We start from the raw sequence: 72,089 nt of genomic DNA on the forward strand, positions 1-72,089 counted from the left end.
TATGACTCCTCATAAAGATATTCTGTTCAATGTTAAAAGTAACTCTGGTTTGGAGATTGTGTGTGCTGATAAACGTAAGTTGCAGAGTGACAGTATAGGTGATGTCATGATTCACAAAAGTAATAACAACAACAGTATTAGTAGTATTTCTGAAGTTGTTCATGTGCCTAATCTTGCTACAAATCTTATATCTGTGTCAAAATGTGTTTCAAAAGGTTTTGTTGTAGTATTTACGAAAGAAGGTGCTAAATTTTTTCATGATAATGATTGTAGTATTTCAGGGAATGTTTTAATGACTGCTCTTCCCAGTAACGGGTTATATAAGATAGAGTCACAGGTATCAGAAAAGTCCCTGGCTGCTACAACTAACCCTTCTCAGCAAACTCTTTGGCATTGGAGGTTGGGACATCTCTGCCGCTATGGTATGAATCTACTGAGAAATGGATTAGCTGATGGAGTTGATTACGCCCCTGAGGAAAATAGAACTGTATGTACTGCATGTCTAGAAGGGAAACAGAGTCGAGAACCTTTTCTTAAAATCAAAAGTAAAAGGGCGACTAAATGCCTAGAGTTGATTCATTCTGATCTCTGTGGACCATTCAGTGTAAAATCATTAGAAGGAAATAAGTATTTACTTGTATTTATAGACGATTACTCTAGAATGATATTTACCTATTTCATTAAAACAAAAGATCAAGTTAGAGTAAAGTTTCAAGAGTTTAAAAACCTCATGGAAAAGCAAACTGGCCAGAAAATTAAAATTTTACGATCAGATAATGGTTCTGAGTATGTTAATAGGGAATTCTCAGATTATCTTAAGTCAGAAGGAATTATTCACCAGACTTCCATACCCCGTACTCCTCAGCAAAATGGTGTTGCTGAAAGGGGAAACAGAAGCATTGTGGAGAAGGCTCGTTCCATGTTGCATAGTGCCAGACTACCTAAGTCATTTTGGGAAGAAGCTGTGAGAACTGCTACGTATCTCAAGAATAAATCACCTCATAGATCCGTTACAGGAATGACTCCAGAAGAAAAATGGACAGGTGAGCGTCCCAACTTGACACACTTAAGAGTATTTGGCTGCCGAGCTTTTGTACATATTCCAAAGGAGGAACGCAAGAAGTGGGATAGCAAAAGCAAGGAACATATATTTGTAGGATATAGTGAGAATAAGAAAGCTTACAAATTTAGGGATCTTTCTAATTATATGAAGGTAGTCCATGCTAGAGATGTTGTGTTTTTAGAAAATAATTTTTCCGGTGAGAGCAGTACTGATGCTCAAATTCCTTTGGATTCTTACAATGAAAATGCAGATTCAACAAAAGATGAAGCTGCGGCTGCTGTTAAAATTCTTTTGGATTCTCCTTGTGAAAATGCAGACTCAACAGAAGATAAAGCTGGGACTTAAATCGTATGAAAAATGTATGAGAGGTTTAGGCATGGTTTAAAAATAATTTTAAAAAATTTGTAATTCATTTGATGGAAATGCTAAAGAGCTGTTTCAGCACATCTTCAATTACGGGGGGGTGTTGACATTTGTAATTTTCAGTTGTGTTTTGTCTCTGTTGGTTGGTTACCAAGATTGTTTATTGATCTGTATTTGTTAACAATCCTTATGTGTGTGAAGTTAAAATACGGTACTACTAAAACTTTTAAAATATGAAGAGTTATTGCATTTAATTCATTTACAACTACCAGTGCTTTCCAATAAAATACCAACAAATTTTGATATTTAAGCCGTGTCCCAACTCGTTAGCCATTAGGCATCATGTATTTAGCCAGCCAGATTCTGGGCAGCCAACCACAAGGGAGCATGAATTGGGACATCCTTACGCAGGTGCTGCCATCTACTGGGCACTAGGCCAATACAAAACAAGAGATAATCGGAATGATTTGAACAAATGATGAACAAAACCCACCCTAAATTGTTAAAATGTGATGTGTCAAGTGATTTTGAGTATTAGATGTCGGAGAAGAGTATTTAATCATAATTTTAGTATCTTAGACAAACTTTTTGTAATAGTAAAGTAGGGGTATACTTTCAAATTCGTATTTTTAGTTCCGTATGGTTTTGTTAAAGAGGTTTTAGCTAAGTTTGTGGCGAAATGTTAGCGTATATTCCTTTTAATTGGTTAGTAATATTTCAATCGTCTCTCAACTAAGTACTTTTTCGAATACCTTATATTTTAGCAATTTAATTTCTAGTTTTGTATTATTAAGAACAGGTCTATTTAGTCTATTCAAACGGTTACTGTCTGACTTGGGAATTATTTCCAAAATTTATTTTAAGTATGGTTACGTACATAAATCAGGTTTCGGTATCATATCTTATAATCACTATAGATTTTAAATGTTGTTACTTATTCCGATTCCAATTTCGGGACTTTGTCCAATAACATATAATAATAATTGTTTATTCTTACGGGTGTTATCCTAATGTACAAAAAGTGTTAAATAAGAATTTAGACATAGTGTTACATAATTAAGCATTATTTAACACGTTAAAAAAGTAAACGGTAGCAAAAGATAGCATGTGATCGGTATAAAAAGTTAAAAAATAATATATACATATAGATGAAGCATACAAACATTAATTATGGCATTAAAATTAACGCCGCCTTCTTATTAACTAATTTCTCCGTAATTCTTACACTTCCATTAACGCAATTTCATTATTATAAACAAAATAAAAATTAATAATTATTCGAACAAGTCTCAAAATATCAACACTACTTGCAAACAAGTACTATCCCTTGTTGACAGCCATGATGCCCTTTCTCCTGAAGACGCTTTGCACGCTTTGAATCATGGGAAAAGTCGGGCGAAGGATGCACTCCTCGATGCCTAAATCTGGCGGCCGCGTTAGCTGCCTAAATTCCCTCCCTTATGCTGGCTAACGAGTTGGGACATCCTTCCAAGATGGCGTCATGGCTAAATCCTGGAATTGGCATAGCCAAATGGCCAATTGGGACACGGCTTTATTGTGCATTGTTTGTCGTGTTTGCATTACAGACAGAGGTATGCCCGATGGTTATCCCGTCTTCAACGCCTAAGTTCTTAATAGATTTTGCAATCTATGAATTGATTTTCATGTTCAAATTAGAGACTGAAGTATGCCTAAAGGTTATCCGTACACTAACAATTATAATTTTTTCTTAAATTGTCCATTATTAGGATTGCATTACAGGTATGCATTGAAGACTGCGGTATTCCTTTCAGGTTATCCTTCCTATGTTTCGGCTTTTAATGAGTAGGACTACAGAATGTGTGCGATAATTCTATATTTTCTTGTATAAAATTAAAAACATGTACGTCCCACGGTTTTTAATCATTCCTTTCTATCTTTTACGGCATCATACTTGTACAGCATTTCATTTTGAATATGTTTGGCGCCCGCCGCCATTTTCTGTGACGTAGGTATGCCTGTGAGGTCCTCCATTATTCCCGCTAAAACTACAAAAAATGGAAGGAGTCGGTACGTACTTTTTTGTCATTGTATTAATCTTTTTATTTGTGGAAGGTGTTACTTAGATGAAGATAATTGATATTGTATAACTTGTTAAAATATCTTGTATAATATGTGGTAGTAGTGCTCAGCCTACAAAAGCGAAGGAAACAATATTACAACATCGGATATAGTTCGCATATGTTGGAGATTGTTGTTGCTGGAATGAATTAATTCAATTATCCTTTATGACGTATTGTCATGTATACATATTGGTACCGGATGCTGCTATACCATAATACCTATGTAATGTAGTTGTCATTAAGAAAGTTCCTTCTGAATTATATCAATGAACGCAAGAACAGATTCAGAATTTTTTCTGGAGGGGCACAAGGGTCTGACAGACAAACGGTCTCCTCATATTGGAGATAAAAAAAACATGCAGCAGTTACTGCGAAAATTATTATCTGTATTTTAATTTGAAAGTTAATTTTGAGGAATTAAATATTTAATTGAGGCTCCGTCCCAGACAGCACAACATTTTGTGTTACATCAATAATACACGAAAAATACATGACCAAAAACATATGTATAAGATGGAATACGATCGTATTGCCTCTGTTTATGTCATGTAAAAGTGCTTCAAAATTCCCTCAGGATGTATGTATATGTGCATATCACAAATAAGAAATCTGAATACCCATGCATGAAATATACATTTATATCTACAGGCCCTCATACATGAATTACAAATATGGATTTTCTGGACCACGAATCCACTTAATATACTATTCATAATAAGGTGCACCTATGCAAAACGTAAAAGTTACACAAGTTATTTTTTTTAATTCAGAGGGAATTTTATTCTGTTCAAAAGTGCTGAGAAAAGTAAGCTCAATGAACATTTATAGAAATTAGATACTTAATAGCATTAATAAAGGATGAATAAATTTAAGGAAACCACAACATATACATAGCAATATGTTTATTCAAAGAGACAAAATAAAATAATTCACACAAAGAACAAGTGTGGCCATGAAAATTGCTTACAAGCATTAAGGGCCAGCAAGCAGGAGATGAGAATGTAGGACAAAGATACATCAAGTACAAACAATTGTTTGAGTAGGGAATTAGCAAAAATGTTAACATGGAACAAGCGTTGCAACCCAGTGTACAAGATGAAACCTGAATTCAGGAAACCAAGTCTGCATCATCAGCCACTTCCTGACAGGAGAAAAGAAGAGTTCAAATTTAAAAGTCATGCAAAAATATATCCTTTTGTAAGAGCTGAATAGAGCTCCAAGCCTTTCAATTTGAACATGATTTATATAGGTAGTCAGTCTTCTGTGAAATCTGTAGTTTTAATACAAATTCTAGTAATACAAATGAACGTAGAGGACAGAAGGGCAAAAGGATAATTCCTTTCGTAGCCATTCTACTCCAGCCTACTTTACTTTCATACATATCCTATTCGTAGAACATAAATTAGGAATTAAATTGTACTCAGGGGCTTTGTGAGGATTAGTGATTCCTTTAAGGTTAGCACAAACTCCTTCTTTCTAAGTTTCTACCCATTTAATTTCTTCCACTTAATGCGTTTTTCAGGTGCTAAGAAGATCTCTTTCAACCAAAGGGAGTTAATGCTAGAATTTATGCTGGCGCATACAGACCTGGCTCGTGGCCGAATTAGTGGGCCGCAGGCAGGATTGAGGAGGTCTGAGTTGTGGAGGGAGCTTACAGATCTCCTCAATTCCTGCCCCACTGGAGGGAGCAAAACCCCAGAAAAGTGGTCAAGGGTAAACTTCAACTCTGCATTAATCGAACTGTGGTTCTATCACCACGTAAAGGTATTTAAATGGTATTTCCTGTTTTATCATAGTCATGGATGGACTGGAGGTCGGACACAAAACAGAAGGCCATGAAGATTAGGAGGTCGGCCCAGCAGACAGGGGGAGGGCCATCTTCTGTCGTGCCACTGACTGCCCTCGAAGAAAAGCTAATTGCTTTTATTGGGGAAACGGCAGTTAGTGGCATTCCGGGGATTGTAGACCCCCTTGAGGTGAGGCACCCTGTCATTTATCGTAGCAGTGAAGGTATTATCCAATTGATAAATTATGGTGTAAGTTTGCTTACTTTATCGCATTTCAGATAGTGACAGTTATGCCCGATGGGAGCTTGCCCTTTTTCTTTGAGGAGGGAGAAGCTTCATCATCAGGAGAAGCTTCCACCGTAGGAGATGGTTCTACCCCTTCCACCTCGGGAATGCCTCCTCCTGCAAAAAAGAGGAGGATTTGTGGTGAGTGATAGTTCAATCATCAGTATAAAGACTTCTAAAAATTATGTCATGTACCATAATATTGATACCCATTGATTACAGTCAATATTTGGGCAAATTACCTGACAGCAGCTTCAGTGATAAGGTTGCTCATGTGAGAATTTTATTTTCCTTCTCTTTAGACGCAGATCTTGATGAAAAGGAGGAGAGGGCCTTGGCTGCAAGCAAGGCTATGGCAGATGCTATTCAAAGAATAGCATTTGCTGTAGAGGTTGTAGCCAGGAACTCGGAGGAGACGAGGAAAACATTGGAGAGCCTCACAGCTTCTGTGAAGGAGATGAAGGAAATGTAAGTAGTGCAGTTAGACTGCTAAACAACCTTTCATAGAAACAAAACTTACCTAATATTGAAGGCGTCTGATAATGTCTCCCCTCACCGCTCTTGCTTCTAGAAGCAGGGCCCTAGCCCCTTGTTCCACTGGCGGTGGTCTATCAATTTCATCCTCCATATGGAATTCATCATCTCCATATGGAACTCCACCCAGCATACACATGTTGTGCAGGACGCTGCAGGCATTGACAAATTGGCATACTTTGCTAGGGTCATACTCCATTTTCCTGGCTTGGAGAAGGCATCTAAACCTTCCCTTCAACAATCCAATGCATCGTTCTGCTGCTGAACGTGCCTTCACATGAAGGCGAGTGAAACGTGCCTCGGGTGTGCCCTCTGCTGCATCCAAAATTGGGGTATGGAGCCATGGCTCATGTGGATAACCAGAATCACCTATGGAATTATTTTACACAGAAATTAGAGATTCATTTTTGAAGACATTTTCATGACAAACTTAATCTAAGAAATACTAACCTAGCAACCAACATCTCTCACCCGTAGCCCAAAATTCTGCCAGCTTCTGGCGAATGGCGGAATTAGCCCACACAAAAGAGTCATGGCTGCTACCTGGGTATCTCGCCAAAATATTATAAATTTTGAGATCTGAGTTGCTAACCTGAAAGTGGAGGATGTTCCACATATGACATAAGTCAGCCAACCATGCACGATAACATGTTCATTTGTCTATTGCAAAATGATGTAACTTACTATTTGCACATTAATTGAATGGAATAGCTTTCTGTTCACATATAAGTGCTCTTCCTCCCTTGGAGCTTTTATGGCTGTATGGGTGCCATCAACATACCCCAAAACACCAGGCATCCCTGCATTTTGGTAGTTCCTGGAAATGTGGAAACCCTTTTTATTAATGAATGCTCTTTTATCTTTTCAGGATAAAACAACATCTTAGGAAGTACGTTTTTTTAAATGTATCATTTGCTGAAGTAAGCACATTTTTTTAAACGTATCATTTGCTGAGGTAAGCACACATTTTTTTAAACGTATCATTTGCTGAGGTAAGCACACATTTTTTTAAACGTATCATTTGCTGAAGTAAGCAAGCATTATTTATTTTAACTTATCATTTGCTAAAGTCAGCTACTCATTCTTTGTTTTAAAGTAATATATGCCAAAGTAAGCTACTCATTCTTTGTTTTAAAGTAATATATGCCAAAGTCAGCTAGTCATTCTTTGTTTTAAAGTAATATTTGCCAAGTAAGCTACTCGTTCTTTGTTTTAAAGTAATATTTGCCAAAGTAAGCTAGTCATTCTTTGTTATAAAGTAATATTTGCCAAAGTAAGCTAGTCATTCTTTGTTTTAAAGTAATATATGCCAAAGTCAGCTAGTCATTCTTTGTTTTAAAGTAATATTTGCCAAAGTAAGCTAGTCATTCTTTGTTTTAAAGTAATATTTGCCAAGTAAGCTACTCATTCTTTGTTTTAAAGTAATATTTGCCAAAGTAAGCTAGTCATTCTTTGTTTTAAAGTAATATATGCCAAAGTCAGCTACTCATTCTTTGTTTTAAAGTAATATATGCCAAAGTCAGCTAGTCATTCTTTGTTTTAAAGTAATATTTGCCAAGTAAGCTACTCATTCTTTGTTTTAAAGTAATATTTGCCAAAGTAAGCTAGTCATTCTTTGTTTTAAAGTAATACTTGCTAAAAGAAGCTAGTGAAATGAAATCAAGGAGAAGACTGTGGGTGTCAATATCCTGGAAAAAAAATCAGTGTGCTGCTATTTGCTGATGGCATAGCACTCATAGACGAGACTGAGAAGGATTTGAAGAAGACTTTGACAAATATGGAAAGGACAATGACCAGATATCAGCTGAAAATCAAAAAAAAATAAGACCAAGGTATTAGTACGCAGTAAAAGAGAGGAGGTTAAGGCACACATTAACCTGGAGAAGCATAAGCTTGAAAAGGTGAGAGAGTTTTCTTAACTGGGAAGCCAAATTACCTTCGATGGATGAAGTAAGAAGGAAATACTCAGTGGAATAGCGCAGGAAAAGAGAGCTTCTATAAAAAGGAGAATCTTCTTACAGATAAAAATAAAAGCATAGAAGCAAGGGAACAATTCATCAGATGCTATACATGGAGCATGTTTCTCAATGGAAGCGAGGCTTGGACGATGACAGTAGCAGAGAAGTCAAGAGTGGAAGCATTTGAAATGTGGTGCTACCGAAGAATGATGAATATAAAATGTATAGACCTCAAGTAACAAGGAACTGCTTAGAAGAGTGGGATAAAATAGAAGTCTTCTAAAATCCTTAAGCAGAGGACGGAACAACTTAGTTGACCACATTCTGAGACATGATGGCCTGATGAAAACAATCCTAATAGGGCAGGTGGAAACCAGAAAATTTGTGGATGAAATCATACAACAAATGTTTTCTACACCACTCCATGTGCTTCAAATTTTGTAGGCCAGTATTTGAAGATCTGAAATTACTGTCTCATCCGTGAGTGTACATTGTGTGTATACTTTTCCTCATTTGGGAAAAATGGATAAATTGTATGGAAATTTTCATTTCCATGAATAAAATTATAGAACTTTAAATGATATTCATCTTTGTTACATTTGCAAAGGGGACAGCAGAAGGGCCTAACCAAATTGGTGTGAGGCTTTTTAACCATCTCCCACAAAATTTAAAGTTATTTCTGTACTTCTTTTAAAAATACGGTTAAAGAATTTCTATGGGGTAAACTGTGATATTCAACTGAGGAATTTCTGAGAAAATCAGTTGATGATTGTTGTAAATCAAATAATCAGAGTTACTTTAATGGAGACGACTCCATATTTATTAATTACAATTGTGTATAAGTATTAATTATGACACACTAATCAACTTCCTTGGCATAACAATCAGATCGATAACTAACAAAACAGTTGCCAATAGCCAAGTCACCTGAGATACCTAGCTACATTAAAATTGTATTGTAATTTGACTTGCCCTATCCAACACTTATTTCCTGGCATAAGATGAAAGTAGGTTATTCATATTATTGCTGAAGTTAGTTCTTTACCTTAGGATTGCCTCTGCTCTCTCATTTGGTCTCAGTGGGAAAACAATCCATTTCCCCAGAATTTGTGGGGAATTGAGCCACTCTGTGACTTCTTTAATTGCTCTGCTCACGCTAGGCTGGCTCAGGGATACATTCCTATCACTTCCAGTGGAACGCTGGTAGCTGCCTTGCCCATGAAAATGTAGGGCACACAGGACCTATAAAGGTAATCTGGCATTAATATGGTATATTTCCAACTTCAATAATTATATTACCTCGTGTAAAATGATATTACCTTGGTTTCCAATGGGATATGGGTCACACGTTGACCAGCAGCAAGGACTGGTCGCAATTCTTCAATAAGGACTCTTGCCATGTCCTGAGTTAGGCGGTATAATTTGCGAAAAAGTTCCTCGCTTGTTTGGAAAGGGTCAGAGGTATCCCGCAGGTGCCTAAGGTTGGTGCGGACATCCCTCAGAAGCCTAAGGCGCCTTTCTCTCCTCCATCTGCGGAGATGCCGCAAAGCGCCCACAGGGTCCATCAGGCTAAAGTTTTGGTTGTCAACAACGTCCAATGTTGAAAAAATTTCACTTATAATTCTCAGAAAGTACCACATTCTCATAATTATTAAGATGCAAGATCCAAGTTGATATACATGGGATATTCAATGAGTGACATTATCTGGTCAACCAAATAGTTGAACCTTTCAGTGTAAGACATCGATTCTTCCAAAGTTATTGATGACTACATTCTTAAAACGAAATTTTCACTTTGAAAATGATTAATTTACTGATTTTCACTCACCAGAAGTCAATGAAGGTGGAGGTGGTCAAGATGTCAATTCCCGGAGAGAAATCAAGAAGGGTGAGAGGTCAATGCAGGGTACGTGGTGGTTTTCCAGGGAGTGCGTAGGTCGATGATATATACTTGCGGGTAGTCCAGGAGGTGCAGATGTCAAAATGTCAAAATCAGGTATACATAGAATGGAAGACACACGTAGCTCGCCAACACTCAACTAGTGAATGAAGTGATGCGTTAAGTGTTGACAAGTGGTGTTGAGTGGAAAACAAAAAAACATGTACAATGCGCATGGTGGAATTCATGAAACCCACAAGTCGGTGGCCTTACCGACACCTTTTTGGTGTCGGTGCGGCTACCGACGATCTCCCGTCCTCACGTCGGTGCCGCACCGATCGGGTTCCTACAGAATCGCACGACTTCTTACCGGGAGTCGGTGTGACGTCGCACCCAACGAATCGGTGCCGCACCGATCGGGTTGGAGTTACAGAATACGGCCCTTGATCAATTTCGGTTCCACACATCGAACTCTTTTCACCGCTCTAATCCACGAATTTTATGTAATTCGTCTACTTGCCTAAAACGGCGCTGCATGTACTAAACGACTACAGTTCTCTACATTTTTCCAAGTCAACTACCAACGACGTGCATGGGACAGTGTATGACGCGAAATTCAAAGTATTCGAGGTATTCGAGACGGTGCCTTTAGCATAACTATTCGAGACCTCGAATATTGAATACTTTCTAGTATTCGAGGTATTCGAGTATTCACGGATACTATTCGCACATCTCTAGTTTATTGATATGTAAGTTTTTTTATTTCAATGTCCTCAAATTTAACAACAGTAACGTAAAAGCCGATATATCAGCGTGCCGCCCTAAAGGGGTTAAAGCATAAAAAAAAAAAAAAAATGATGGATGCGAGAACAACTGGTTCCTTAGCAATGCTCGGGGTGCAATTGATGACAACTGGCCGAAAGGAGAACCCTACCCAGTGGTGATAGGGTGGGGGAATCGAAAGAACCGTCGTTAACACTTTGCGTGCCATGGACGTAATATTACGTCTTTCCATTTAATTGGCTTTGTATGCGTTAAGCCGTAATATTTCGCCCGTGGTACTCTTCCAGTTTACTGCTTAGGGTTCTGTTTTTTCAAAAATCAACTACTCGATGGAAAAAGAGTTCACTTTATGTTTACTTGAGGACGAAAAGTCCTCCGTAGCTACCGGCATCCTCATCTTAGGCCACTTAGCGTGAAAATTCTTTCAGCCAATTTGGGACGGTTCGTTGAGGGTGCATTCACCCTTTTTGTCATCCAGGATTTTTCATGCTTTGCTTGGAGCAATGCTTTTTTTTATTTCCATGCTTTAAATAGTTCAAATTGAGCGCATTAAAAAATTATTATGCATGTTATGGCGGTACATCATATGTTGCAACTTTTTTCAATTTTTCGAAAACAGTAGGTTTTCATTGTTAAATTATATATTTAAAAATTAGCAATAAATGTTATTCGACTCATTCATAAAAAATACCAAAGTCCATTTTTATTGAAATGCACATCGATATAAATATATTTTTAATGCTTATGTTTTAAAAAATGTACGAATATAGTAAAAATGGCTGGATTTTTCAGTAGGGCTTTAAATTTAGCAGCCGGCACTCAAAGTGTTAATGAATGCTTAACACATATGGATGCGTTGGAAATGCGTACGGATGGCGAGAATTCTCGTCATTTTTTACCCAAATGTTGCGGACGGATGACGAAGATTCTCGTCATTTAAGCGCGTCAAACTAAACAATTTTGAAGCGTATCACAAGCGAATACGTAGTGTATGCGTTAAAATTGTACAGGTTGACACGTCTAATTGACGAGAATCTTTGTTATCCGTCCGGAACATTCGGGAAAATGGTGACGAGAATTCTCGCCATCCGTACGCAACGTGTTAAAAAATCTTCCGCACAGAATGTGTTAAAATTATTGTGATTGTGTGATGTACTTACGTGATGCTAAGAATTATGAATTATATTGAATGTACTTGCGTTGTATACATTTATTTGGATGTATTAATTTTATTATTTGTTTTGTATTATCTTCTACATTGTTTAATGAGGCACCTATTTACGGGTAACTTCAAGCTTCCGACGCCGTGTGAAGGCAAATGTAATGTGCTGATAAATGATTGATTGATTTTTTGATTGACAGGCGAAGGGGGTGGAGGCCATGAGATGCATTGGGGTGGGGAGGGTGGACTGGGGGCGTATCAGCAGGACGACGGTGGCATGGCGATGCCAGGCGACACGGACGACGGCGTGCTGGACGCGTCACTGCAAGGAGGCGAAGGCGATGACTCAAAACCCTTTGGCTGCGGGATTTGTGGCAGGTGCTTTGCGCGAAGCAACAAGCTGGTGCAGCACATTCGGACCCACACTGGGGAACGGCTGTTTGTCTGCGAGGTGAGTCTTGCGTTGCGTAAGTTTTTCAACTTTCAATGAGACTTTGCGTAAGTGATGTCAAGGAAGAAGATGAAACCTTTTTTATTTGAAGTAGACGCTTAGGTAGGAATACTGTTGAAGGGTTTTGTCCATATACGCCCGGGTTTGAGAGAAAAAAGCTTTTAAAAATTTTAAAATATGGTTACATTCCATTTAAATACAACCTAAAAATTTTAAAGCGTATTGTAATGAAATAGGTATTGTACGTTTTAAAATTGTAAAGGTTGATGCACCTAAATGACGAGAATCTTCGTCATCCGTCCGGAACGTTTGGGAAAAAAATGATAGCCGGCTTACATAGGAATACTAGGCCAAACCGGCCGTGAAACAACAGGTTTCTCACTCAACCGTGGAAACCCTAAAACCGTGAATAAGCTGTGAATTTTGTCTACCGTGAAAAAACCTGGAAATGGCCGTGAATTTCATCTTGAAACCTTAGAAGTCTCTCAAACTTGATTGTAGAAATACGATAGACAAATTAAAAGAAATATCGATATTTCGATAATGTTTCAAGGCCGAGTCACGTGCAGATACTGTCCACGCATTTATCTGCACGCGTGCATTCGAAGTGCAATTATTAATTGGTCCGTGCACTATGACAGCACATTGACCTAAAGCCTGCGATTGGAAGATGTTAATCCTGGCAAAAAATCAGGCACTTCTTCACTTCCCTGCCACCCTGCTCTCTCCATTTTCCCGCTCACATCCTTTAGCCGGACCTGAATTTTACTAATGACAGGTGACGTCATAAGAGCACTTTCATTGCTGTGTTTGTATTCACAGCATCTGTTGCGTTTGTTACAATTTTAGTTAACGTGCGGACAATTGTTAGGTGATCAATATATCTGCCTAAAATGCCTCATCTACAAACCGTGAATTTGACGATATTTAGATTGTGAAAACCTGGAAAAAAATGTGAATTTTATAATTTAGTTAAAGTAGGAACCGTGTAAACTGACTCATTTTTTGAAAAAAGCTGGTTTTTTAATTCCAGATAGTAAAAGTATTCATCATCACATAATGCAAAATAACAATGCATTTTTGTTTTCTCTTTTTTAATGCTTTTATTGAATGTTTAAACAAATACCTAATTATTCAAGCCACTTCAATAGCTCCACACAAGTTTTAAATGTTTTTTGGAATAAAATTTTGTTTTTAATTACAAATTTTTCAATTTGATTATGTATAATAAGCCACAGTGAACTATTTTCTCACTTATTTCAATGGCAAAGATATCTAATAGTCCTTTTTAGTGTGGTAATCCGTAAAACATGGGGCTGTACGGAGACCAACGTCACAATCTCGGCAGTTAAATCTCGTTTCCTTCCGGGTTTTTTAAATTATTTCTGTCTCGTCTTGAGCATCGCACGGCACATTATCTTGCTGGATTTTTCTTCTTTTCTGTAGGCGGAATATATTCCGGGAAGTGCCGTCCCGTTAGCCTTAGAGGGCTGTGTTCCGTCGACGGACGACCCCCTTTTGCGCACTGTGATATTTCTCTATCAGTTCCTGCACCAATGTCATTTTGTACTCAAGATGTGTTTTGCTACCATTCTTCTTTTTATAGAGCACGTAGGAATTCCAAATTGCCTGATCAAGCAGATGGTAAAAAAATTTTCTGTTGTACTTGCGTTCTGTAGTACAGTTCTGCTTACCAAAAGTGGCCCACTAGGCACTCCGATCCAGCCTCCGGCTTTGTTAATCGAGCAAGCCGGAGCTCTCACCCATTTAAAGTTTGAGAATAGGTTGAAGCCGTTTCGGCCCCATGGCCTCTAATCATTTGCTTTACCGGATGAGACTCGACTCCGAGCGCAAGCTGAGTCAAGCTGAGGGAAACTTCGCAGCTACTAGATGGTTCGATTAGTCTTTCGCCCCTATACCCAAGCCCCTCTTCTTGATTACTGGGTAATATGCAGTGCTGTGTGAGAGTGTCATCTCGACGGTCGAGATGAGAATTTCTTTTCTCGGCATTGTCTGGACGAGACTCTCAGCACGGCGAGAGTCTCACCTGGGTCGAGTGTCTTGACGAGAGTCGAGAAGTCTCGCCCCTTCGAGATTTCTCGACACCGATCAAGACTTCCGGGCAAGGCAAGAATTTCCGATGAATACCACAATCAGTCGGTGATTTACTAAGGTATCGGTCGGTGAGTTTACTAAGGTATCCCTTATGACTTTTATGGATTTCTTCACATTATAAAAATATTTTATTAAATGAATTACCCACTGCATACAATTTTTAAAAATAGTATGCACGATGCTAATAGATTTCCCAACGACGGATTTAGAATATTATTTCCTTTTCCTAACCTCAATATTTAATATAAAATTTGAATCATGGAGTGTAGGCCTTTAAATTGAAATTAAATTTTTCCTACATTTCTGTTTATTTACAAACCATTATCAGGGCTTAAAATTGAAATTGAGCAGATAATTTTGATACATAGGCATGTTAAAGGCTTACATAAATGTTTCTTATTATATTCATATAATAAAAAAGAAACGTTCACTTGTAAATTAACAAAAAACAAGAGATCATAGTCTAATTTTATGCAATTTTATGCAATGTGTATTTATGGTAACTAAGGTTCATGGTTACCTGTCAATTTTGGTTAATTAAATAATAAAATATGCTTAAATTGTCAATGTCAATCTTATATTACTACTAATTTTAGTATTGGAAACATATAAGATATCTTAAAATAATCCTTTTGCTAAATTAGAAATAGTTTTGTTTTTTTTCGAGGAGCTGGGAGTCTCGACGGGTGTCGAGAAATCTCGAAGGGGCGAGACTTCTCGACTTTCGTCAAGACTCTCGACCCAGGCAAGACTCTCGCCGTGCCGAGAGTCTCGTCCCGGCAATACCGAGAAACGAAATTCTCCACTCGACCGTCGAGACTCTGGGGTGGTCAAGAGTCTCGCACAGCCCTAGTAATACATCAGGTTTTGGTCCATCCTATCAACACCACCCATCACTCCATTATAGTCAACAACTACTGCTGGTTTCATGTGCTCACCTTTCCTCCCGCTAACAGTAATTTTGGTCGTTGTATGGGTTGAAGAGATCTACAGGCTACATCTTTTTTATCCCTCCATTTCGTGGCACAAATTTTTCTGCATTGATACCCCACGAAATCACCTTTTTTCAGCTTCTTAATTTTTAGCTCTGGTGGAATGTGTTTCCTAGAAGTCCACAGGGTTCCAAATACATCCGTCTGGTTTCTAATGAGAATATCAGCAAGTGCTGGAGAATTATAATAGTTATCCATGGCAACACGGTAACCCTTTCCTAGTAATGGCTTCATGAGTGAAAAGACAATCTGTGTTGATCCATGTAAATGGCTGTACCCCTCTGCGAATTTTGTTCCTTTTCCTGTGTAGATTATACTGGACCAAATATCTCCAGTCTCTGCCTCGCAAAGCATGAAGCTCTTTATGCCAAAACGAGATCTTTTCAGGGGCAGATATTGCTTCCACCCTAGTCTACCTTTGTATAGCACTACGCTCTCATCAATAGATAAATCCCTTTGCGGCGTCAAAAGTGATGAGTACAATAGGGTAGTTTCCTTCATCAAAGAAAACGAAAGGCATTGATTGTGATTCGTTACCCACCATTAGTGTATTCATAATATTAAAATTGCCTAAGGTCGGAAAGTTTCCTTCGTTTGGTAGGGTAGTAATAATCCTTATTTAAGCCAAGCGCTACCTGCCAGCAGGGTATTCTGCTACCTGCTAACATCTTGCATCATATCAGCACTCAAAGCCACGCCCCTATGTCACTTCACTAAAGGCAGCGGGAACCAGAACGACGTCTCACGGAATTTTCCCAGCGTTCATACTTAGCCGTCGCGTTTTCACGCGCTTGAAAATTTTCACTTTCCATTTAATCGCATAAAATAGATATCGTCATTTAAAAATCTAAAAGCGTGAAATGCGTATTCCAGGAGTATTAATCTTTCGATTTAGGCACCACCCAATTAAATGGAATGTAACCATATTTAAAAAATTTTAAATCCTTTTTCCTCAAACCTGGGCGTACATATACGGACAAGACCCTTCAAAAGTATTCCTAACTATGTGTATACTTTCAAATAAAAAAGGTTTCATCTTCTTTCTTGACATCACTTACGCAAAGTCTCCTTGTTAGTAACAAATTCAGCATCGGAACAAGGTCTTAGAACGCATCTTGTTCATATGTCGAGGACTTACAGTACATCAGGATTGTACAGTGTCCTATGTTCCCGATTCTTCCTCATTCTCCACACTCCATTTTCTTTAACAGGTCCTAACTCCCTACGTAATATCTTATTTTCAAAGACAATAAGTGATCACTCTCGAACGTGATTATAATAATTGTGGACTGTATGTTACGACTTATTATTATTAGATCAAAGTCGAGCCGTGCTGGAACATACCACTCACCGACGATGTTCGCGTCGCGGGCAGGACATGGCTCCCTCACCCAGGGTTGCTCTCCAACCATGCACTTAAAAAGTTCACAGGACGACTGGACAATACAAATTCACTCCCGTTCTTGGAGTGACAAAAAACAAAAGCAAAACGAAAACTCGAATACTCGTGGTATCGCCAACAGGTGGCAAGGCTTGACTTTGTATGGGCCAAATACACAACCGAACAATAAGTCTTACCTCATTATTTTTTTCTAATTGTCCAGACTTCCTCCCCACGTAAGAGTACTAATTGCATGAAAACTTTAAAAGTATGTTTCTTCATGGACTCAATTTAAAGCTAAATCAAAACATACTCAGATTTAAAATTGCTATTTTAATCTAAATGAGTTTATAACTGATGTTTTACATTTAATTATGAATCTTAACTTCAATCCTAATAGATAGCTGTATGTTTGTAGTGCAGCATGTGCATATTTTATTACCTATTTGTATTGTGTTTGTGCTTTATTCTATTTTAATGATGAGTCTGTTCTGAAATATTATCGGTTCTTGGTACAGGTCTGGTTCTCCCCCTTCGGTTCTCGGTTCTCGATACTCAGTTCCGAGGATGAACTCTTACCACCTGAATTAATGGCAAATTTAAATGAGGAACCACAAGAAGTGAATGAAAATAATTTCACTGAAGATGCAAATAAGCAGGAAAGCTCTGAAAAAGAACTTAAGAATGTCTCCATAATTTTATTTTCCAAGTAAAATAGTTTAAATTACACATTGATAAAGAATTGCATGATAGACCAAAATGTCATATTACATCAGGCAGCCACTGTTTGTTTCTCCGGGTTTTGACTTAAAAAATTCAATAGTTTTTGCCCTCTCTGGGTCTAATCTATTCTTTTTTGGCATAAATATATGCCTGCAGTACTGAACAGTGGTTCACGGAAAACAGTAGTGGTCGATGTTGATTCTGAAGGGCCGTGCGAAATATGCTTGGAGCACAGTTTACACACAGTTTAGTAGCATCAGGATCGATAGTGAAACTACGCCAACTTCTGACGACATCGTCCGTTAATTTGTTGTAACTTTTGGGTCAGCTCAAAATATATTCTGTATTCTACGATGTAGCTTAAACTGTTACTTTAATTGATAACTTATTCGCATGCTACACTGTCACAGTAGTAATAACCTCAACAGTAAACTGCTCAACACGCCGGTACAGCGACACCCCATGGATAAACAGTGCGGTCTTGAGTTATCGTAAAATTGTAATGCAGAGTTGCATTCTGCAGGATAAACACACTTCGATTCCTTGTATAGGTTTATCAATCTACGAACAAGCATTCAGAATGCATCTTGATCGTAGATCGAAGAACTACAGTATATGTACACAATATAATCGTAAGACCGCTTCCAGAGGAAATGATTTTCCGCCGGCTGCCATTAGGTAGAGAATAGGCACGGCTCACGGCGTTGCAGAGAGTTGTCTTGTCTGAAAGCCATCTGAATTTCTCGTGAACGGCAGCCAGCAAAAAGTTGTTTGCTCTGAAAACAGCATCAATGTAGCATTGTCTGTATTTCACACCATTGACTGCTCATTGCCGGGCCGATTGAACGGCGGCATGCGAAAAGTCAGCTGGTTTGAAAGCGGCAGCTTTGGAAATGTTACAATGTTGGCAAGAGAGACAAACTGACGAACCCTTAAATGCCCATGCCTGCGAGCAACTCTCAAAAGAAACAATCGTGGGCACCATGCGTTTGGAAAGTTTTTTAAAATCTTTTTTTGTTTTCTTTTTTTGGCCTCGAATACCCCACGGACCATTTTGGCTTTGGGCACCAATTTCCAATCCTCGCCACCGTTCCGAGCCGGATCCAAAGAACCGACTTTACGCGATCGGTTCTCGATACTGGTTCCAAAGGCCAAGAACCGGCAGAACCTAGAGCCGTGTACCGAAACCAACCCATCTCTTTTCTATTTCTATCTTATCTCTCTTTCTATCATGAAAGTTTTATCCATGAGTTTAGTCAAGATACAAACATATAATGAATTATTATTATTATTATTATTGCATCTGATTCTTCATTTTACTGGTCAGTAGTATTACTTCGTAAGAGTTTCGTTAGACTCCAAAAGCATCGTTGAGCTGATACCGCTCTGCATAGTATTTCATCATCTTGTTTATTTTCATTTGTTATTTTATTTTAGCACCCGAATCTTCAAAAGTATTTGTTTATGTAAATTTAAAATGTAGGGCTTTAAAATCTGGTTGGTTATCAAAGGCAATGTTTTGCGGTGAATAAATTCTTGGAATGTCGTCAAATAAATTGTAAATTTTAGTTTACTGTGAAAAAAAAACAAAATTTCCTCATGCACATAATGCCTTTAAATATGTCAGTTCAATATCAGTTCCATTTTTACGTGGCAAAAAATAGATTGATCTAGGATTTTCAGAGGATGTGTGCTAGGGAAAAGCAATGAAATGAATAAATTAGCTCTTATCAATAAATCAATACTTATTTTTTAGTGTAAATGAACAAATACAGTCGGATCCGGATTTAACGTCTTCGCATTTAACGTTTTTCCGCATTTAGCGTTTATTTTTTGGGGTCCTGATTCATTCCCTATTAGGACAATGTGAAAATTATCTGTATGTAGTGTTTCCGCATTTTGCATTTTCCGGATTTATGTTCGTAAAAATTTTTCCCGAACAAGATTTTTTTGCCCGATTTAATGTTTTTTCATGACGGCTCATGCAAATGATTATCCAAATCTTCCAATTTCTGCTCATCAGCAGGAAAAGTCTCGTGAAAGTTTACTAATAGTCAATAGAATCTACCGGGGAACGCTTCTTCAACTGCTTTCTTCCGGGAATGCAGCACTGGGACCTTCAACTCGCAAGCTGGGTGATTTGTCTTCTCGAAATATTTCACTCCCCTTCTGATGCAAACACCAGGCACTTTTTGTATCAGATCCAATCTAATGGAGCTAAATCATCCCTTGATAACCTCTAACTACCTTATCATTCACTTCTTGAACTGGACTTCTATGATACGTGACGACTGATGACAAGAGTTATCCTCCGAGGGCTGCTGCAATGATGGTTTCCTCATAATGTTTTCAATTGACGGCTTATGCCCCTTTCAACTCTACTCTCTATGGGCAGTCCATTGTTAGCCCAATATTTTTCCAGTCGGCTACTTTCTCTTTTCAAAAGAGAAGGCCCAATATCATTTGTGCAGTTCACTAGAAGATTCTTTTTATAATCCATTCCAAGGTCAGTTTCCTCAGAGGAACAGCGAAAGAACCGAGGAAGTGTTTCCCCTGTCATGATCGTGAGTGAGAGCATTCATCCCTAACGGAACAACATTATTTTACATCGTAATTTAGATATCCCGGAGCCCATGCGGCTGGTTGATATCGCTGTCGATTCAAAGATATTTATCTGGTGCTATTATATCTCAAAAGAGAATGACAATCAGAGTTTTGATGAACTATCACGGTCCATGACTCTAAATAAAAATCGCTCATGCTGGAAAAAAATCACCTCATACTCACAGTAAAATAGATGAGTGTGGAAAAATACGAAAATCCGGCAGGTATCCCTTGGTGGTTGACTTCGACATCATAACCCTGACGAAATTGCCAAACTCCAGAGGCACTGACAATATTTCAGATGAAATCCAGTTCTGTTGAAGATTAAACCTTTTCACTTAACTTAAAGTTTAGCTAATCGTCATTCAAGGTCCAACCATATTTCATTAAAAGCTGGCGATAAGCAAGGTGAGTCGGAGTCGAGGTGATCAGCGCGCCGCATAAGCAACTTCTCCCGGCTTCATTCGACCTGCATGAGGCCACGGATATATGACAAACGAATCTGGTGTTATCATCGAGTTGAATCACCATCGACTTGTACGCATACTGGAAAAAAGATTCTCCTTTTTTGGATGGCCTCGAAATCCAAAATGTGCGCACATGAGGCTCATAAATCGCTCGTTTCGCCGAGGCAACAGAAAACGTTTAATAGGCAAAATTACAGAAAACCTCCCTTTTCCTAGATATTCGGTAATTTAGAATTCGGGATTAGCGATCTTCTGCTGTCCCTTTATTTCACTCATCTTTATTGATGCAATGACGATTTTTCGAGTACCTCCTAACACCTATTTTATTATTTAGAAATACTATAGTCACCTACATGTCACTTTTACAGAAAAAAATTTTAAAATTTCTTCGAGGCTACTGAAATATGCGTAAAATGGAATCACTAATTTCCATAATAATATTCTGTGTCGGAATGCTTTTAAGTTGATGAATATTATAAATTTCTTAAATTAATTCATTAAAACAATTTTCATCCTCTCATTACTAATTTTTACTACCCATTTTTTTAGCTGATTCCTGAAAAGTATTATCTAACCTTAATTGGGCAAAGAACATTCAATCAATGAATTTTTTGCTGCATGTAGCACCTTTAAGTTACTTAAAATAATATTTTTTATTCATAAAAAGCCATTCCAATCATCACAGACCCTAAAACCTGAAAAAAATGGCAGGTCCTCATTTGGTGTTTTTCTGCATTTAGTGTTTTAAATTTTGTCCGCGCTGAAAAACCTTAAATCAGGATTCCACTGTATTAATTTCACACCTACTGCTTATCCTGGTGGGTATTCTATAACCCCCACACACCCCGGTATTAGTTGCACCTAAACCCCCCCCTCCCCCAGCCTTAATTCCTATCTGCGCCCGCGTGATGTATGTTCAGAAAGTAAGTTCCGTATAGACATGATAAAAGAGAAAGTGCAAATACTTCAAAGAAATTTATTGCACACATCTCTACCACTCTTACACTAAATTTGGACGTAGATGCCGTCCAAATAAATAAATTGACAGCCTTCCTGACCCCCCCTGAGCACCACAAAATGAACAAAATTCCGCAATTTATTAATCTCGCACCTACCACCTATCCTGGTGGGTATTCTATAGCCCCCACACACCCCAGTATTAGTTGCACATAACCCTCCCCTGGCCTTCATTCCTAGCTGCGCCCCTGTACTCATGGTCATATGTCATTCGTCTGGAGAACTCCTGCCCACACCCTGTTGAAATTGAGTCGCGTTGTTTCTCCACTGTCTCCGATTTCTTTTTCTAATTGATCTCCTCTCCATTTTTACAAAAGTAATAATTACAGTCTTTTACAGATTATAAGACTCCTTTCAGTATGGCACGCACCAGAACATAAGTCCATTTGAAGGGGCAGCACGACAGGACACGAGGACTTGAGTTAGTTCCTTTTAGATCTTATGTGGACGTATAAGTCCAAGCGAGACGATGTTGTATATAATGTATGAATAGTCGTTCGACGTCTTGCTGCCAACACCTTCGGTATTGAGGTTGAACCTTCTCATATAAGATTCAGGTTATTTTGTTTTAGCTCTATACTTACTGCAACTTATTTGTTGCCAGGTTTAAGTCCACGTAATTGTTAGTATGGATTTTGGGGATTTAAATTATTGTCTATGAATGGGATATTAATTTTTATGCGGCTAATTACTATCACCAGGTTCTCTCTCTCTCCTCTAGCTCTCCTTTCCATTTTTATAAAAGTAGTAAATACAGTCTTGATTTAGTTCCTTCTAGATCTTATGTGGACGTACAGAGAGTCTTTGTTCTACCTCGCCCCGTTTAACGTCATTTCGCGATAACGTCACGAAAATTTTGAGATTGCAATTCGTTTATCGCACCTTCGCTTCGCGATGACGTCAAGTCTTTTAAATTTCGCACGAGAAAAACGGTGAAGTGGCAGGCATTGCAGGTTGTTCGTTTCGTGGGCGGTAATACAGTGAGTCCTCGTTTAATGTTGTTGATTTGTTCCTGAAAAACTCGACGTTAAGCTAAACAGCGTTAAACGATGCAGTGTTTCCCTTAAGAAACAATGTAAAAAATTTGAATTGGTTCCTAGCAATCCATTTATTCGTAAAGAATCCAGAATTTCCTGGGCGAGAATCCAAGGAGGCCAATTATTGGAGCCGTAACTTTAAGCAGACTTCGTGACCAATCGGGAGACACCTGAACCATATCAAAGATAAAGATTAAAAGGCCAAAATGAAAAAAAAATCTGACACTCGGAAGCACAAGGATGAAGGGCGGGTCACTTTTTGTGATGTTATGAATTCTTTAACCCGGCGGAAATCGCGAGAAACATTATTCACTTCAGCATGATAACGATTCACAGCGCAACTTTAAAAGGTTGGGAATAAGGCATTATTAAATGAAATATACAAAATAAATTGAGAAAGTATTTTAATGGCGTAACATCGATATTTTCAGTTACAGAAGAAATTTTAACTGTGAAAACTCGACCTGAAAACCTGAAACTCGACCGATCTCTCCAGCAGTTGCACCTTCTTCAATTCTTTTAATAATATCAAGTTTTTGTTCTAATGTCGCTGTTTTTTCTTCATGCCTGAAGAACCACCAGGATAGCCACTCGTCTTCGTGGACGTTTTTTTCGGTTGGAATCAGAAAAATTTTCCGATAATGGGTAAATGAGGCGATAATTATTCGCTCAGATGCATATTTAACATGCGCTACGCACGCCAACCTTTTCTGTCGAACGAAAATTATCAATTTCATTAATATAGTAATATTTACAATACATCAGATGCGCTTGCGTCCTATTTGCCATTCAATTTTTTTTCGTCGCTTATAATTAGAACAACGTTATCGCGAAGCAACAACGTCGTTAAATGATGAAGGGTTTCAATTTTTGGACAACGTTATCGTGAAACAACGACAACGGGACGACGTTAAACGAGGACACACTGTACTATATTTATGATATCTCTTAAAGACGTACAATCAGAAAATAAGCATTTTTGGCTGGTGGGGATGTTTTTGGCCCAGTTTCTCCGAAATAAGAATTTCCTTATTGTTTCCCAGGTTGTCATGGCTGCAGGTTGAGAAGTCGTTGCTTCACCCAAACGGCGGCAGTGGAGTGAAGACAGGAGTTGCTTGGCGATGACCTTACAGGTGACCACTCATTGGAGTGTGGTCTTGCAGACGACGGGAGCCGAGGAGTTACCCGTAAGTGCATTTGCCATGGAACAGGGGTTCCAACGACTGGGAGAATCTTCCAATGGGGAACATGCATGATTTTGTTCAAGTACTAGAGAAAGAACTAGCTATGGGCGTAGTCCAGTACAAGCTCCCAGTGCTCCGAAGCACTGGAAGCGAGTCTTTGCGTGGTCCAGTAGAAGCTACAAAAGCTCCCGTGGCGCTCTCGTATGTCACGAATGACGTTACTATATTCGCTTCTCTCTTGCCACAAACGCTCCCGAGAAATAGGTGGGTGAGCTGGGGTGCGTTCCGAATCACGCATCATGCGCATCAACGCATGACCTTGATGCAGCCGTTCCGAAATTGCATCAAGGCATTGATGCGCTTATGCTGATGCGTGATTCGGAACGGCTTGATGCGATATGAGCGGGAAGTATTCCCCCGTTCAAAATACCCGCAGGCACCAGTGCTGGAAGATAGTTCGGGTTAAGCGATAACACAATGATTGATATGCCGAAATTTTTACGATCAATAGTACGTAGATTTAGCTGCTAGACATCAATTTATGGCTTTCCGACAAGATATACGACTTGAAAACAAATTTTTTCATAGAAATCGGGAAGGAATACTTAAAACCTCGATAAAATTTTCACAAACACTTTTTCATACTGCATATATAATGCTTAAAAATTAACTCCAAGACATTTTTATTTAAGTAATCTACCGCTTGGTATTAAGGTAGGTTTGCATGGAGCATTCCAAAAGCCCCCCTTGCCCTCATTGATTTCCCTCCTGAATTCACAACTTCACCCTTTTCATGCTATCTAAAAATCCTATTCTCTCCTTTGTTTACCAAACATTCTATCCCCTGATAGTGTTTTCAACATCCACTCTCAGCTCAGTACTCGTCTAATCCATATCTCCTTTGAATGCTATCCAGAAGCTGTCTCTCCTCACTCAACATGTCTCGCACTTTGACCTTCTTTCTTCTCTCAGTCCACTTCACTTTCTCCTTACCCACATCTCGAACACCTCCAGCCTCTCCCATTCTCCTACCTAAGTGCCCATGTTCCCACACTGTAAAGTGCTATACTCCAGATCAAAATGATACAAATTTATCAACCAATGTACTGTCTGTATGCAAGCTAGTTAAAAAGACACAGCTGTCTTGTTTAATGAATCTGGGTACAGCTTATTTGATGCCAGATCTTTGGAAGTAAAAGGAGTGATCTAGCCACTAGTTTAGAAGAAAATGGCATATGTTGTCAAGATTTGAAACAATATAATTCATAAAGTAAAAGTTATGCAACTTGTTACGTAGGATTGACAGTCAAAGCAGTAGAGGACTGTTTACTAAGTCTGTGGCACAAGAGTAACAGACTTGTGACAGAGTAACATGCAGGTTATAATGTGGTTGTCAGTGGTGTGGATTGTCCCACTAATAATAAATTTCAGCCTTGAATAGCATATGTTGATGGCAAGTTAGCAAAGAAATGATTCGAGATAAGTGCTAGAATGGAAGCTGTATGTAATAAATTAAGTCTGGTCCTCTCAGAATTGTGTGGTCTGATGGTATTATAGGTGAAAATATATTTATATTATTTATGCAAAATATACATATAAAATCAGGGGTAAGGAAAGAAAGGGATAGGAACATGGAATAGAAAAAGGATGAGGACAACGTATGCTCACCTTCACTGATGACTGCACAAGAAAGGTTTTTGTTTTCTTTATTAAAAGTAAGGAGTCTCATTTAGTCCTACAATGCTACTTAATTTTTAAGGCAAGCATGGAGAATGAGACAGGGAACAATATGAAATGCCTGCATACAGATTATGGGGGTGAATGTATGGGTCAGGCATAACAGGGGAGGTTAAGGGCATGTGTGATAAAAGATTAAACTACAAAATCTTATAATCTTCAAGCAGAAATGATTCGCTGAGCAAATAGAAAGCTAGGTACAAACTCTCTGGCATCAATTTACTAAAATATTATTGGGTTGAAGCTTGTTGAAAAGCTGTATATCTCGAAACAGTATCATCCAAAGCAGGAGGGAATGCATTACCTGAGGAGAGATGGTCTGAGAAAATTTAATCGAAGACATCTAAAAGTATTTGGATGTATTTTCTATGCTTATGTGGCTACAGAGCAATGAAAGATGCTGGATGCCGAATGCAAAAAGTATTGGCAATTGTGAGGAATCAAAAATGGTATTTTTTGACTGACCCTGATATTGCGGGAAGATTCATCGAAGCATGTGATGTAGTATTATTTGTAAATATGTTTAGGGAGCTCAAACCAGTCCAAATATCTCTTGGTAACTCTTTCATTCTACCTAGGCTCTTAGGGGGATAAGGGATAATTAGTTACTAGCCTCAACCTGACAGTGGAGAGAATGGCAGAGCTGAACTCACAAAGGATACCCAAGTAGTGAGGGGAATATCAGAATATCAAGTAATGAAGACTCCATCCCTGAATCAAGTTGTGAGGGTAATGACAAAGTTCCAACTAATGTAGACACTAGTTTTGAGAGTAATCAAGAAAATGAGTCAGTGTTTGGAAGCGAGGGAGGAGAAGCAGAAGAGACGTTTTCTTTAAAAAATGAGTGGCTCGAAAATTACCAGATCACATAATCTCCTTGTCATCTACTAACTTGACCTGCAATCAACCTTTGTCTCATAGAAGCAGGTTTGAATGTAGCTCCTGCAGTGACCCAAAAACTTTTCCTGATGCTCCATTTCTAGTTTTGATTGGTTGTCTTATGTACGCAATGATTTGTACAAGGCCAGATCGCGTCTTTGCAGTGTCAAAGTTAAGAAGGTTTATTGATGATTTTACAATGCAATACTGGGCATATGCAAAGAGTATATTAAGATATATGATGGGAACTATAAATTATCTTATTTCTTATTCTTAGTCAGGAACGTTTCTGGAGGGATACAAAAATGCTGACTTTGCCATTGACAAAATAGATTGAGTGTCCTGTACTGGATACATGTCAAGTTAATTAATGGAGCAGTAGCTTGGGAAAACAAAAAGCAGTGCTGTGCAGTGGCTATGTATACAATAGAAGTCGAGTATGTAAGTTAGGCAGCTGGAGCAAAAAAACTTGGTACTGATGTGGTGCATGGAAGGTCAAAGAACAGAGGTTAGACATCATTTTGTTAAAAACTCTGTTGCCATAGGAAAAAATAATTGCTGATTACATGTCAACAAAATATGGTAGCAAATGTGCTTCCAAATGGGCTTAACAATGGTAAGCATATTTGAACTGCATTAATTAATAGAATTTAGTAGCTGATGGAAGCAACTATAGTTGAAGGGAGGTTTTTGTGCTTGTAACCTAGTTGCAAAGTTAACAATTAATAGCTACAACATGTTAAAATAGTTCTTGGAGTGTAGGTCAATGTCTCATTTTTCAACATAGGTACATATTTTACTGTTCGGAGTCCATAAAAAAGCCTAAATCACAATAAAATTAAGTACATTTTGTGGATTGGATAGTTGGGCATTGTCCAGTTACTTAGAGTGGCTTCATCAAATAGAATTTAGCATTTCCTCCTGATTTTACAAAATTTTATATGGTGTAATTATGACTGAAAATTGAACGTAAACATTGAAACTTTTCAATGTTTGATATCATATGATGCAGCTTCTTTAGACAAATACCCAGGTTCAACTGAGAACCATTTTGGAAACCCATTACTTTTGAAAACATTGATAGAAGTGTGCCTTTAGTTGGATAGCATTTAGGAGGACACTGAAAATAAGTTGGCCGCGTCATCAATGCGTCGATTAAAGAGTATTTGGAGCCAATTTATAAACTGACTGCAGTACTTCCATACGTATTTATCCGGGCTTACCAAATCACACGCTATGAACAAAATAATTGCACTGAACACTCAATCAACTCGATGGGGTTCTTCAAGCACACATCACTGCAGTGTACATGTAAATTCAAGCACACATCCATGATCCTTGCATAAATAAATTAATTGATGGAGTTATTTATCACGGCATCACTACCCTGAATGTCCCTTTACTTGTGGTACCATAACGTGAACTAATCTCTTTAGCAGGGGAAAATAATTTTAGTACCTACCGAGCAAATTCACTTGCAATGAATGTATAGTTTCGCACATTAAATAGCTAATAAACGTTTGGCAAAATAGCAATAATTTGCAACATATATGCCTTCCAATGATAGACCAGTGAGATTATGCAAAGCGTAAGCAATTCTAATATTCCGACGAACAAAGTCTTATATTGTTATTTTGAAGATACTATTATACTATAAACCACAGTCTCTGTGCTATAAACACTCCCTGATGTAGCTTTTCAACTTATCTTTTCACAATATAACGTTAAAGTGTCGAAAATTTCCTCAAGTTAGTGTACAGAAGCAAAATTACGGTTAAAACTACCACGCCTGCATATCAATGTGTGAAATTATAGATCGTATTTTGCATTTTTTACCACCAATTAAATTAATAACGGTTGTAAACAAGTTACATACACGCACACTTCAACGCAACGGATATACATTTTCCCATTTTCAATTTTATATGGACTAATTATTTCAAAAACTAATATCTATAACTCCTTAAACTCTTTCCTTCGACAGTAGAAGCACAATATAGTCGTGTAAACACCCTAAGCAAACACAAAACACCAGTCAAAATTTTAAAGGTTGCGCCCATTTTCGCCTTCGCATCAACCGCATCAAGAATTTCTGATGCGAGCCGATGCGAGTTGATGCTTCCGAAACCTCGAAATATGCTCGTTGCAGGGCCGCATCAATGCGCATCAATGCTTGATTCGGAACGGCCTGATGCGCATCGATGCACATGATGCGTGATTCGGAACGCACCCCTGGAGCGAGTCATTATTCAGCGCGACATTTAAGTGGCAAGGTTCGCTGGTGCAATGGTCCTCATTACTTTGTTCGACGTTGTCCATGAAAAAACGTACAACTTGTAGGTGACGGAAGAAGTATAGCAAGGGGAGCCATGAATGGTAAGTATTTTAAAAATCGTTTGGCTATCATTTTCATAGGATTATTCGGGAGAAATTATGTCGAGGCAATCACTCAAACATGGTTTTACGTTTCGGATCTGATGCTCGCCATGAGACTCCTCGATGAAGAGATGGCGCGGCAAGTGCAAGGTATTTTATTGAATTTGTTGTTGTAATGATTTATTATTAGTTATTTAAGCTTGCGATTGCGAGCTGTGGAGATAGAATATGAGTGCTAATTTAAGAGCAGGTGGTGAGTAAACTTTGCGGTCGAAGCATGCCGTTTCTTATTTTGTATTTTTGCAAGTTATTTAGATTTATTTGTTAATTAGTCTTATTATTAGTTATTTATGTTTGAGATTGTGTGAAGTGGGGATAGAATAAGGCTTCTAATGTAAGGACATGTGGTGAGTGAACTTTCCGGTCGAAGCATTCCCTTTCTCATTTAGTATTTTTTACAAGTTATTAAGATTTATTTGTCTTTTGCATTTATTTGTTATATCGCCTTAGTATTACTTACTTAACCTTGAGATTGTGTGAAATGGAGATAGTGTACGACTTCTAATTTAAAGACACGTGTTCAGTAAACTTTCCGATCGAAGGATTCCGTTTGTTATTCAGTATTTTATTTCACTAGTCATTTCCATTTGTCATTTGGATGTACTACTTATTTAAGCTTGAGATTGTGTAAATTGGAGGTAAGTTACGACTTTTAATTTAAGCGCATGCATTGAGAGGACTTTCCGATCTAACCATTAAGTTTGTTGCATTGTGTTTGTAACTTGTCTCGTATATCAATCAATTGTATCTTAACAGATAGGTAATCATCCACGATTGTCTCGTGAACAATTTCTTCCCACGTGCTATCCATATTAATACACCAGTATTGCTTTTAATTACCACTATAGTGTTGTACTATAGCAATATATTCATATTCATAATTGTACGAGGAGAAGAGGTTATATTAAACATCAGTGTGGCAATTAATTTATATATTTTTGTGATTGAGGTTTGGTCTACCATAATAATTTGGGGCTCGCATAAAATTTGAGCCTCGAAATACATTGCATGCCTCATACATGCCTCAGGGACTGATATTCATTACATTTACTGTGTTGTTGCTAGGTATATAGTTATCACAATGCCCATTGAAATTTTTTCGGATCTTCGCTTCGCGCGATTCAGTTCCTGATAGCGATAAGGAAATAGAAGTAATAACGTATTCATTGATTTTTTAGTATTTCAATGTTGTTTAACTAATCCTGGCATTTCTCATTTTTGAGCATTCCGGGGGGGCCGTGGCACAGGATCTTCATGACGGAGAAGGCTGCAGTGAAGCTGCTCCTGAGCCCCAGGACGATGGTACGTACATACATTGTATACGTGGTGTAACTAGCTAGGAATATGCTCTGGGGGGGAATGGGATGGCCTTGGGTGGCAACCCCCTCTCAGGAGGGAGGGGGGCACAAGTGATACTTTCCCTAACTCCCTATGTTGGCTTGTGGGGATTGGTGTGGATGAAGTCCGTAATGACATTATTTCTTTACAGATGGCTTCCGCTGGGGCCACAATGCTATCCTCCTCTTGGTGGAGACCTTCCGCGTAGAGGAAAAGATATGCCAGAACAAGAAGGTCTACGCCAAGAAGATGTGGGAGAAGATAGCATCAGTGATGCAGGCCCGGGCCATCAACGTTTCTGGGGCTCAGTGCAAGAGCAAGGTAAATGGAATGAAAAAAACCTATAAAAGCATCAAAGACTCAAACGGCCGCAGTGGCAGTGGCAGTGGGAGGCGGACGTGGACATATTTTAATGTAAGTCTTGGAGAATTTCTTTGTCTATTCATGGCCACCTTGCATTCACATTATTGTCTTTAATGTATCTATTATTATATCATTATCTAAATTTTCCTTTATTTCAGTTGATGGATGGAATATTTGCAGAGAAGCCTTGGGTGGCTCCGGTAATGACTTTGGAGTCTGATGCCATGCCGGAGCCATCCGGGCTTCCGTCCCCCACTCAGAACTCCCGTAAGTCACAGAAACTTTCATGTTAATATTTGTATTTGGAAGGCTTGTGAATAGGTAGCTGTGTGAACCAAGTGACTAAAGTAACCAGATATCTTATATTTTTAATGTTAGATCCCTAGTGTTATCGTTCACAAACGTTGTCATTCTTTGTTTTTCATGCTGATAGTCCTTCCCTTTAGTGAAACTTATATTTGCAACATTCTGTTTGAGAAGATTCATTGATATTAAAGTATGAAGCTAATATTATGATTTTACGGCTTCCAGGCAAGAGGTCAAGGGATGACGGGGTGGCCGTGCTGTTGGAGTCCCTGAAGGAGAGCAGGGAGGAGAGGCGGGTCCAGCACGAAGAGAGGAGGCGGCAACATGAGGAGGTGATTGCCCGCCAAGACCTTCCCACTGTCCCTCTCATTGGGATTTTTCTTCTCATAGAAAAATCTCTTCGGGTTGGTGGTAGAGAAATTGCGCAGGCATGGTTTCGCTAGATTGGGCCTCCTTTGCTTCCATAGCACTGGAGTGTTTTATCCCTCTTTCCCTCCCTTCCAACCCTTTCCTTTCCCTGGGGGCGCCGGCGGGCTCCGATCGCGACGGCGTCTCCATCCTTTTTCCTTCCTCTCTCCTCCCCCTCCCCGGGATTCCTGGCGTATAAGCCCCTGGCTTGGTTCCGGGCCCCGGTGCGTTGTACCCTCATCAGGGTTCGCCTTGAACCCTGAAAGTTCTTGCCCGCCAAGACCAGTACCTGGCACTCCTGAAGAGATTGACAGAAAAGTAAATGTTTTATGCATTGTCTGTGATTCATTGTCTTGTCTGTGTTGTTATAAGTGATTGTCTGTGATTCTGTCAGAATAATAAATTATTCATTTGAGAGCAATGTATTCTTTAATCTTTCCAACCTTTCTCCATGAACATGAAATCCTATGTGCAATGATGTGTGATACATCTCTAAGCTTCACTGTGATATTTAGTTTCATTTTAGACATTAGGTTAAGGGCAGGTATGTATTGCAATTATGCTTTAGGCTTGCTGGTAACAAGATGGGTTCAAGTCCAGTGCTGCATCATTGCATATTCATGTGTGCAGTTGATGAATCATTGCAAAGGTAATCTTTAGCCTAATTCTGGTTCAATTGAAATTTCTCTACCAACATAATTAATTACATTGTCAAGGGTTATCTTCTCTTATATGCATCATGACCTGCTATTATTTATAGTCAGTCTTCTCTATGGTTGAGGATTTGAAAACCAGTGCGTGCGTGTAATTATATCTTCGAGACAGGCCTCAGTTTGTAGTAGCAGCAGCGGGGGAGGTGGGGTTTGGGGGGTAAGCCCCCCCCCCTGGAGCTCTGAAAAATTTTTAAGTGTCATCCATTCTACTTAATGGATTAATATTACTTAAAGAATAGTGTTAGGATTAATCAAATATCTCTCCTAAAGCGATAAAACTAGTCATTTTGAACCATTAATCTTTAAATTTCCTGGACAAGGGCCCCCTCAACTCCCTCTTACCCCAGTGGCTAAGCAATACCCCCACACCCCAAAGTATTAGTTGCGCCTATAATCCCCCCTAGCCTTAATTCTTAGCTGTGTTGTAGTGTCCAATGCAGGAGTGAATAAGGTGTCTGACCCTAGCGAGACATCTATGGCCCTGTTCTATCAGTATTGGCCTCACTAACGTAAAGAACAAGGTGCTGTACCAATCCTTTTTTTAGTTGATAGTAACATTTTGGTGAACAAGTAACCTTGATTATGCCACTACCAACAGTAAACTTATCTGAATGATGTGTGCATAACACTAAATTTTCGACAATACCAGGTCTCAGTTCCTTCAGTTGGGGTATGAGAGGTAAGCTTATGGTAATACATATTTCCATTGAGTTAGCCAGAAGATACCTGTTAATCACTACTTATACTAAGTTCCAACAGCTACTTAATTACATTCATGAGCTATACCGTGTCATCAAATGATATCACTACTTTGCAGTAGAAGGATTTCAATTGAAATGTACTACTTAGTATCCTCTCCGCCAATCATGCTAAGAATGTATATAAAACATTCAAAAAAGAGCAGTTTTTACGATGCCTGAAGAGCCCAACAATGTCTCATGCCACCCTATCTGCAGCAACAATTCTTCCCAGTCCTAGCCTCGGCAATGTATCTGCCATTCTTTATACACATATATAGTAACCTGATTCTCTTAAAACCAATACTTTCACAATCAACTTCAATAGGGATATGGGTACTATTACCTCATTCACAAAATTGTGAAATATCAGTCCAGTGTAGTCGAAACAAACCGTATAACGTGACAGCTTAATGAGTGATGGCAGATTCGCCAGATACATATCTAAAAAAATAAAAAGAGTTTTTTTCTAAAAGCCTACTAAATAGGTGTCACAGTAATATGCTGAAACGAAACGTGAAAAGTAAATATTATACTGGAATAATAAAAAATACAGAATTTTTAAAATTCACATGTATTTCAAGTGCACAGGTGGATACAAAACAAGGCAATTTAAAAAGTACAGGTAAAACTTCAAAAAGAATTGGGCAAATCACTATGAAAATCTTCTAAGTTGCAAATGATAAACTAGTCAGAATTTATTGCAATTTCAATGTTGATTCCTTCATATTCTCGCCAAAAGATTATTATTAATCATTTAATCGATCAATTTGCATCTATAGCTCAGAGATATTATACTACGTGAAGCCAAAGAGCTCCCAGAAAACGAAGACTTTGACGAAGTGTAAGGCAACTCCATCAAAAACATAAGTTACTTCACAAGCATAAAATCAGTCTACATATATATCACATATAATAATCACTCATAACAAAGAAAGGAAAAAAAATCACATTGTAAAACATTCCATCAAGCCCTTTACTCATGTAAATATTCCTACAAAGAGTAATATGAACATGAAAGAAGGAACCTTTTTAATTGTATTTTAAAAGCATTAAATTTTTTAATATATTTTACATCAGCAGGGAGTTTATTATAAAGCCGTACCCCTATTTCCCTCGGGCCCAGTTTGTTTAAGTCTGTCCTTGTAGTAGTGTAATGTATGTCATGCTTGCATCTTGTGTGATGGTCACTATTAAGGAGAAAGCCTATGATATTAGATTTGATGTACAACACAGTAATCATAACATAAATGCAAGGGAGTGGCAGGAGGCCTAGCTCCTTGAATAAGGGTCTGCATGAGTATCTGGATTGTTTTTGGGCTATTATTCTAACAGCCTTTTTCTGAACTTTGGAGTAAAATTGAATATCATTGGTGACCCAGGATTTACGTTTACAGTAATTGTGGATTTTCTTGGTTTCTAGCGGAAAAGCCACATCAAAGTGATATTGGAAAGTAGTGTAACAAGCATGAAAGCTTTTTTCAAAGGAACTAGCACGATATACATCAGACCAATCCTGAGCTTGAAGAATGTATTGAAAATATGCGACATTGTGATCACTGAAATTTCTTTTATTGATCACTTTGTGTGTAGAATGAGTTTTGGTTGATTCTGTAGTGAGAATGGGAAAATGATCAGAGATGTCAGTTTCTACCACAACAGTTTTTGTGGCATTGAGATCAATATTTGTGAGGATACCCAGATGGCACAGAATCCTCCGTATCTAATTCGTATGCAGATACTATCCATTGACTACCGCTTCGTCGCTTTTCGTCAATGGATACTATCTGCATACGAATTAGATACGGAGGATTCTGTGCCATCTGGGTATTATCTATAAGTTCGGTGGCGGCGGGGTAAAGTCCACGACTGCCAAACCGAAGGTCGCGGGTTCGAGTCCCGCCTGGGTAAGTTATCATTATCCAGGGCATGGGCATGTGTGAATGTCCTTCATTGTTAATTGTTAATTCCCCATTATAAAGGCCGTAAATGTGCTGTTTATGGGGTAATGGAAATAAATAAATAAAGTGATTGTGATGATTGAGTTATTCTTGTTGGTTTGAAGTTAGTTCTTTGAATACTGAAGCTGGTGGATATTATCGATAAGTGTTTGTGATGATTGAGTTATTCTTGTTGGTTTGAAGTAAGTTATTTGAATACTGAAGCTGGTGGATATTATCTATAAGTGTTTGTGATGATTGAGTTATTCTTGTTGGTTTGAAGTTAGTTATTTGAATACTGAAGCTGGTGGATATTATCTATAAGTGTTTGTTATGATTGAGTTATTCTTGTTGGTTTGAAGTTAGTTATTTGAATACTGAAGCTGGTGGATATTATCTATAAGTGTTTGTGATGATTGAGTAATTCTTGTTGGTTTGAAGTTAGTTATTTGAATACTGAAGCTGGTGGATATTATCTATAAGTGTTTTTGATGATTGAGTAATTCTTGTTGGTTTGAAGTTAGTTATTTGAATACTGAAGCTGGTGATTAAATTGAGAAAGTCAGTTTGATCCCTTGAATCTTGAAGCAAGTCACAGTTGAAATCACCGGCAATAATGATATTGGAAGGCTACAATGCTTTATGAAGCATCTCAAGGAAAAAATTAAATTTGACAACAAAATCGTTAAAGGCACTTTGAGGAGATCTATAAATAGATGCAATTACATAACATTTGTTATTCTTAGTGATGCCGGTCACACAACTCTCAAAGATTTGGTCTTCGTTCAAAATGGGGGCATTTACAGGATAAATATCAATGGATTCATGAGCATAAATCCACCATTTTTTAACTTAGACCTACAGTAGGCAGTAGCAATTCGATACCCTGAGAGACACATTGATTTTAATTCATCAGACTTCAGCCAGTGTTCATTCAAGCAAATAACATCTGGTTTAAGTTCATTGGCCAGTACTTCAAGTTCTAGAAGTTTATTTCGCAAACATTGCACATCAAGTTGTAGAACGATCAGATCTGATTGAACTATCCTTGAGAGAGGTTTACGCGATCTTTCCGAAAAAAAACTCTTGATCGACACATAGTTAGGCCAAAAATCTGGACTCAGAAAAGATTTACCAACGTCAGCACTCACAGATACCCGGAAAGATGCGTATTCACCATTCTTTACATAAAGTTTCTCTATTTCTAAATCACGATCGGGTATGGATATCCTGTCCGTGATAAACTTCTTCAATGAAATTACCGTGAAGTCAGGGCTGAATCTCCAGTTGTCTCTGATGAGGACATTGCAGATGACCATGCTGGCGGGCTTGTGGAAAATTGAACGGGAAGACATCGAGAAATTCATGAAATGCAGACAACAAAACACTGAAAATTATCACTTAATATTCAATAGCTTACTTTAAATGTAAACAAAAGATTGACAGTAGTGCACATAAATAACAATATTGGCAAGATGAATGTTTTTTATCAATTAAATGAACTCCACTGCACAAATGCAAAAAATATTTGCTTTATCTTGGGAAGTATTCCCTTGCAATCAGTGCAACAATGCAGAGCAGATTTGTAGAAGGAATATTGTCCATCTACTCATTTCTTTCGACGGGTAAGGTTTGAAACTTTATTTGGTAAGGTGGAGGAGTTTAGATTTTTCTTTTAAGCATGGAAAATAGTCATCAGAATGACGTGATGGCCCTTAAGAGGGCCTAAATTGAACTTAGCGTACATCGAAGTTCAATTTATTTATTTTAATTAATTTAATTCTAGACATCCCTCAGCACGAGGGCCGCCGAAATGATATTCCTCTTCTCGACTGCCACGACCCTGTCCTCTTCCACGCCCCTTCCAAATGGCTGGTCTTCCACCACCCTTGCAGCAACCACAACATTTGGAATAGCGTCCCGCCTCAATTGGCAAATATTGTGGAGGACACAGGCTGCCATCACATGATATGGGATGAGGGAGACATTCCTCATGCCCAATTCATTCAGCAAACTCCTCCATCTCCCTTTCAATAGGCCGAAGGTCCTCTCAATCACCATTCTAGCTGACGAATGGCAGAAATTAAAGTTCTTCTGCCGACGTGTTAAATGGCCATTGTCAGCGAAGGGGGTCAGGAGGTTTGTATGCAAGGCGTAGGCGGAATCCCCAATGATATGAGAATCATTGGGGAACTTCAGAGCATCTCCAAGGTAGTCATATAGCCTGGAGAGTCTAAACACGCGGGCATCATGCACTGACCCCACATGACCCACAAAACAATGGGTAAAAATTCCTTTGTGGTCACAAATAGCCTGCAAAGAATCAAATGAAAATAAGTATCAGCACAACACATTCAAACACAAATTATGACCTATGGTCAGATGAATTGACTTATGGCTTTTGACTAACCTGCAGATGCATACTGTGATACCCCTTCCTGTTAACGTATGCCTCAGGATTTTCGTGAGGAGCCCTTATTCTGATGTGTGTACCATCTATGGCTCCGATGGTGCCAGGGAATGCACTCGTATGCAAAAAGCCTCTTTCGACCTCATCGGCTTTCTCTCCCTGAGGCCAAACAATGAAGAGGGGGCACAACTGTGCAATGGCACGTGTCACCCTCTGCACAGCGCGGACACCTGTTGCGTGGCCCACCCCGAAGCGTTGAGTTATTAACCTAAAAATGAGGAAATGCATTTCTGAATAACAAAATAGAACAACAAACTATTCCCAAAGCAATCCATATACAGGTAGAAATGAAACCAATGCCTAAATTGCTAACGAATGAAAGTCCATTAAACATGGTTATTGAATACTTATACACATGCATATAATGCCAATGTGTCTTTTTTTCTTAAGTTTCATTCTATCCACTGTGAGGCATTTCAAAAAACTTTGGTGATGAATCCTTTTAGAAAGTAGGCAACAAGAGCATGATTAATATTTTCAAATGGTTTAGCAAAACATTCAGACAAATGAAGAGCTTCATTAGTGCCAACTACATTCAAAAGCAATAAACATAGGCAAATAGACAACTTTCTGACATCATGTTCAAAGTCTGACACATTGAAATCAATACATACTAAAATTTAACTGTAGGATATTAAAGATTTACTTCAAAGCACAATCCTGGATAATGCTCTGCCTCTACATATGAAGCTGATTCTATTAGACTTTACAGAAACTTTTTACTCGGTGAATCACGAAATTCTAATAAATCGCTTGAATGATGTTGGACTTTCAAATTCAGCCTTGGCCTGGTTCAAGTCGTTTCTCTCTAGCAGGAAAGAAGAGGTTAGAGGACCAAAGGGCGAGCTTTCAAACTATTGCCCTGTACCCAAAGGAGTGCCACTGGGGTCAATCATTGGACCCCTTATGTTGAGTTATCTTGAGATGCAAATACCACATGTACGCCGATGATCTTCAGATCTACATTGACTGTTACCCCACTGATGTGACTGAAGCCATTAATAAGGGGAATGAAATTACACATAATTACACCAAAATGTATAATATAAAGCTAGAACAAATAAACGTCCAACATGCCACATGGAGGAACTTTACATACCACACTATCGAACATCGATTTACGCTACTTCCTTCGATGCCACCTCTTGCAAAATATGGAATCGATTGTCATGCCATTTAAAAAAATCTAAAAATGCAAGTACATTCAAAAAGAAATGCCATGAAATATTGCTACATGTAAATTTAATATTATAAGTTAACTGTGCTAAAGTCTTAAAGTGCTAAAAACCTTATGAAGCTTAAGCATATCTGGCATAACAGAAGACTGTGAACAGGTATCAAAGGAAGGATAGTAATGACAAACTGAATAAACTTATGAGTTCACCTATTACCCACAGACAATAGAAAACATAACTTGATTGCCAAGAATAGAATTGAAAACTATGACTTCTGCACAACCATAGATTCATGTTAGCATGTCAGAATAATCATGCTCATTTACAACACTATATATACCATAACGCAGTTTGCATTCCATAGAAAAAATATTAATTCCACTGGTCCTTTACATGAGGAGTGGAACATGAATACTGGACACAAAGTAACGATGCCTTACCTGTAGCAATCGGGCGTCGCTAGGCACCAGAGAGCCGTTAGCAACTGCTTATCCGCTGCTAACATGGGGTTCCCACCATGGGTGCTCTTCTGAAGCGTCTCCCCTATCTCCGCCAAGATGAATGGGAAAGTGGCGGGAAGGACCCTGCAAATAAAGGTGTATGCACAAAAATAAGAAAAATCCAACTTTTCTTCCTGTACTCCAATTCCACGAAATCCGCCCACATTGTCTAAGCGTATACACGGCACTTCATTTTAAAAAAAGCAAGCATGTAAGTTTGTTGAAAACTGCCAAAGGTTTCCTGGACCGGAAATCAAACTACGGACCTCTGACTAGCAAGGCCAACGTATGGACTAACACGTTAACTGGGATCCCTGATACCGAGTGCTTAATTTCTAAACATTAAGGACGGGAACGCATTCTCACACATTCATTGCACATGATTTTTCAACCGAAATTAAGAACTGATAATAATCCATGCAATTCCAGGAAGATCAGCAATTTGATTTTACTAACCTGGATTTTAAGAGAATATAAAATTCTACTAACCTGAAGTGATTCTGAAATTCATTGTCCGAGAATCGCGGAACCACATCTTCAGCGTATCCCTCGATTCTCGGAATGATATTTCGCTCCCTTCTTTCCTCTTCCCTGACCACATGCTCCACTACGTCTCATCGTCTTCACTATAACCCTCAAAGTACCGTATTTCTCCGAATATAGTCCCCCTCTGAATATAGGCCCCCCCCTAATTTTGAGGCTTCAGTTTCGGGAAAAGTTAAAAAAATGCGTTTGAATATTGTCCCCCCCTTTACTTTTACCATGGGCATTTTTGGAAAAAAAGGGGGGACTATATTCAGACTTATACGGTATTCAGGAGGCTGCATTATTTCTCCTCCTGCAACAATGAAAGCCATCAACTCCTCGTGGTTCATCTTTAGTTTCCTCGTGGTCAACAGGACAGGTTAATGATGGCGCGGTCGGAAAACAAACGACCAACAGCACGCTCTGGGCGTGATCCAGTACGGTAGCGCAGGGAGCGATGGGAGCAAAAGTGGACCACGAATCTGTATCGTCTGAAGCGGGAGCACTTGGGAGCATTGGGAGCATGTACTGGACTACGCCCTATGTATTCAATGGAAATTTTGTGGATGAATGACGTTTTTTAACTGAGGTATGAGTCTTTCGAAATAACTCTTCATCAGCTGCCTGAAAACACAATGTCATCATGAGTGCTTGTGCGTGACGTCACGGCAAGGTATCCAATGATGACACATTGAGGAAGTGGATAGATAATAATTGGTCTATGCTGGGTCTTAAATGCAAATTTGGTGAAAATATTGCCGTTTTAACGTCAGACTGGAGATTGTGAATATGTTGGGTTGCCTAAGCATTGTTGGAACTAATAAGTGTGACGTCAGAGTCCAATAAACAAAACGTTTACGTGGTGCCTGTAGACTATTCGTCCCAGTTTTAGAGAAACCTATGTATCACTTAGTATCTTTTTCTCAATACAATTTATTATCCAAGCTCTAGATTACTAGCGAACGAGATAGTTGATTTAATTTATGTTCCATTTCAATTTTGTGGATTCTCAACTCCGCGCCGAGAAATCTTAAAATTAAAGTCACAGAGCATTCTTATAGCGCTAAAGAATTAAGTAATTTTTGCAAACTTTGAAGCCCTGTAGCAACAAGAATATTGAGAATTATGAAGTCAGATTTTGCATAGGTTAATAACTTTAACTTGATTATCTATTCACGTTAAAAATATACTATTTTAATTTTATCAGATACCACATTAGTTTGTAGTAAATGTGTGAATATACTATGGCACTATATGTACAACAATGGAAAATGAATCATTTGTTTTCATTATCACCATATTCTGATGTTGTAATTATTTTGATTTATGGTTTATGCCCGTATAATTTACTTAATGTTAATACAGTAAAACCACTATGTAGTGACCCTCTTTATATCATAAAACCTCCACTTATCGTACCAAGGAGACACCCCAAAGACGGCCTAACTACCTCCGCAAATCGTACCGAGACAATTAGAGACCATTAATTCAGGTGCAATTTCGTACATTAAATGACATTTTAAGCAATAAATGTTTCACCTTTTTTTATACGTACACCCTTAATATGTTGTAATTTTCACATTAACCATTAGTTATGGCCAATTTGTTCAGTATGAGAGCATACCTAACAGTAAATAAGAAAAAAGGTATCCAACTCTACTAATCATTTTAAGTGACTGTTGAATTAAAAGACATCACATCATTTTCTCTCTGATCATGGTAAAAATCATGCGATAGCGCTCGCTCTCTGTAATTATTATATAATAAGTACATGTTCACTAATGCATGCATGTTTGTTTAAACACATAAATGTAATGGTTTAAAAGACAGTAATGCCTTTCATTTCCTTAAGGATATGCAAAAATGGGGCCTATCACTAAAACCTCTCTACAGTGAACCTCCAAACATCAAATTGCCCAAATTTTGGTCCCCTCCATTACGATTTAAAGAGGTTTCACTGCACCATTCTTCAAAAGCGTGAAAGTCCTGCTTTCACGAAAATAACAATAAAACAGAATGTCTCCGCTCTTCGATTTTAATGAGTGTTAACCTCTTCCCTACGCAGGGCGTGATTTCACGGCCTGAATTTTCTGATGCTAAAGAAGGAAGGCCGGATTATCACGGCTTGACGTTTTCGAAGCAAAAGGCCAAAGGCCGTGTTTTCACGATTTCGCGGTCAAGCATGCCAAGTGGGTCCCAACCGCCATTAGGGTCTCTCGGCGTGAGAGGTCCGACCCTTTCCTAATGTGTCCGCGTGGGGATTATCTCAGCCCATCCCAGCACTCAGCGACCCATTCAAGGAAGGTGCTCATGGTCACTTATTTGTTTATAAGTTAAAATAACTAAAAACGTTCATGTTGCATTTATTGAAAATCAATGCATGGAATTACATTCTGTATGTTCTGCTGATTGGTTCCAAATTTTAAACGGAATTCTAGCGTTCACATTAACGGAGTTGATCATCACCTAGAACAATTTTTGGAGACGCTAAGGTTAGATGTTTAATTGTTATTTTTATAACTCACTAGCAAGTTTGTAGGAGCGATATTGTAATGATTTACATCTAAAAATATACGTTATTTTGTTAGCTACATTCTAGATGTACATTTGCGGTGAAATTCGATAAAATATTTGATTTAACTTCTATGAAAAAAAGCCCTCGTAATGTAATAAAATATGATTCTCTCAGTTCTTTGTCGTGAGCCAAAATTACAGCGACTATTTTTAATAACCTCTTACCAACCTTTGAATACAAAGGTATTATAAACGAATTTCGCTATAAATACTGATTAATGCATATCCTAAAAATTCGTAAATTTAATGTACGATAATGGATGATAAGGAATGTTTTACGTAGACACATGTTGTGAGAAGCAATCCATACCATTGCAGGAAAGACAACTGCTCTACCCAGGTAGTTACTCTCATATCTTGGATCTCTGGTCAGGTTGCACCTCACAGAGTTAGTTAGGGACACATTAGCGCATTAATGTTTTCTTGGAAAAACTTATCATCCTCCAACTAGAAGACCCAAGAGTATATTGGTGTAAGTATTCTCCTACGGAAATATGTACGTGGAAGATGGTAACCTCACTCTTCTCGGAAAAGCTCATTTTCTTTTCAAAATATTCTTGGCGTGTATTCAAATTTAACCGTAAATGTTCTGTATGCATTTGTATGATTCAAGTAGTTTTATGAGAATTTTTCGGGAAAATATTCTTCTAAAAAAATTCTAAATGTATCATTCTCATGTTTTCAGAGAACTGGAGAGCAGACGCAAATGAAGAGTGTGGATTTTGGCATCATGGATCTAAATTATGTTAATATCATAAATCGTAAATACCTAGAAGTAGGCTAGGTACATTGAAAGATTTCATTCCCTTAAAGTATTTGTTGGTCTATGATATAGTGCCGTTTTGCTGAAAACCCTAAAAATAACCGTAGAACTTCGTTTAAAAGTTCTACAGGCATTGAAAAATGAAAGGAATACATTTATGAACTGACATTTAATGCAACAGTAACAATTTTAAAAAATTAAATTGCACTGGTAACAATTAACTGACCGCAAAAGTACGCCGGGATGGGCTGCTCTCGGGGAAAAGGGTCGAGGATTATCCCCACTAGGAAAGGTCATTTAGGGGAGGAAGCGACTACCTGGTCAGTCCCGAGCCGAAAAAAAACTCTGTACGGGGCGAAAAAGAAAATCTCAAACCCTTCGTAGAGCCAAAAGCAACTTCCCGCGAAGGAGCTCGGCGCGAAAAGGCTAAATATTGCACACATCCTGCAGTGTATGCATAATACTCGCATGCATGTTTTGCGTGAAGTATAAGCCAAAGGATAAAACAACCCACGGTCTAATTTGTCGCTTACGTCTGCTGTGGGTGAAGACGAACTCCAGTCCACTTTGGAGGCACAACCAAGTGCACTATAAGATGAAATCACTGTTCAGCAGCTGCTTCTAGCTAGATGATGCAATTTTGATATTGCCTGCGAGCAGCCTAGTCAGATCCAGAACCAGGGGCCAGTGATTTTGAGAGTGGGCAAGCATTTAATAGCCATAATCAGAACTGATAATGTTGTGAAATTTCTTTGACTTACAGGCACTTTGGTTGTGTGTGTAGTTATGCCCTTGGTTGTATTAGGTTGTACACTTTGTAGATGAAAATGCTTCAACTGTTTCTATAAATAACACGTTCATTGCTGTTGTTTTGCTTCTGAGTAAATAGACTAAATAAAATTGAAAAGCTCAATACTTGAATCAGTAGGAAGCTCTTTTAGATCCTGAAGTCCATAAAAATCACACAGATTGATAGAATTTGTTCTTAAAATTCTATTCTATCAATGTACGCTACACTCCTAGTTTAGAAATGGTCTTTAAACATGTTGCAATCATGATTAAATGTAGCAAATGGGAAACTAATTTGATGTTATGGTCAAATTTCATGCATGTATGTTCACGACCAGCTGATGATTTCAAATAGTGATTCGACATTCAAGTTATGATAGCCTCTTGTGGTCTGTGGGGAAAGGGTCAGAGTGGTTGAGGCGAGTGCTGAATTGAGGGGATAGCAGATCGTGGGAAATGCACCAATGTTACTATCCCACGGCACTGAGTTTCTCCCTATGATAGTTTCATCTCCTGGAAAAGATTCAAACGAAGTGCCTGTCCTTATTAGCCATAAATGACACATGGTAAACACTTCATCTCATTTATACGAAACCTGCGCTAGCTGGGGCCTTTTGTTTGATTTCGAAGAGGAGGAAAGCGTCGGAGGAGGGGCCGAGGGCTGATGGATGGAGGGGGAAGCAGATTTTGGGAATTGTGCTACGTAGTTACTATCCCACGGCACTGAGGTTTTCCTGGTGGGGGAAATGGGGGATTTTCGGATTTTTTCACCCGGATCAATTTAGGTTCCCCACGTCGAACTCTTTTCACCGCTCTAACCCGCGCATTTGATGTAGTCCGTCAAGTTGCCTAAAACGGCGCTGCATGCACTAAAAGACTAGAGTTCTCTACAATTTCCGAGTCAACTACCAACGGCGTGCATGCGACAGTGTACGACGCGAATTACAAAGTATTCGAGGCGGTACTTTTCGCATAACTATTCGAGACCTCGAATATCAAATACTTTCTAGTATTCGAGTATTCGTGGATACTATTTGCACATCTCTAGTTAAAATTCTAATCCATCGCAGTAATAACGTGGCATCAACCGGGATTGTTGTAAAATTTCTTTGACTTACAGGAGCTTTGTTTGTGCATATACATTTTCTGATTTGGTTGTACACTTTGAAAGATGTACTTTGAGTTAGTGTATGTTACATTTATACATACTATGTTGGTATGCTTGTATTGGAGTTTGGCCTGTTTCTTCACTCTTCTTTGATGTGCGTTCATTGTCTTCCGAGAACAGGGCTCGGGGATTTGGCGGATGGGGATAGTGGCAAACATGGCGTGTGCTCGCACTCCGGCAAGGGATTTGGCAAGAGCAGTCGGCTGTTGTGCCACGCAAGGACACACCACTCGGGGGAGCTCCCCTTTGCGTGTGGGGATTGCAACGATGGTACGTCAAGGCAAGTGACCTGACCCAGCACGCAAAGAGCCACAGTGCCATCAAACCGCACAGGTAAAGTCATGAACTGAAAGTCTCCTCTTGTGGAAAAAACTTCGAATTGGAGGTGGAAGGAATTGTAAATTTTCTCTCATCCAATTCGTGAGTGTTTCTTAGATCTTTCCCTCCGCTGAGGATGTCTGTTTACCTGTGAAGCTGTGATGTCGTGGAATCATGTGGGCCTTTTTGTCTTTTCAGAATACTCTGTGAATTTGATGAAGTAAGGCCTGAAAAAAGTCTGCTTTTGTTCCATGTAGCAATCTGCAAAACCTACTCAGCTTTATTGAATAGGTGCGATGACTTGATTTGATATTTCACATTCATATTTCTGGGTGGAATTGGGCAAAGACATCCCCTTGTTCTCCAACCCCTCCGCTCTCATATACAAATTTAATCAGTTACACAGCCTGAAAAACTTGATTTCACCCTCGGCCATTGGGACGGCTTTTGGGGTAATATGTTGATGTTGTAATCGAGATTGTTGATGCTTTCCAGGTGATTATAATATTTCAGGGCATCAGAACTCTTTCAAGGGCTTTGGAAAAATTATAGGCATGACAATATTAAGAAATCTCTTCTTTTACTATTTTAAAGGCCGTCTTACACGGTACATGGAATTGTGCAATCTGACGTACGTGCCAAGGCACAATCAGAAATGCGTCGTGTAAAGCAGTGAATTGCTAGAACACATGCGAGAATGCGTGGATGCGAGATTGCAGAATAGCCCCTGTTCTAATTTCGTTCATGCATTCGTGCAATTCCACGCCATTTTAGAAATTAATGCAGCTCTAATCTGCGCAATTCCATGCCCCGTGTAAAACGGCCTTTAGAATTCATTATTTCTGTCATGTAGTTTCTGTTCGCTCAGCGTGACATTTAAATTTTTACGCCGATGTTTCTCCTATCATTACAAAACCATTGCTGCCTTCCACACAAGAACCATCGCAATACCTTGGGTCACAGCCTCCGGCATCGCAGCCAGCTTCCCAGGCCCTGTCCCTGGAACAAGGCTTTCGACAGCTTCTCCCGGCCACCGCGCCCGGAATGATGCCCACACCCGCAGACCAGGAGGTTCCAGGGCTGCTTACGCTCCTGGCAAACAACAAGGACTCCCCGAAGCTCACCAGGTGGGACGGACCCGAGCTCCATCTCTTACTCACATTGGGGTCTGAATGGCCGACTCTTTCGACCACTACGAGGAACATTGGGTACAACCGTACTAGGATCCTTGCCATTGCCGCCACCCATGGGTGGGAAACAGCATCACGGGTATCGACCCCAAACGAGATCCTTGCGGTGCCTGCACACTCTCTTGTGGGTGCAGATGAGGGAGAGGCCCTTTGCGTGTGGCGTGTGCCACAAGCGCTTGTCGCAGAAGAGCATGCTCAACCACCACGCAAAGATGCACTAAACGCTGTTCGTTGGGTGAGGGAAGGATAATAATAATAATAAATATATGCCTTTATTTGGACGAGATTGAGACTACAAAGTCCCCTCTTCCACCTTACCCCTCGATAGCGTCAATGCAAACATATTAAAAAATGGTATATAAACCTTTACAATACAAAAGATACACAATATACACTATTTGTGAAATGTCAAAAAAGATAAAAAGTATGTGTGAAATTTTTGTGTAAAAAAGATTCATGTTTGTGGGAGAAAACATGAGGATAAGGGTGTAATATCCTTCAGCGAAAAAACCCACTGCAGGAAAACGCCCACACAAGAAGGGGGGCGTATAAAGCCTGCGAAAAACCACTGAGTGAAAGCTAATGTCATGTTACATGTAAAATAAACATAGTTTATGAGGTACGAAAAGGATGGATGTGTCGTTCCGTCCCTCTTCTGTGTCCGAGGTGATCTCCGTTGACCCAAGTTTCCTTAAGATCAAGGGACTATCGGCATTGCTGCTGACAACATGCTCTGGTAAAGAAGTTGGCACTTCTTTTAGAGGCTCATCCTTACCAAACTACGACCTTCTCGTCTTCATGTTCACGAAATTTAGTCGCTATTCTTAAAATCTCGAATGTGGATTCTATAATTACAGAGTAGATTTCTAACGATTCATGCAATCATGATGGATTCCACTCCGAAAAAAACAAAAGATTAAAAGGTAAACATACAAATTGTAGACACCCTGAAGTCCAGCCCAATGAGAAAATGCATCACACAACCGTTCGTCATATGTGTAGCAATGTTTCATAGTATTTCCTTTTGAATTTGTAACAAAAAAAAAGGTTTAATTGCCTCAGGTACACTATCACAATTTCAATTTCTATCACAAAAGCACACGCGGCCAGGCCTCGACCACACTCTCCAGCTCAGCACGACCCACTGCCCGCGGCTCCTCGTGACAGACTGCCTACACGCCGTTCACCAGCTCCCACTCCTCCTCCGGGTGGCCAGTCTTGCATTGCGATGTGCGCCAGCCCCGAATCAAGTGGGGCCCTGAAAGGCGCACTTTACCTGTTACATCCCCTCTGGAAAAAAACCAATACTTTTACAAAACGGGTCGGAGGTCTTCGATGTGCACGGTGCATTCCTTCTTTTCACGTAGAGATTCGAGCCGGTAAATCGTTGGGGACACTTTCCTCGTGACACGGTACAGACCTTCGAATTTAGGCTCGAGTTTCTCGGCGTGGTACTCAGAGGCATCTGATAAGACGTGGTTATGTTTCCATACGAGGAATACCTAAATTTAAATTAAAATGAAAAGTGAAAATTTTCAAGCGTGCAAAAATGTGACGGCTAGGTATGAATGTCGGGAAAAGCCAGTGTGACCTCATTCAGGTTCCCGCTGTCGCCGTGTGAGGTTACCTTGGGGCAAGGGTATGTGTGCTGATACAATGCAGGATGCTAGCAGGTAGCAGAGTACCCTGCTAGCAAGTAGCGCTTCGCTGAAATGAGTATTATTAATACCCTATCAAACGAAGTAAACTTTCCGACCTTAAGTAATTTTAATAGGTCATTATTGAGAGATGTTTCCCTGAGCTCTTTGCCTCATGCATGCATTGGTAATCTCAGACGATGTAAAACTCCTATCTACTCGTATAGAAACTAGGTCCCTGTGACGTCACGTGGAGTGGAATCGCATGGGCACCAATCTGGCCTTTTTCAAATGAGGTTAAAATTGATCATTGCCATTCGTCTAAACTGGAATTTCTCAAACCAAATAATTTGTATATTATGAATACACTAATGGTGGGTAAGGAATCGCAATCAATGCCTTTCGTTTCCTTAGATGAAGGTAACTACCCTATTGATTCCATATTTCGCAAGGGGTGATACAAAAAGACCTAGCGTAAATAGATGTTTGATAAGGTGGGGGGGTCGGGGGAAGATGGTAAGGTGGTGGGGGGGTATTTCTGAACAAACATTTAAACATTTCCTAGATAACAATTTGAAAAATTGATATAACCCTTTTACTGCCAACGGGCTGATATATCGGTCCTTGCTGGTTGAGCGAAAACTGCCCAAATTATTTCACTTTTTTTGTGATTGTGGCCTTTTTATCGGCTGTAATTTAAGTAAACCCCCTTAATCTATCTATGATTATAAGATATAAATATATCTTAGGAATTGGGAAAAAATCTAGAAGTATTAAATAATATTAAGTAGCAAAAAAATATTTAAACCTGAAATGTTGCTAATTCCGGAAAATAGCCGTGGCAGTCTTTGTTCAGCCCACCTGAAATGGGCTTGCTGTAAAAGGGTTAAAATCGATCATGTATTTCATAGTGAAAATGTTTAACAGGTGATATATTGATGAACCATTTCTGACGATACTACTTTATATCATTCATGGAAGACTGAAAATGTATTCAGTCTCCTTTGCTAGGAGATGACGACAACTTAAAAATTTCTGTTCTCACAAAATATCATCTCCGAAACTAACTGATCATGTTAACAATTCATAATTAATTTCCTCGATTAATCTTAGTTGTTTGTGTTAGAACAAATTTTCATTTTTTCTTGCAGATATTATTTTCATAAATTTGCTTTTGCGGAAAAATTTTACATCAGCATCTTCCAGCATTTTTATTTCACCATGAATGGAACATGCAGGAGAGAGAATTGCAATAATGGTCGTATGATATTCTTTAGAGTAATACCCCGAAAATGAACCATGAGAATCTTTCAGAGGCCAAAAGTTAGTCAGAAAAAAGTCACAGATCTAAGGCTGCAAAATAGTTGTTCCCCAGTGTAATTAATGATCAATATATATAGCATTCATGATTATTTTAACAAAGTTTAAAGTTTATCAAAGGAGTTTTATGGTTTAGCAATGCGTGACAATGAATAACAAATTTAGGTCGTATGCCTCCCACGTGCTGTTTAAAATGTTTGGCTGAGTGTGGTATGACTTTACATTTTGCCTTTTTGGAAGCTGAATTTTGTGGTGAATTTTCTACTTTTTTTTGCGTGTAATCCCTTTTCAAATACTCCAAATTATCCAGCTGCGGCGTATCCGTGTCGCAGATTAATTATCAATGCATGATTTTCACTCTCATTTGATGTTTTCCGCAATCTTCATTATAAATAAAATTGTATGCAAAATCACCAGAATGACTGCATTTTAAGGGGATAGGATACTTCGGGAGAACTCCGCTGCAACGGTCGCTGGCATTTAGTTCCGAAAGCGACCGCTGCGTTTGAATTGGAGGGGAAGTTGACTGGGTGGAAGGGGGACTCGAGAGCGAAGAAAAATTCATGGTTGGGGAGAGGGACTGAACTCCCCTTCTGCGGTGTCAGATTTCGGTCCGCTGGCGGTCGGGATCTCGGATAACCTATGCAGGCCCCACGGAGTTTTTTGTGTTGCAAAAAAACTCTTGAGGCCCAAAAAACTCTTTTTGTGTTACTTTAGTTGATCAGCCCTTCGATCGGTCTCTTTTTCTCTGGATAGTTCCCGCATTGAATTCCGCTCGCTTTCTTCACGGTGTCCCATTTCTATTCATTCTGTAACTCAATGAATGCATCGTAAATAAGATTGCAGTTTATAATTTATAATATAAAAATAAAATAGACCGTATGACTTGACTTATTCCACGCCGGTAACCAATATTGCACAATATAATTGATCGAAACGAGAACGCGAGAAATCGTGTATCACTTTCGTTAATTGCAGTTTCATTTTTCTCTCTACCGTTTGTTGTTGCAATCCTTCACAAAATCCACGTTTATACTACTTCAATACTCCGTTTTATTGCGCACTTCAATTATAATTTTTTCCTATGATGGCAACGACAGCATAATTTTTAGTACAGCTGGGAGGAATCCTAAATTATCTCTATTTCGAAAGCTTCAACTCCAAGTATGAAAGGTGAAAGTATGTCTTAAAATTCGAAAATTTTTACAAGTGGTCTATTTCATATGATACATATACATGTTTATGATTACATTTATAAAAATTCATACACAGTTATTAAATCTCAACTCCCCTGGGATCATGCAAAATTAATTTTTTCTTAACTTTGAAGTCTGTAGCGCTCTAATCGGCACTGAAGCTGATGAGTCATGATATCCTCATTTTTTTATCTTACTCGTTTGAAAATGCCCGGAGAAAATTAATGTCGTGCCGCAGCACGAAAAATTTCGACTCGGTTCACAATTGGTGAAGGGTATTCAGAGGTGGAATTAGTAACTTCATGTATTGCGATCTCATTACCCTGTAAGAATCCCATCTCTAAAGGCCGTTTTAGACGGTACACGGAATTGCGCAATCTGACGTACGTGCGAAGGCGCAATCAAAATTGCGTCGTGTAAAGCGGTGAATTGCTAGAACACATGCGAGAATGCGTGGATGCGAGACGGCAAAGTAGCCACTGTTTTAATTTCGTTCATGCATTCGCGCAATTCCGCACCATTTTAGAAATTAACGCAGCTCTAACCTGCGCAATTCCGTACCTCGTGTAAAACGGCCTTAAGGCTGAAGCCGGAATCTTTTGATGCGCGCGTGACTCGATAAACAATGCGGTTCGCGCGGCTGAAAGCTATTAATTATTTCGATGTATGTATAGCATATTGTAAGCACTAATGGAAGTCGCACTTAAATTTGTAACAATATTAATTAATTTATAAAATTGGTCGAGAAAAGAAAAATGCGTCTTACTCAGCCATGCCATAATATATATGCGATAATCCAGGAAAAACCAGTGGCCGGGGCAGAAGGCTGCTGTTAGCCGCACCGCGATATGCAGGGATAAAATATTACCATATTTAGTCTCCAGGAGGCCGGTGTGCAAAGAGAAATGAAGGGTAAAAAGTTGAGGGAAAGTATTGATTAAAAACATCAACTCCGGTACAATTATTTATTGTAACCAGGTGTATTCTGGCATATTTTAGGCAACATAAAGTTCAGGTAAAACTCTTTTAATTTATCCACCATTGCTGTGGCCCAAAACTGCTTTCCCTTTGAATTCTGTCAATTATAATCCCATGAGGAGACCATACTATAAAATCGCAATATTGTTTATCCCATATTTCCAGCTGTCCCTGTACTTGATAAAAATATCTGTTTCTCCTGCGTAACTTATATTTTCCTTCTTTCACTTCCATGAAGGTAGCTCTTTTATTTTTAACTCCTTCCTCAGGAGTAATATACCTACAATTATAGGGGCACTTGATTTCAACCAAGCCTTCACCATCAGATATTACCCCATCAGGACTAGCAGCCAAAAAAGGTAATTTGTCATCAACAAAGAGACCTGCGGGTAAAACTTTATATTTGATTGAAGACTCATATTCCCTGATGGCAGATTTTTCGTTAGCATTTCCCCAATCTGAAGCCTTGTTTCCTCGGAAGGAAGGTAACAAAATATCGTCTGCCACTTTCTCCCTAGATGTTGTGGGCCTTAAATTGCAAATACGGCCAAAGAAAGAGGCCGTCAACCTTTTCCACATTTCCGCCTGCCACGTCGCATTGAGCATTTGCTCCCGTGTTTCCCTCTCCAACTTTTCCCTTGAGGTTTTATCCATTTTTAGTGATGGATTCATGGAATCTTGGCTGGCCAATGCGTTGTCACTTTGTACATCAGGAACAAGCCCATAATGTTTGTCTGGTCCCTCAATTCGCAGACGTTTCTTTTTTGAAGTTTCAGAGAATTCCAGTCGTCGCTTTCTTATGTACTCCCTATTCCTTTTGGAGGAAACAGAATTTTTTGGGCATTCTCCTGGGCTCTTGCTCGTCAGTCCTTTATGAATTATGCCATGTACATCATCTTTCACATTGAAGGCTACCGATGCAATGGCACACCTAGTTTCATAGGCCCCCCTTAAACATAAATTTAACCTTTTCCCTCCTACGTACTTAGCTACATAACAGTTGTAGGACTCCGCAAGATTGTTTGTCACGTTATATATCAAACTAGCGGAGTGACGAGATAATAGACTGTTGGCATAGGTGATATCCTCCCATATGCCGCAACTAATGAAATGAGGGACCAAGTTTTCCTCTCCTTCTTTGGGCCCTTTGCAATAATATTTGTCACATTTATTATGGTCACCAAATACATGATTCGATCCTTGCTCTATGTCCTTCTGTAGGAGTTTGACCCTTTCCGACCCGGCCATTTTCGCTCTGAAGGAGATTGCCCCACTCACAGCTACCCTCAATCTTTGCAAGTTATTGTTTATTGTTCTTCTGTACCCAACGGGCACTGCCCCTTTTGAATTTCTTGGCCGTCGTGCAATATATTGCAGTCTACTGCTGTAATTTCTAAGTAGGTGGTTGATGCATTCTACTTTTTGCACTGGTAACTGCTGCCCATATGGCATTTCCCTAGACAGCCTTTGCATTATGCTACTATCACCATCACCTGTAATAAAGAGGATTTCATTACTTGAGAGCGATGTTGTTTGATCGTGAATGATTTCATGATAAAAATATATTAAATATTCAAGTTTTAAAATTAACTTCCAACTAAAGTATTGAAAGAAAATGAATGCATATAGCTTCTAATGAACAAATTTTTTATGCACATAAGCTACGTAAGAGTTGTATGACTCTACAGGATTGTTGGTGACATTATATATTAAACTAGGGGCACACAAAATAGGAGACGGTGAACTACATTAAAATGCGTTTTTCAATTCTGTGAGTTTGCGTATTCAAAATTATGTTCCGAGTAATTCAACCTAACCGAATCAACAAATCCACCAAAGTCTTATTGCAATTACCTATCCGTTTTTTCCAAATGATCCTCAACTCTGGGAAGGCAAACGTCTATGTCTGATTGCTCAGCCCGTCGATATTCATCCTGTTCCTTAGGGTTTCTCCACCAAGGGGAAAAAACGAATTTTGAGAAAACGAATTTGCTGACGGTGATGTAATTTACACGTTAATTATAATTAGCAATTAGCGCTCCATTGAATATTTCTGAACTATTATCAACTAAATCGTAGGTATAAGATTTAATGTAATTATTTTGCAGCAATATTTACCTTTCCACTACACCTGTTCCGGAACCCAATGGCGATGATTCTTCGGAATGAACGCTTCCGGTTTCAACTGCTACAAAATAAGGCTTCATGCAAAGGAGGGAATTTTTATTCTCGTTATTTTTCTTGAAGCTTAAGTAATTGGTACACTATTAATGCAAGAGAGTCATTTTTTAAACGCAAAATGAATTCAATTTCACTGTGAAATTACCTGCTTCCTTAGGTTTTGGAGGGTGATATTTCCTCTTCTTCGGCTGATAACACTTACGATATCTCCACTTCAGGTAAGGAGTTGGTTTTTCCATAATCTGCTGTCCACAATCAATCTCGACACTGACCCGTCGAAAAACACAGGTGTATCTTGCTCTCGTAGCACGCTTGAAATCTCCAGCCTCCCGAAACAAAATATTTTTTTTCTCCGAATATGACGCCCGACGTAGTGGAGCAGTGTTAGGGGAAGGAAGGCAAGGGATTGGTAGTGGGGGAGAGAGAGGGGAAGGAGAGAGACCGCCAAAAAGAGGGGAAGTGGAGGTGGGGGGATCCTTCTCTGGAAGACCACAGCGCCAGGTCCCCGCCAGCGCTGTGATAGACGTCGAGCCGTAGAAAGGCCAAAACATCCATCACGCTCAAGAACATAACGCGAATCTGGTTGCATGCACGCTCTACCGGTATATATATTTAAAATTATGAAAGACGCAGCCTTGACTCAAATGTTTGATCATCTCTGAGTCTCAATTTGGAGCGGAGTAATTCTCACGAGAAAAAGGCGATTTTTTTGGGAAGTTTACAATTTTTTTCTCCTAATAGGTTTTTACGTGTGCAACTGTGAAGACATACAAACCAAGGCTACATATGTCCTATGTTTTTTAGTGGAAACAGTTCCTCGTTACATGCAAAAATGGCCCCCTAGCGACCTAAGTGGTAGCTTGCTGCAACAGCACTTTTCTGGTGTGGTATCCAGTCCCCTTAATGTTAGAAAACACAGGGCTTATTATTCCATTCGTAAAACAGATGCGATCGCGTGCTAGCTGCATTCATGGGAGCTCCGTGTTCCTTTTTGCAAGCCTCTCATATTTCCAGGTCTTATATGGACCAGTGGGAATATGAGTACACTCGTGTTATCATCTCTAAAAAGATCGGGCGAAGAAAGCTCTTAGTGAACCCGGAAAGCAATCTTAAATAAGAGAAAATGTACGTAAATAATAATAGATTGTTTGCTTTACCTTCATTATAAATATGTAAGCTTATGGGAAGGGCCAGGTTCGTAGAAGGCAGAATGAGATGACAAGTCTGGTTCCACACGTTTAATTGTCAGAGCACAGGTACAAACTCCCCCTCCGAGATACGGCGTAAGACTCCCGTGTCGATTCCCTCCAAGAGGCTTCCTCCCGTGTCGCGTCCGTCTCGTGACCCTCTCAGTGTCTTCCTATTGACCGGAAAAGGTCGCATGATAATGCATTTCATACGCCTTCCCACGCAAAGATACTGCAACGTGTTACGACATAAAGTGTTGGAGGAATACGCGGAGACCAATTGCCGCGAGAGAGCAAGTTGCAAGTTGTCAATCGGAGTAGGGTGTCAGAGTCATGCACGAGGATGGATCCCACGCAAGAGGTTGCAACGTGCTATGAGTTTATGATACTGGACCCATCACTCGAACGTGACTCTGCGATTCTTCCGTTACCCCGAGAGCGAAACCGAGCAGACACGAGACGGCAATCGAGACACCCTTACAAATATTAAAAAAAATTAAAAAGTCAAAGTTTGGTTTATCCGTGTTTTCCGATTGTTCGTGCCGTCTCTTCTCCCCGTCATCTCAGCACACTAGGATATAATAGGGTGGTTTCCTATTATTTTTTTATTGCCTTAATCGAAAGATTATTACTCCTGGAGTACGTATTTCACGCTTTTAGATTTTTAAATGACAATAGCTATTTTTCGCGATTAAATGAAAAGTGAAAAATTTCAAGCGCGCGAAAACGCGACGCTCTAGTATGAATGCCGGGAAATATCTCCGTACGTCGTATTTCTGGTTCCCCCTCCCGCCCGGTGAGGTGACCTTGAGGCGAGGCTTAGCGCTGATACGTCGCAGGCTGCCTGCGGGTAGCTGAGTACCTTGCTGAAAGGTAGCGCTTGGCTTAAAAAGGGTTTATTAATACCTTATCAAACGAAGAAAACTTTCCGACCTTAGCCAGTTTTAGTAGGTGATTATTAAGACATGTTTCCCTGAGCTCTGTGCCTCATGCATGCATTGGTAACCTCAGACGATGTATAACTCCTATCCTCTCGTGTAGAAACTAGGTCCCTGTGACGTCACGTGGAGTGGAATCGCATGGGCGCCAATCTGGCCTTTTTCAAATGAGGATAAAATTTGACCCTTGACATTCGTCTAAACCGGTATTTCAAAAACCAAATAATTTGTGTATTATGAATACACTAATGGTGGGTAACGAATCGCAATCATTGCCTTTCGTTTTCTTTGATGAAGGAAACTACCCTATTGGGAGTGCAACGTACCTCAATGTGGCTGTTCTTGCATCATGTGAGATGGGCTGTGGTTATGACGTACGTTCATGTGTAGTCAGGAAAGTTTTATTTTCACTTGCTCACTTGCTATCCAGTGGTGTAGCGAGGAATTTCGTTTGGGGGGGGAGGTCCGAAGCCATGGGGGAAAATGTTTGAAAAACAGGGTACAAAGTAATGGTTTTTCAACTAATTTTAATGATCGACAAAACTTTATTTGTTAAAGAAATAATTTTTAAATTCATGATTTTTCAATGTTTCATTTTCTTTTATGGAGGAAAATAATTTTGTTTTTATATTTTGGGGGGGTGTCGGGATCCCCTGGACACCTCCCCTGGCTATGCCAATGATGCTATCACGAGATATGAATGAATTAAATTACTACCTCCGTAAATGGAAAAATATTCATCAAGCTGTCCTAAGGAAATAGACGAGATTTGGAATAAGAATGAAAAATATATCTAAGATCAACCAACTATGTCTCTAGGACAAAATCTATGTGAACAGAATAAATAATGATGTATGTATATAATTTTCACGATTATTTTAACAAAGTCCAAAGTTTATCAAAAGGGTTTTATGGTTTAACAATGGATGAGAATAAATAACGAATTTAGGGTGTATGCATTCCACGTGCTGTTTAAAATGTTTGGCTTTCTGTGGTATGACTTTACATTTTGCCTTTTTGGAAGCTGAATTTTGTGGTGAATTTTCTACTTTTTCACTTATTATCCCTCTTCGAATACAGTTGGGGTCGCCGCACCTTTACCCAGTAATTTGTTTGTTTTGGATTTCATCGTTATACCTACGTAGCCTCCGCCCCCTGGAGTGATACCTCCAAAGAATGGTGACTCGGGGTCTTCGAAGCCTCCTGCCGAGCCCTCCCTGGAAGATCGGGAGTCGCTCCCAAAGTGGTGCTCGAGCCATTTCGAAGCTTCGACCTTCCTCGTTTCTTCTTCGGCATCTAGATCCAAGGGTCTCTTGGTCTTTGCGTTCCCCACCATTGGGGGACGATGGGTGAAGCCCTCGGCTAGCCATCCTGGGCTTCAGCGACCTCAGCCTCTGCGGGGCATCAGTCTCGTCTCCCGTCTCCTTCTCGAATCCTTCCGCCCTGTACTTCATCTCTTTGGCTATTTTCTTGCCGTGCGACAGATACGATACTACATACCTCCTGCTCTTTCGTTCGGACGTAGTTGTGAGACTTGCCTTCGCCCTCTACCTCCTCGTCGGGCAAGTCCTTCCCGTCGTCGTCTTCGACATGGTGGTTCTGCTTTATGGTTTCGGTGAGGAGGCGCCCGCCAGGGGTGGCCAAGCTAGCCTCTTCCGTGCCCTCGGTGTCAACGACCTTTCGGCCCTTGGTCGTCTGACGGATGATCCGCGGGCCCTCCGGTGTCGCAAGGCTTTCGAATCGACGGCCGCCGCAGTCCTCACGTCCTTGTTTTCACGGACAGCAGCCAAGTATCCCTGTATTGGAAAAAAATCAGATAATAACAATAGGATAAAGAAACTGGAGAAAAATAAAAAAACTTACATATTCAAGTTAATAAATCAATGTGTTAAAGTTTAAGTATACAATTCTTTCAATACCCGCATAGGTTTCTGCAGCCATATCTGTACTATCATCTGGTTGAAACCCCTATTGGGACTTAATCAATTTTGCAGATTTGAAATGAATAATTTTTATTATGAATATTATATATATTTTTATTATATTAATAGGCTCCTCCCGTGCCCTCCATGGCTCTTTCATAGCCATGGGGTAAGCGCGTTACCTTCCCGCTCCCATTCCTTTTCCTCCCCCCCTGAGAGTTCGACGGATAGAAGCCCACGGGGCTAGGTGCCGTTGCTCTTGGGGTCCCTGGCGCAAGCCTTTCCTTCGAATACAGTGAAATGTCTTTATAACGAAATTGTATGAACTGCCATAATACGTTTGTTGAACAGAAATTTCATCATGTTCAAAATATTGTGCAAAATATATTGCATGAAACCACTCTAATGAAAGAACATAAAAAAAAACTTAATGAGAAATCATTAGTGAAAAATATATTTTGTCAAATACTATTGAAAATAACTAAAATTCAGATTCATGTACTTACCAATGGTATCTTCGATGATGCTTATCAGTGAGGTGGAGGATTGAAAACTTTTTACGTCCGCACCACATAAATTCAATCATTGACACTACTCCTTCTTGGAGTATGTCCAATAGGGTAGTTTCCTTCATCAAAGAAAACGAAAGGCAATGATTGCAATTCCTTACCCACCATTAGTGTATTCATAATATACAAATTATTTGGTTTGAGAAATCCCAGTTTAGACGAATGGCAATGGTTAATTTTAACCTCATTTGAAAAAGGCCAGATTGGCGCCCATGCGATGCCACGCCACGTGACGTCACAGGGACCTAGTTTCTATACGAGTAGATAGGAGTTATACATCATCTGCGATTGCCAATGCATGCACGAGGCACAGAGCTCAGGGAAACATGTCTTAATAATCACCTATTACAATTGCCTGAGGTCAGACAGTTTTCTTCGTTTGACAGGGTATTAATAATCCTTATTTAAGCCAAGCGCTACCTGCTAGCAGGGTACTCTGCTACCTGCTAGCATCCTGCATTGTAACATGCGCTTAAAGCTTTGCCCCAAGGTCACCTCCCTTGCGGCAGCGGAAACCAGAACGACCTCACACGGACTCTTCCCATCATTCCTACTTTGCCGTCGCATTGTTGCGTGCTTGAAAATTTTCACTTTTCAATTAATCGCGAAAAATAGATATCATCATTTAAAAATCTAAAAGCATGAAATACGTACTCCAGGAGTTATAATCTTTCAATAGAGGCAATAAAAAAATAATAGGAAACCACCCTATTATGAACACTTTTTACATTCACTGTACACAAATCTATTTACACACGTCACTTCTTAAAATAAATCAGTTACTTTTTTATCCACACTCTGTTTCACACAAGATCGTTCTACGAACTTGCTTACAAATTCAATTGAGTGCTCACGACAATTGATGGAACGTCCTCCTTTGACACAAGAAGTTCATGCATATTCAGAACAAAGTTGTGTGTCATTGTTGTATGTGAATGATGGTAATCAATTGATTTTTTTTAAATTGTAAAGTGATTATAGTTGCTATATGATTACAAATTTTTATTTCTAAATACTTAACCCATGCCTGATGATATTCATGAACTAATAGCTGATCAAAATCATTTAAGTTGAATGCCAGATATCTGATATTTTCTTCTACTCTTGTTTGAACACTCTAAATTATAAACAATATGCATTTTGCGGATACAAACTAAAGAGTTTTTAACTGTAGTAAAATGAACTAAACTCACTATGGTGCACAAACCTCTTGTGAAATTTTGAAAATGCTCAGGATAGTTATTTTTAATATACTTGCAATGGTAACCAATTAATTTTTAAAATAATAATTTGTTCTAGTTACTGATTACAAATTTTTATTGCCAAATATATTTTACGCACTCGTGATAATCTCCTTGGACTGTTAGATGATCAAAATGTTCTTTTCATTCCAGGTGAATTGCAGTTGAATGTTTAGTCCAACTGATGCCAAAGAAGATGAGAAAATGCCCTAATATTAGACGGAGAGAAGGTGCCATTAGCCATCTGGGCTCTGGTACAGGATTATTAGTTAATAAAGTGAATAGTACTGGTCTGGAAGTTTCTCTACAGTCAATTCATATACATCGTTGGTTTGCAAATTTATTATTAATATTATTGCAAAGTTGGAATAAGTTGTGTCGTGATTTCTAAGCATAGTTCTCATTACATTGTTGGCTTTCTTTTTTCATGGGTTTTTGTTGCTACATAGTTTGCCATTCTTAGCAAGTAGCGAATTTCAGCTAAGGAAGATAAAAAAAGGCAAAATATGACTGGCAGATAGTGTGACTCTTCCCAAGAGATTGAACAATCATCGGGGGAATCTCAGCGTTGTATGTTAATAACTACGTCAAAACTAACTACGTTGTAGATTTCGGAAAACTACCCTCGGCCGTCCATCAGCCCATGCCTCTGTTGTTTTTTTTCCGAAATCACACTGACCATAAATAATTGTCTTTGTTAGAGGGGGGGATCCAAAACCAGGGGGGAGGGAATTTTTAAACAACAGGGTTCTAAGTAGACTGTTTCGAACTAATTTTAACACCCCCTTCATAATCGAAAAAAAACTTCATTTTTCAAAGAAATCTATTGTTAATTCATGATTTTTCATTATTTTGTTTCATTTTATGTAGGAAAGTACAGTTGAGGACCTCAATTCCGGAAAGCTTGGGACCAAAGGGTTTCTGGATTTCCGGTTTTTCTGGATTTCTGGTCTTGAGGGCCTTCCCAAAGAGATTTACCATTTTTCTCAACTCCTCATTGATTTAAAGTAGGACAGGCGAATTCTCCATTTCTCTAAGTCATATAATCTAGGAGAGTGAAGCTGACGACTTGTTTCATCAGTCGTATTTTTACATAGCGAAGAGTGTACATGTGGTCACTCACGACACACATACGTAGATGCTTATGTAGCAAAGTAAGCCGTTAGCCATTCCGGATTTCTGGTTTTCCGGATTTCAGGATTCCGTATTTGAGGTCCTCAACTGTACTTGAATAATTACTTCGTTTAATAGTAGAAATATGGAAATGCATTTGGATCCAACAATATCTGATCCTAAAGATCCGGCTCTGGAAAATCGAAGATCTGATCCGAATCCGGATCCCAAAAAAAATTCTGGGTACATCCATCCCTACAAGTTATTATTATTGCAAATTTGAATTAATTTGTGTCACAGTTTTTTATCGTAGTTCTCATTACATTATCTGCTTTCTATTGCCATTTTCCCCTGGGTCATTACATTTACGATCATGTTTTATGATCTGTCGCCTTTTTCTTGAGCTATTTACAACGGAAAGTTGATGACTTTTTTCTTTTTTGAGGAAACATTGATGACCTCACTCCAAATTGGTCACTGTTCGTCAGCTACTTCTTGTACTAGTTGTGGTTCATTGATGTTTACACTTGTATGTGAGATCCCTTCCCTCAATTAAAGTTTATCGTTGAACAAGTTAATACATCGTACAACTCATGATGGCAGCAACACATGATTATTGTAGGAATCATTTTTGTTTTGTGTTTACATTTTATTTTTAAATTATGAGAGAATGGCTGAACGAGCAAGATTTTTTGTAGTGTATTATCTCTCGCTTTAATCAACTTAAATCTCTTATAATTTATTTAAATGATGATATAAAAATTTATGTGTGATCCACAGAAATTTATTGTTTTAACCAACCTAATTTTTAGCAACTTTTGTCATTTTTTTAAAGGATTTTCACCTTAAAAATGGGAGTAGAAGTCTTTAAGTTGTCAGTCAATAATAAACTTCTGTGGACCATACGGACATTTTCCAGTCATTATAAGTTACCTTATAAGCCCTGGTTTTTTCCTATTACTGCTCTCTTTACGGCATGGGATCAAAGAGTGTTATTTTTTATTGATTTGGTATTACAAGAATCATCAGTACAGAGAAATATTACCCAGGATTCCGGCACACATACACTGAGGGCTGGGTCTCTCAGGTCGGCCGTCGGTTTTGCGTTGGGTGGCAGTGACATGGGGAATGCGGTAATATTGAGGATTTGCGGCGTTTATATACCCTTATGGCTGGTGCCAGTCATTCCTCAAGACAGCAGGTTGACCGTCTCCGATGCAACAGTTTGACCCTCGTAGCAGTTTATCCTAGGCAGACCTATCAGGCGGCGATTCAGCCAAGAGTGACTTATGTCCCAACAACATCATCATGGTGGTGATTTAATAAAAAATTCTGTGGAAAAACAAATTTTAAGGTATTCATTAAAAAATGTCTTACCAGGTAAAGGAGGTTCCTTTGGGGTACATCAGAGTAATTTTTAATAGGAGAATACTCAGTCAGGTTTAAATGGAGATCATATTCACTTAATTAACCACAATTTGCCATTGCTCTAGTTATAATTAAGTTTAGCAATTCTCAAGTAATGCAACGCCTTCACTTACCAGCAACGAAACAATTTACGTTAACTTATCCACTGTAAATGTATGGTATAAGATGTCGTTTGCCTCCTTCAAATTTAAAAGCACTGGTTTTTCTGATGGCTGCTCTCATGATGGCGTGGGATTATTAAGTGTTATTTTTTATTGATTTATTATTACATGAATCATCAGTACAGAGAAATATTACCCAGGATTCCAGGACACATACAATCTGAGGGGATCCTTGGGGGAATAGTCGGTCTTCTTCTCAATGTTTGACAATGAATTCAAAGTTTCCCACTTGTATTGGTCCTCTCCTTCCCTATTAATGTGAGGGTGGCCTGCTAGTACTATTAACAATAATGATAATAGCTTTTTTTCAAGCCAATTAATGAAACAAATAGTGTGTGTTTTCAGCAAGTCATTCCATGAATGTATGCGAAGCTAAGTAACACATGAACAATATAAATGTTTCCTGTAATTCAACACCGTGGCTCCTTTTTATATGATGTAATATCTTGTTTTGCATAATTTATAAATATATAGGAGGCCAAATTTAGGTTTTTACATTTCTTTTGTCCAAAATGGCAGGAATATTTCATATTATTTGCAATTTTAACTGTGCATTGACTATCATTTTATGGAAAAACAACAACAAAAGGTGCCATCATGTAGAATGTTATCATTGTTGAAGTTATAAGTTAATAAAATTTATTGCATTCAACTTTTATCCCTGCACTCATATGAATAAACAAGTTTTTTTTCTTTTATATTCTAAATATCCACAGGGAAGAATGATGCCTCGGTAGCTTAACTGGCTAAAGCACTCAACCGGAAATCGGGGGATCAGGGTTCGAATCCCGGTCAAGGTGGATGATTTTTTCTATGTGGATCTTTCGCAAGTTTTTTTCTTCCCACCAACAGCTGTGGGGTAAAATTCAAAGTTTTCAAAATAAAAATTGAAGTTTTCAAAAACAATTTAAATGTAAAAAATCATTAATCGCCGAAATAATGACAAAGTGGTAGAGCTCAAATACAAAAATCATCAAAGGGACAAAATAATAAAAAAATTACAAGATTAGCGTAATTTGGGGTAACTATCAGTTATTCACACAGCACAATCACGGAAATGTTAAAACTCTTATGTAACGATCCTCTCATTAACTCTTTCCCGTTCATGAATGCTTTAGATAAGGGTTTGCCACTTTTTAGAAAAGTATTTAAAAATACTTTCTGATACATGTATATATACCTACTTTAACGAATTGATATACAAACTAGCTCTAAACATATATGTTAGCCTAAAGGCTCTATTTTACGTGCTTTTTTATTATGTTGCAATCGAGTGTTATATGATCCATAAAGGGCCACAGACCTCCCCTTGGGTATCCAATGTATGTATACACTAGATAGAATGGTCATTTTCTTTGAACCCCCACTAATGCTGAGAGGTAATAGATTCTGGATCCACCGCTTGTTGTTATAAGTATGCGTGGAGAACCAATTTTACATGTTTGGTTTCAGTAAGAAGCAGTGGAAAGTTTCACAAGAAATAAATAAAGTCCTTCGGGACTTATAGCCTTATATTACCTTGCGTTCTCACTCTTTGGCGAAAATCCACCCAGCTGGGAACAGGGGCGCAGCTAGGAATTAAGGCTGGGGGGGAGGTTTAAGCGCAACTAATACTGGGGTGTGTAGGGGTATGGAATACCCACCAGGATAAGCGGTAAGTGCGAGATTATTAAATATCGGAATATTAAGATAAATGGTTCAAAATTGTGATTTTTATGGATTTCTGAGGGATAACTTATTAATCCTTACACTATTCCATAAGTAATATCAATCCAACTAAGTAAACTGGATTAAACTTAAAACTTCTCTGAGCTATGGGGGGGGGGGTTTATTACCCAAAACACCCCTCGCTGCACCACTGCCTGGGAATAATTCCACCCCTTGACCCTTTCTCTATCAGACCGTTGTGTTTTTGAGATTTAAAGAAATAATTTTGTGTGTGACAGTTTATTCTCTGTCTTCTATGCATCTGTACCAGACGTCGTAACCTATGCCGTAGCCTTTTCACAACGAACGTCGGGTTAAGCCGATGGACATTTTTACACGCAGAAGACCAATGGCGTCGGGTATAGTTGTGTCGCGGATGTTAACGATCGAAGGTTGTGTCTGGCTGTCGAGAGGGAAGGGAAGCGACCGCTGAGGTAGCAAAGTCTCTTTTTCTAAGATCGTGGAATTGACCTATGAGGTAGCAATAGGGTGGTTTCCTATTATATTTTTATTGCCTAATCCGAAAGATTATTACTCCTGGAGTGCGTATTTTACGCTTTTAGATTTTTAAATGATGATATCTATTTATCGCGATTAAATGAAAAGTGTAAATTTTCAAGCATGCGAAAATGCGACGGCTAAGTATGAATGCTGGGAAATCTCCGTGTGACGTCGTTCTGGTTCCTGCTGCCGCAAGTGAGGTGACCTTGGGGCGAGACTCTGAATGCTGATAATACGCAGGATGCTAGCATGTAGCAGAGTACCCTGATAGCAGGTAGCGCTTGGTTTAAATAATAGGATTATAATTAAAACCCTATCAAACGAAGAAAACTTTCCGACCTTAGCCAGTTTTGATAGGTGATTATTAAGAGATTTTTCCATGAGCTCTGTGCCTTATGCATGCATTGGTAATGTCAGACGACGTAAAACTCCTATCTACTCGTATAGAAAATAGGTCCCTGTGACATCACGTGGAGTGGCATTGCATGGGTGCATATCTGGCCTTTTCAAATGAGGTTAAAATTGACCATTGCCATTCGTCTAAACTGGGATTTCTAAAACCAAATAATTTGCATGTCATGAATACCGTAATGGTGGGTAACGAATCGCAATCAATGCCTTTCTTTCGTTTTCTTTGATGAAGGAAACTACCCTATTGTCTGATGCATTCAGGCCCAACATGGGACACTCAGCTTAGCGAGTCCTTTATTTAGGGTCACTCCTCAACAATTAATCCCAACCCTCCAACTCATTTATGATCATCGTCTCTGCAGGAATCCGTTTCGCAGTGGTTAAATCGTCGATAGTTTTTTCCATGATAAATTTTAATGAATTCTACAATTTTTTATGCTTGGAAATGAATTCTTCGGCTTTATTTCTGTGTGTAAGCAATTTTTAAACACAATTTTATAATTAAAAATAACGGACTTCTTCGGAAAAGGGGTTCCGTAGGGGAATATGTTGAGCGATCCTTCTGCGTCAAAGTACGTGAGTGTACTGTATTTCGATAATAACCATTAATAAGTAATAATGCCAATAACGAATCTTAACCAATGCAGAAAGTACAAAAAGGTGATTCTGCCAGCACCAAAATTAATTCGAGATTCGCCGTCAAAGGTCGAACTATCGTTCTGCATCGAAGGCCTAAAGCAGGGCAGAGTGGAGGGGGGATTTAACGACGTAAGGGGGGGGGGGGGCTACTTCGATGTCCTTATCAGCTCCCATTGGTCCAAGTGTCCCGGGAAGCACCCGTGTTGACAGGAAAACTCTGGACCACTTCTCGTCGTGCAAGCAGGGGTTGGGGGAGAACAGCGTACCGCCGGGTTTCCTTCCTCTCCTCTATCTCTTCTGGGTCGGGGACATGGCAAAGTGGTGTGATATATAGCGTTCCACATTCAGGACAGTACGGGCCTTATGGAGAACAGTGTTGCCAAGCTTCCGCTCCGCCGACAGGTATCCTGGCAGCGTATGCAACCACACATAAAAAAGCGCTAAAATGGTGTAATTTAAAAAGGAGTTTGGGATCGCACGAAAGACGGCGCAAATTAATAAATGCTTTAGCGTAAACTAAAATACCTTTGCTGCCATTTGAAAGGAAAAGTCTTTCGTTATTTTATGTATGCACTTATTCAATGCACAAGCTGAATAATGAATAATATGTAATGTAAAAAATAACAATAAAGTGAAGGTTAACAAAATTTATCGCCACTTCTGAATGCGACAAAATTTCTACTCCTTACATATTATGGAATGTTTTTTTGGCTCTGGATAGTATTAGACGAAAGGCGATGTTGTATGAGACAACGATGGTTATATCAGACGGACAATTGGCTTTTCTATGTTACCATGAAAATTTACCGTAAGCGAAACGTCTATTTCCACTGACGTAACTGTAAGACGAGTGCCGTAAGAAAGATGACCTCATTGATACCTTGCTTATACACGTGCCATAACTTTGCGGAGAGCGTCAATAAAAACCCAAGGAAATCGAATAGACCGTCAGGAATAAGTAGTAGCCGATTCTTGTTACTACTCTTCTCCTTTACTCCAAAGATCAACCATGGAACGTCCAACTTGAAAAACCATCCATAATCTATTTAAAATTTTCTCTCCTATCAGTGTGGATCCAAAAATAATCGACTAATGCAATGAGATAAAACGCAATAACCTCGATGAAAACGAAACGATAATAATTGTTTGCGTAATTATGCCAGTAAAATAATTCGCTATCACCAGTATTACTTTCACCCAGCAAAAGTTTAGGACGAGGTAAGTAAAGAACATTACTGACAACATTGAATACAAGTATTTAAACGCATTGCCCACACACGCACCTATTAGGGCTATTTCTCATGTTTTTTAAAGTTTAGTTCTCTTCTTCAGTTTATTGACTATCGCTTGGCCAGCGTTATGATGCAATTTGTGACGCAGATGAATTATGAATAGCAATAATCTTTCAAATCTCAATAAATACTCATGGCCTGAGGATTAATAGTACCCGAACGTCATAATCAGCGGAAACACAAAAAATGTAATAAATGGTAACAGTCCCTCCATACTTTCTTGCATAGGCGGATCCAGGGGGGGGGCACGGGGGCACGTGCCCCCCCCAGACCCTTAAAAATATGCTAGATTTTTAATACGGTCCCATTATCATTTCGTTCGTTTTGTATAACGAGGTATCGTTGTGCCCCCCCCTGAACAAAATCATGGATACGGCCTTGCTTGTGCCCCTCCCAGAAAGAAATCCTGGATCCGCCCCTGCTTTCTTGTTTATGAGTCCGACAGACTTTCCACTCCCTCCATGTAGCGGGATGTGCCAGGCTGTGACCCTGGCTCCTCGGTTGAAGACGATGCCGACTGAGATGTTGAAGACGAATAATCAACTCCTCTATATCATCCTGCAAATTGTCTGCATGCCACATGTCTTCTTCCACTTTCTTGACGTGTTCAACATAGTGTTTCCAGTTCTCCGGAGTAATAGTATCAAAGCTTTCTGCTCTCAGTTTTCCACTTCAGTCTTCTTGAACGTTGAATTATTCATGCCGACGTAATGTTTCACTTGAGCCCAAACCATCTCAATTGGATTTAATTCGCAATGATATATATGGTGGTAATCTCAGAATTGTACAGCCGTGCTCCTTTGCTAATTCATCAATCTTAAAATTTTCAAATTTCTCTCGTACTTGGTTTACTGTAAATAAAAGATCTCTTTTTGAAGCTGTCATCATCAAAGCTAATTTCTTTACCAGCCAACCATTCCTTAATATGCAGTGAAGTTTTCTCGGGTTTCACACCGGGTCAGGTCCTTCATTTCTCCTTCCAACGTTTCGATGAACAACTCGCCCATCGTCTTCAGGGATTCAGGAATCCAAATTCCTTAATATTATATTTCCTCCAGCTTGTAGTCCGCAAGGATTCCAATTTCCTTGAGTGATAAGAGGCATTATCTACCACTATAATTGATCCTTCGGGTAGGTTTGCAAGAAGTGAGTGCTCAAACCATCTCACGTAACCATCGCCATCCACTTCGTCATGCTCATCCATCGAGTTCTTTTTGTACAGAAACACATGCTATACTCCTTTTATGAACCCTTTTTCCGCCCCTGCATGTATAATTGCAAATCGTCCTCCTCGGGAAATGGGGGCCTTAAGCCCTGTACTTGGTCCAGCAAGGAAAGCTTGACGCGGAGTTTCTATTTGTTTGTCTCGCTAAGTCATGTTCACTGTTTGTCCAACATTAATCCAAGTTTCGTTTGTGAATACAATCGTCCTGTGTTCGCGACGATATTTTTTAGCTGCCTTAAATAATTGTGCCGCCAACGAATAATTTCATCCCTTTCAATAAGGATGCTTATTTTCCCCCTGCGTTCGTACAGGAAGCCTATGTTCAAAAGAAGACGTTATAGTGTAGTCATTTTGTAATCTGGGAGTTCACTATCCATACTTATCGATCTAAAGATGAATTTTAAAGTCGGAGGAATACTTTTCGCGAAGGATTCATGTACCTTCCTTCTAATTCCCGATCTCACAAAATCGTCGAAAATCACTGCTCTCGAATTTTTGTAAGGCTGTATAATTTCTTTAGTTTTTGAAGGAGTTACCAATGGACCACGGGAGCTTTCCTTTCTCACTCTGTACCTAAACAGTGGACTCCGAGCACCCAGTAACCTTCGAAGTTTCTCGGCAGGCCTCACTAAAGCTGAGAGATTCCCTGAAGTACGAGAAGACTTTGAGCACCAACTGTCTTTCGCGGCTTCTGAGATTCTTAACTTTTTTCTTCTCTTCTTTGTATCGGACATGGTGATTGGGCATGTTACAGCAGAGATAAGTGTAAAGCACGCTTCACAATTCTCAAATTCAGCAGACCACACAACACAAGTTCAGTCCAAAAAATGCAACGACAAACTGAAATGCTTTCGTAAATTCTTCCCCCGGCCCCTTCGGCTAGGGTCGCTTCTAGTGCAGATGTTTTATGGTACCCTAAGAACGGAACTTGAGGAAAAACCCAAGCCCCCTTTTATGAAAGGCGTGCACTGGATGGGGTAGTGTTTCGCACAGATTATGAGATACTGATTTGTGAATGAAAAACTTTGCTGTTTCTACAATTAATTTCCTAAGGAAAATAAAGTTCCAACAGCAAAGTTTTTCATTCACAAATCAGTAAGTTGGATTTCTACAACGTGAAGGCCTCTACTATTCAGTGCATCGATTATGAGATATTCTCTTTCTTGATTCCTGCGGAGGGACCGAAACACCCAAGGCGAAATTTGCGTCTTGTTTCCAGCCGTTAAAATTTGCTTGCTTTCGCGTATCAATATATTGAAATAAAAACACTGCTGTTACGATGTATGAGTATTCTCTGCTCAGAATATCAAACGAATAGATATATATTTCATAGTATGCATTGACAAAAACCTCCGCCCGAGAATTTTCCCTCTGCGCGCAAGAAAAAGCAAGAAGCCCGGCCCAGCGGCGCCGTAATATTTTTTCTTAAGATCAAAACCTTGTAGCTCCCTTCAGAATTGAGGTAAGCTAATGATTATTTCACTAAAAACAACTTTATAGTTTTCTCCAATTTGATACGCAGCATATAGGGACATACAATGCAAGAAACGTAAGTTAGTAAGCGACTACTTTTTACCTTCCAAAAATCAAAATTTTCGTGTCCTAGAGGGTGTTACGTCGGCATAACATCATTTAACTCAATCACGATAAAATTGGTGAAGACCTTCAAAGAGAAAATATTATGAAGAATTTTATGCAGCAGATTCAAATCAATAGAGACAACGGCCAGGCAACAATTGCGAGAAGAAGATAAAGTAAAAGAATACACGAGTCTAACGGAAATTTAAGGAAATGTTTTATATAGATTTTGTTATAATATTCATCAAAAAACTATTGCCACCAATGAATTCAGCATCTCTTTCTACATTAGAATGAAACTTTTTATCAGTGCATAGCGCAACATAAATTTTCGTGTTGTTATTGACAACACCGCCCTCCCGGCCTTATGGAGATTATGAAGATGGGAAACGATTCTCCGTAAGAGCCCATACTGTCAACTAAATGTGGAACGCTCTATTTCATGGGGATTGAATTGTAATTTGTAAGTGAATTCAAATTTGTCTGTTTTGTGATTTAAATGGAATCTAAACGCTGATCGTAGCAGTCAATTTTTCTTTTTGAGATAATAAAATTACCATTGATTTTGAAGAAGGCGATAGAAGGATTAGTTTTGAAAACTCTTCTATCATCACATTTACAAACTACCCCGCAAGCAGCCTGGAAAAGGCGTGTGGCAGGGGGTGTAAGGACACCAGATGTTTACACGTAATAAAAACAAATACTCAAACAAGAGTACTATTAGAATTTATTAAAGTCCTACATTGTTGTAAGGGGGGAAAACGAATTCCCATATCTATGCGTTCGGCTGAAAATATCTCTTAATAGGGTGGTTTCCTTACATTTTTATACTGCCTAAATCGAAAGATTATTACTCATTGAGTACGCATTTCACGCTTTCACATTTTTTAATTACGATGTATATTTTTCGCGATTAAATGAAGAGTGAAAATTTTCAAGAGCGCGAAAACGCGACGGCCAAGTATGAATGCTGGCAAAACTCCGTGTGACGTCATTCTGGTTCCCGCTGTCGTCGTGTGAGTTGACCTTGGGAGGAGGCTATGAGCGCTGATACGACGCAGGCTGCTAGCAGGTAGCAGAGTACCCTGCTAGCAGATAGTGCTTGGCTTAAATAAGGATTATTAATACCTTATCAAACGAAGAAAAATTTCTGACCTTAGCCAGTTTTAATAGGTGATTATTAAGACACGTTTCCCTGAGCTCTGTGCCTCATGCATGCATTGGTTATCTCAGACGATGTAAAACTCCTATCTACTCGTACAGAAACTAGGTCCCTGTGACGTCACGTGGAGTGGCATCGCATGGGCGCCAATCTGGCCATTTTCAAATGAGGTTAAGATTGACCATTAACATTCGTCTGAACCGGTATTTCTAAAACCAAATAATTTGTATATAATGAATACACTAATGTTGGGTAAGGAATCGCAAGCAATGCCTTTCGTTTTCTTTGATGAAGGAAACTACCCTATTATGTCGGACTTGGAAATATATATGAATGTAATCTCCGTGTCTCTCCTAAATACGAGGCATAAAGTAGGGGCTGTTTGTTCACAAGAAAAAATGTACTCACATGTATGAAACAGGTATTATCGCCGCTTTTACTTGGCTACAAACACTTACATCTCTTCTCTACGTAATTATGCCGTTCTCTTCTAAGCATCTCGTTGCACCCAGGGGCGGAATATTCGCCAACCCTCCTTCCCCCCCCGCGAAATTTTATCATTTTAAATGCCCGAAAAATGGATTTTGACGCTATTCTGACTCTTAAAAACGAGATTTAATTTTTTTAATACGATTTTGAGCATTTATTTAAATACTGAGTACACTTGCGGTGTCATTTCGACATAATCGCATCTGCGGTTGAGGAATAGGTCGTGTCCGTGGACAAGTTTATTATTATAGGATAGGTTGCCGCCAATTACTTTGAATGAATTAGGCCTTTCTCCTGAAAATCACCTCCCGTTTTAAAATGAATCCCTCCTAGCCAATTATTCAATTCAGCGTAAAGATAGAAGTCACACGGCAATAGATCGGAATTTTACTGCGGGTGATCGGAAATGTCCCTTTGACATTGCTCAAGGAGCAGTTGGGCTGCATCAGCGCTGAGATGACGGGCGTTGTCGTGGATCAGAACACTTCCAGAAGTCATCATGTCGCCTCTTTTATTTTGAATGGGAATGGACGTAATTTTTTTAACATGAGCAGCTGCATTAACGTTGAAATCCTCTTTTATCGGCATAAAGGTGCTGTGTCAATGCTGAAGCCATTCGTCGAGTTTACTGTCTGTTTCTCCGCAGTGTACACTTGGCGGGAGAATCAATTGAGGCAGTGCAGTTAATTAGATTGCTATAGTAACCTTAAAATAACAACTTACGGTCAGAAACTCAGAGTAAGGATTGGGGTAGAGGGCGCTTTCAGGCTGCGCAGTAACAGATTCTTGTAGTCAACATGGTTATCACGTGATCGTGGGAAGTAGTGCGGGAATCCCTTGTGGGAAGAATTGTGGGAAGTGTGGGATGTATATGCTGTATATGCGGGATCTTGACTACATGCGCAGTAGCCAAAGCGCACTCTCCCCCATCCTTACTCTGAGGTCAGAAATGACTTGAGCGTGTGGTGTGGAGGACATTCGCGCAGTGCCCGCACGTC

The 72,089-nt window shown here is 39.2% G+C and overlaps 4 protein-coding genes across 4 annotated transcripts; 2 read left to right on the forward strand and 2 right to left on the reverse strand.

Moving 5' to 3' along the window:
- The first annotated feature begins 5,055 nt into the window (after positions 1–5,055).
- Positions 5,056–6,072, forward strand: LOC124170058. The gene is made up of 3 exons (XM_046548743.1): positions 5,056–5,504; positions 5,594–5,741; positions 5,903–6,072. Exons 1-3 carry the CDS (start codon positions 5,331–5,333, stop codon positions 6,070–6,072), a joined length of 492 nt encoding a protein of 163 aa, XP_046404699.1. The 5' UTR covers positions 5,056–5,330.
- A 48-nt stretch (positions 6,073–6,120) lies between these two features.
- LOC124170059 (putative nuclease HARBI1) lies at positions 6,121–7,029 on the reverse strand. The gene is made up of 3 exons (XM_046548744.1): positions 6,819–7,029; positions 6,585–6,726; positions 6,121–6,503 (listed from the first exon to the last, which is right to left on the reverse strand). The coding sequence occupies exons 1-3, from the start codon at positions 6,930–6,932 to the stop codon at positions 6,121–6,123; spliced, it is 639 nt and encodes a 212-aa protein (XP_046404700.1). The 5' UTR covers positions 6,933–7,029.
- Positions 7,030–28,929: 21,900 nt separating this feature from the next.
- LOC124170060 lies at positions 28,930–33,652 on the forward strand. The gene is made up of 5 exons (XM_046548745.1): positions 28,930–30,241; positions 30,429–30,691; positions 30,799–30,907; positions 31,172–31,305; positions 33,587–33,652. The coding sequence occupies exons 2-5, from the start codon at positions 30,527–30,529 to the stop codon at positions 33,650–33,652; spliced, it is 474 nt and encodes a 157-aa protein (XP_046404701.1). The 5' UTR covers positions 28,930–30,241; positions 30,429–30,526.
- A 2,479-nt stretch (positions 33,653–36,131) lies between these two features.
- LOC124170061 (putative nuclease HARBI1) lies at positions 36,132–37,501 on the reverse strand. The gene is made up of 2 exons (XM_046548746.1): positions 37,140–37,501; positions 36,132–37,057 (listed from the first exon to the last, which is right to left on the reverse strand). Exons 1-2 carry the CDS (start codon positions 37,440–37,442, stop codon positions 36,527–36,529), a joined length of 834 nt encoding a protein of 277 aa, XP_046404702.1. The 5' UTR covers positions 37,443–37,501; the 3' UTR covers positions 36,132–36,526.
- Positions 37,502–72,089: the final 34,588 nt, after the last annotated feature.

Source organism: Ischnura elegans, chromosome 13 (genome assembly GCF_921293095.1).
Source record: "Ischnura elegans chromosome 13, ioIscEleg1.1, whole genome shotgun sequence".
Classification (NCBI taxonomy): Eukaryota; Metazoa; Arthropoda; class Insecta; order Odonata; family Coenagrionidae; genus Ischnura; species Ischnura elegans.

Bases quoted from the DNA above. Each gene is read 5' to 3' on its own strand.
- LOC124170059 (XM_046548744.1), bottom strand. From the start codon at position 6,932: ATGCCTGGTGTTTTGGGGTATGTTGATGGCACCCATACAGCCATAAAA. The intron at 6,727-6,818 runs GTAAGTTACATC...CTCCACTTTCAG, and splicing joins ATTCAATTAATGTGCAAATA to GTTAGCAACTCAGATCTCAA. The intron at 6,504-6,584 runs GTTAGTATTTCT...ATAATTCCATAG, and splicing joins TGAGAGATGTTGGTTGCTAG to GTGATTCTGGTTATCCACAT.
- LOC124170061 (XM_046548746.1), bottom strand. From the start codon at position 37,442: ATGCATTTCCTCATTTTTAGGTTAATAACTCAACGCTTCGGGGTGGGC. The intron at 37,058-37,139 runs TAAGTCAATTCA...GATTCTTTGCAG, and splicing joins TGCAGGTTAGTCAAAAGCCA to GCTATTTGTGACCACAAAGG.
- LOC124170060 (XM_046548745.1), top strand. From the start codon at position 30,527: ATGTGGGAGAAGATAGCATCAGTGATGCAGGCCCGGGCCATCAACGTT. The intron at 30,692-30,798 runs GTAAGTCTTGGA...CCTTTATTTCAG, and splicing joins GGACGTGGACATATTTTAAT to TTGATGGATGGAATATTTGC. The intron at 31,306-33,586 runs GTCCCTCTCATT...TTGCATCTATAG, and splicing joins CCCGCCAAGACCTTCCCACT to CTCAGAGATATTATACTACG.
- LOC124170058 (XM_046548743.1), top strand. From the start codon at position 5,331: ATGGACTGGAGGTCGGACACAAAACAGAAGGCCATGAAGATTAGGAGG. The intron at 5,505-5,593 runs GTGAGGCACCCT...ATCGCATTTCAG, and splicing joins GGATTGTAGACCCCCTTGAG to ATAGTGACAGTTATGCCCGA. The intron at 5,742-5,902 runs GTGAGTGATAGT...CCTTCTCTTTAG, and splicing joins AAAAAAGAGGAGGATTTGTG to ACGCAGATCTTGATGAAAAG.